The 72,089-nt window shown below is 30.6% G+C and overlaps 3 protein-coding genes across 3 annotated transcripts; 2 read left to right on the top strand and 1 right to left on the bottom strand.

Moving 5' to 3' along the window:
- The first annotated feature begins 7,785 nt into the window (after nt 1-7,785).
- On the top strand, nt 7,786-8,439 carry LOC124932312 (glutaredoxin-C6-like). Its single transcript, XM_047472930.1, has one exon. The coding sequence runs from the start codon at nt 7,827-7,829 to the stop codon at nt 8,244-8,246; it is 420 nt and encodes a 139-aa protein (XP_047328886.1). The 5' UTR covers nt 7,786-7,826; the 3' UTR covers nt 8,247-8,439.
- A 10,832-nt stretch (nt 8,440-19,271) lies between these two features.
- LOC124930572 (fructan 6-exohydrolase-like) lies at nt 19,272-21,884 on the top strand. The gene is made up of 7 exons (XM_047470904.1): nt 19,272-19,461; nt 19,568-19,576; nt 19,654-20,504; nt 20,697-20,855; nt 20,960-21,201; nt 21,293-21,383; nt 21,690-21,884. The coding sequence occupies exons 1-7, from the start codon at nt 19,272-19,274 to the stop codon at nt 21,882-21,884; spliced, it is 1,737 nt and encodes a 578-aa protein (XP_047326860.1).
- Nucleotides 21,885-23,839: 1,955 nt separating this feature from the next.
- LOC124932465 (beta-fructofuranosidase, insoluble isoenzyme CWINV6-like) lies at nt 23,840-26,534 on the bottom strand. The gene is made up of 7 exons (XM_047473098.1): nt 26,373-26,534; nt 26,261-26,269; nt 25,339-26,183; nt 25,016-25,174; nt 24,665-24,906; nt 24,493-24,583; nt 23,840-24,179 (listed from the first exon to the last, which is right to left on the bottom strand). Exons 1-7 carry the CDS (start codon nt 26,524-26,526, stop codon nt 23,925-23,927), a joined length of 1,755 nt encoding a protein of 584 aa, XP_047329054.1. The 5' UTR covers nt 26,527-26,534; the 3' UTR covers nt 23,840-23,924.
- Between the last annotated feature and the right edge of the window lie 45,555 nt (nt 26,535-72,089).

Here is a 72,089-nt window from a genome sequence, read left to right as displayed (position 1 = left end):
TTAATTTGAATATATATAGGTGAGAGTACATGGATACTTGAGTTAGATTGTGGATTAACCCGCCCATAAACTTCAAACAACTAAAACTAATGATGCTTAATTTTCAAAATTTCCGGATTGCCGGATCGAGAGTTGTGATTAATTTGAATATTTATATGTAAGAGTAAATGAATATTTGGATCGGATTGTGGGTTGAACCGCCCATAAAATTTAAATGGTTAAAATTAAAATTAAAAATATTATAAGTATGTTTCGAATTTGCAACATAATAAAACAAGTACAACTCTGTAACCAATTAGGCTAATATACCTTAATATTTTAAATTCAACACTAAATTTAATGAACGTGGGGACATTTTAACAATATAAGTTCAACTTTTTAACTAACTAATTTATATATATAATGATGCTTAATTTTCAAAATGTCCGGATTACCGGGTCGAGAGCTGTGGTTAATTTGGATATATATGTGAGAGTAAATGGATATTTGGATCGGATTGTGGGTTGACCCGCTCATAAACTTCAAATGGTTAAAAATAAAAATAAAAATGATATATTTATGTTTCGAATTACAACCTAAAAAAATAAGTACAACTCTTTAATCAAGTGTGATTGACATGTGGTTTGTCGAGTGATAATAGGTCGGTATAAATTGAACGTGGTTAAAAAATATGAATAAAATATTTGATTGACCAAAGTGTGAGGTCACAATGCTAAATGTTAAAATATATAAATCAAATATTTGATTGACCAAAGTGGTCACGAGATAAGAGGTTAATTCGAAAAAAAATATGTGTTGAGATATGTTGAGATATGTGAGAAGATAAATTATTTTTACTGAAGTGAATAAAATGTGGAATGAGAGTGTTCTATTTTTGTATTTTAATATATTATTCGTGATTTATTAATAATTCTAAACATTAAATACATATTATTATTAAATTTATTTTATTTATATTTTTATCCGTGTGCATCACACAAAAAATTTTATAGTGTACATCACACGAATTTTTTTTAGATCATTTAGTAAGTGTATATTAACGGACTTCATCCCTTAATAAACTAAGTTAAGTTTTTATATCATTTTTCTCATTACATATCCCTCTATTAACCTAATATCTAGAACTATGAGTCTATGAGTAATATATATGATAATATTGTTGATTAAAATTTTTTTTGAAGAAAAAATAATGATTTGTGATAATTTTGAGAAAGTGATGATTATTTTTGTAAAAAAAATTTAAAAGGTATTGATATATATATATATATAAATAAAATAAAAAATAATAATTTTAAAATAAAGAGTATTTTATTATTTTAATTAATGAAATTAGTAATATAATTATTGAAAAGTGATCCGATAATTTTAATTAAGTTGTTTAAAAAACTCAAAGAAAAGAAAACAAGATCTAACACCTAATATTGTGAACTTATAAATATCTATTAATATTATAAACACTTCTTACCACTTTATTTTGAAAAAAAATATATTTATTATGTTTGTTAATAATGAGAAAAATAAATCAATTTTATAATGATATCGTGTTGTCAGTAGACGTGGAAAGGAAGCGCGTGGAGGGTGGATATATTGAAAAAGTACAAAGACAGTTAAAAATTACGTCAGCAAAGCGTTCTCCACATGCATCGGAGCTTTTAAGTGTCTGTCATGCACGCGTTATTAGAGCGTGTCATTAATAAAGCAAGTGAATGACGTCATTCTACCTCATATATATTGCTCATTTTGTTTTTTATTATTTTTATTAATAATACATATATAATGAGTTCTCTTAACTTCTTATATTAGTATAAAATAATTTCTAAAGAATAATATTATCTATTAGTCTTTTTTTTAAATAAAATAATATTAAAAAACTAATAATAATGTAATTAACAAAACCCACCGTTATTATTATTTTTAAAAATATTTTAAATAAGATTCTAATAAAATTAGATTCCAAACAAGATCACTATTGTTCTAGAAACAAAATAGCATAGGGTGGTCCAATTCAATTATTTAATGAATAGTAGTAAACAATAAACATGAACTCCATTCATTATATAATTATTTAGTATTTTTTGAAAATTAATATTTTGTTATAATATTTAAACTAAAATATATTACAATAAAAATTAAAAATTATTTTTATTGAAATGACCATCTGATATAAAATTAGATTTTGGAAATCATACATATTATATAATGTATATAAATATTTATTTTAATTTTTAACAAACGCAATAAATTAAATTCTTTTGGATTATGATCTTATCATAATAAAAGTTTTTTTTTTTTTACAAAATTGGAATAAGAAAAAAAAATAAAATAAAAAACAGCTCAGACGTATTATAAATTAGTTAATAATTCCATTAATATTCTTTTTGAATGAAATATATTTAGTTACATGTTTAAAACATTTTTTAAATTAAAAGAAAATCTAAATAAATTTAATGAATGAGTGGGCTATGAGTGATAATTCCATGTGATACCACTAGTCTAGATCGATGATGCAATCACCACCCTACAAAGCGTCCACCATCAACGGTCTTCCTTTAGCCGTCGGAATATTCATGGAGTGGTGGGACCTTTTTATTTCATTTTCTTAATTAATTATAAAAAAAGGTTAAACAATTCAAATTTAAGCATAGAAAAAAAACAAATAAATATCAAATTATTTGTTCATTTGAACTCTTTCCGGGAACAAGCTATTTTTATTTAAAAAAGGAAATAAGCCTTAACAAATACACCATGATAATTATATGTTTTTTTTTTTAATTCTTATGAGTAAGTAAACTAATTAATAAACCTCTGTCAACAGTGTATGGAGCCAAGTACAAGTCGGCCGGGCTATAGCCCTTAATATCTTGTATGTATATATCAATAACGACAGTAAATTACTGTCGTTATTGATTATTTCCCGTCGCTAATTATTTTGTTTGTTTATTTGATATTATTATAAAACTAGCACGGATAAATTTTTTAGATAAAAAATTAGCCCGGCTAGGTTTCAAATCCTGACTCCGCCCCTGTCCATCACGGTAATTTTTAATTGTTATTTTTTTTTCAATTTAATGTTATTCAATATTGATTGTATCATCAAAATATGCTCTATAAATTATTATTTTACTATGATATGAATGCAAGACATTATCTCAACGTGTATATATTATATATATACACGTGAATTAAATCGTATATATATATATTTAAAACGTTTTTAGTTGAATTAAATTATTGACATTTATTTTTTTTAAATCACTTTGATCACTTGAATTTATGTTGTTCCTAACTATCTCATATAAGATAAGTTTAATAATAATAATAATGTTTAATAATTTTTATATAATGTTACCATCAATGTAACATATAGATTTTACAATGTGTTGCACTTTGAAAGTAAACATCTTACAATAAAATAATGAGTAACAATATATAACAAGTTAAACAATCTGATCCCCTTTGTTAGCTCAGATTCATTCAGGTACCAAGACAAACCTTGAAACAGAGGTTGATTCTCTTGAAAACGAGGTTGAAGTTGATAATGTAACGGCCAAGAACGAAATGTTAGATTGGTAATCGTTACACATTTAGAGAAGAAGGGAGTTATGTCTCCACTAAGATGTTAAAACAATCCTAAATTCTTCATTGAGGATGATAATAATAAAATGTCACAAGATTGTGAGTACAATTTTGTAAGTGGTTTCTTTTAATCGCCCATAAAAGGTATGAAAATCAACTTGATAGAGTAATCTTAGCATAAGCTCAAACTCGATTGTGGTTGGTCTAATCACTACTAATAAACTTTTGAATTTGAGATCATGCTATTAATTAACACATTATTTAATCAACTAGATTAAATTAATTTTATTAGTTAAAATATAAAAGTATTATAATTTTTCAATATCACTTAAAATTATTCATTGTTTTTTTTTAAAATTTATTATATAGGTGAAATATTCACACTTTGAAAAAATATATTTAGAGTCTCTACTAATAAATATGTCGTATTACCTTAAAACCGACATAAACTGAAATTCAATATACAGACATAAAAATAAATAACTCAAAAAGGAAAGACATATCACAGTAGAAAAGGAAAAACAATTACATATTATGCTAGTAATCTAAATATGCACAAACTTATGACAAGGGGAAATATTTTCAAATTAATAGTCAGGAACTCATTTTATCTTATCTATATTTTGAAAATGGTTCATATATATTAAAAATGATTTTTTTTTTTAATCATAACGATAAAACATGACATGAAAAAATAAAAATAAAAAACAATACTCAAAAAGTTATCGAGCTCGTAAATTCTCGAAAAGAACGATTAACTTCTCGACAGACTCTAAATATCTTTTTGAACGAATCTCAGAAACCATAATAATAATAATATTATGAATGATACGCATCGGACGACTACGATCATTAAAAGTTCGACGATTTCTCTCAAACCAAATAATCTATCAAGAATAATTGGGATGATAACCCAAATAGGTAGGACTGTCATATCAACCGCATCAATTCAAACTTCTCAGCAACTACCTAAAGACTCGGGCATCACCCAATGAATCACATTAATACTCCACAAAAGGCTCCAAATACTAGTCACCACTCGACAATGCAAAACTAAGTAAGTTTCCCATTCAACCTCTTTTTGACACATACGACTAGCCATAATAGAACATTTTTTCATAAACATATCATCTGTTAGAATTTCACAATGAATAACGCTCCACCCAAAGAACGAGATCTTGGATGAAATCTTTGACTCCCCAAATTTTCCCCAATAAAAATTATACGAAATCATCTTAGCGAACAACTTGTAGCAATGCTCCATATGAAAACTATCCATATCTTGTCAACACATAATGTCTTGTTCAGACGGTGACACTTGTTTGCTTCCTACCAAAAGTAAACTCTATTTTGGGACGAACTCTCCATAATATTTAATCTCCTTCTATATTTAATTCGGCCAACGAAACCCCTAGACTGATGATCAAATATGTCCTTAACTATAGTATTTCTACATATAGCCATGATACATCGTAGCTAGACTTTTGACATTACACCAAATGTCGTCCCAAAATCTAATCGAAGAACCATCCCCAACAATGAATCTAGACTGCTCATGAAAACTTTTCCACATAGGATAAATTCTTCTCCAAATGCTACACCCTCTAGATAATTAGATATTTTGGTAAACCAGGAAGACCAATCATTACCGTACTTACATCTAATTATCGATGCCCAAAGACTATTCGGCTCCATTGCAAATCTACTACACCATTTTGATAGAAGAGATTTATTAAAAGAAATCAGATCTCGAATATCTAGTCCTCCTTGATCTTTAAAACATTTAACTTTATCCCAACTAACTAGATGACAAAATAATGAGTTAGAAGATCCCAATAGAAATTTACACATTATTCTCTCCATTTTCACCGCCACACTTTTGGGGAGAATAAATATCGACATCATATATGTGACCATAAATGACAACACACTCTTAATGAGGATTAACAGCCCCCCTTTCGAGAATATTTAATTTTCCATCTAGATAATTTACATTTCATTTTAGTGATAATCAGGTCCCAAAAGACTTTAATCGCAATTTAGCACCTAATAGCATACTAAGATATGTTGACGGAAGATCACCAATATTGAAACCCAACACATTTTCCAACCTTATCCTTCTTCTATTCGAAACAAAATTTGAAAAAATATGACTGATTTATTAAGATTAACTCGAAGAGTAGAACATGAACCGAATAACCATAAAATATCTCGAAGGTGTATAAAATTCCTATAAGTGGTTTGAACTATGAAGAGCATGTCATCAGCGGAAAATAAATGTGATATAGCAAAATGATATCTTCTTGACCCACAACTCACTCCACGGATGAGTCCCAAGTTTTCAGTAGAAGACATTTTTTTTTAAAGAACTTTCATAACAATGACGAGAAAAAGGAGAGGGTGGTTTTCTCTTTATCTATTTGAGCTCGACCACAAGGAGAGGATCAGAGAGACCTCTAACAACCGAGGTAGTTGTGGTTCTAGTAGGAGCAAAAAGAGAAGATGAACTGAAAAACAGCTGAGAAAGACCTCTAATCGTTGAATAGAGTATATCTATCCTATCCATTTCAGAGCTTTACTTTAGCTATTGTTAAAGGGATATACTGGACTTGTGGAAGACTTTGCTTCTTTCCTTGACTTTTTGTCTTGGTTGTTCTATCTTTCTGGACAACTGTAACCGCTCCGTGGATAGTTAGAGAATCAATCACTCTTTCATTCATCTCAAGCTCCACCTCCTAGTAACTTTTTCCTAAAAAAATTAAGCTAGACGAACACCTGCGCTAATAAGACAAAGAAATTGGGAATGCCTAAACTTTCTCGATAGGATTGATTCCCATCACAGTCGGAGGCGAAGGAGACAAGGGCGAGGCACCTGATAAATGAAATATTTAAGAATATTTATTACTATATTTATGCAGTACACCAATCTCTTCATAAAAGACAACCATTAATATATTTTAATTAATAAAATAATAAAATAATTTTAAAATTATACCTCTCAAACTAGAAGTGAAACTAAATTTGAATGTGCAAATTGTTACCAGATTAGTTAATATATTAATAATTAAAATATAATAATATTATTTAACATAAATCAATATAATTGATATATTAAAAAATATTTTTAATAATTTTTACCTGACCCTATATCTAGATTGGGGTGTTTCCAAATTGAACCTCTAGATTATTAATTTTTTTTTTTAAATTTGGAACACTATACCTATGATACTATCATATCTTTACCTACACTACCTAAATCCAATGATATTAAATGAGGCAGCGCTACATATTTACATAGGGAAGCAAGTAGAACATCTTTCCATTAGAATCACTTCAATGTTAATTTTTACGAATGATAAGTGGTCTCCTCCTTCACCTCCTTCAGTAATTGGGTCATGTATAATGGTCTACCCAATAAACCTTGCAAAATGACTAAGGGCTTTAGAATTGTACACATGTGTATGTATATTCCAGAACTTGAACCAATTTGTGCAATTTCTTTTGGCTTACTCAATAGGTTCAAGTTTTCAGACTATTTTTCCAATTTCATACAATTGGATCCTCTATATGTATGTCTATTTCCTGAAATTTCCTCCAGATCAAATTCCTTTTTAAATTTAAGAAAATATAGATCATGGACATTTGCTAAAATCTTCTCCAACCCTTTCATTCTCATTGCTTCAACATTGTATCTTTAGTAATTAAGAAGTATACTCTATTTTTTCCTATATAGTTTCCTACAACTACATTTTCCCATTTTTTTTATATAATTTTTCTCTACTTCAGTAACAATTTAAATTCAAATGGAGAATTCAATACCTCCACTTTTGTTTGTATATTGTCAAAGTAGATTTTCCTTTACAGGCATGATCTTCTAACTATTTGCATTTTTTTTCAGACTACATTAGTTTTTCATGTCGAATTACACCTAATAATATATGACTTAGATTTGAGAGTCTATATAATTGTTAAATGTTATAATCATAGGTAAAAAACATTTATTAAACAAAATTTGTATATAACTTGTAATTTGACACAACCAATCAAAACCCACTAATTAAAAATATTAACAAAAGGACGAACAATAGAAAATAAATAAATAAAAAAGCAATAAAGACATTGTCACTTGTCATTTGTCACTCTAAAAATAAATAAATAAATAAAATAAAAAACTGTTATAAAATAAACCTCCTGAAAAACATAACTTCCACTCTCCCATTATAATTAACATATAACTTTCTTCTCTCTAAATGCAACGCTGCCGGACGTTAACTGACGGCCGCCGCCGCGTCCGCCTCGAGCTCACCTCAACCTCCACTTCACCACTGGCGATCGACGACGAAGAAACGGCAGAAACTAGAATCCGACGTTTAATAACAGAAAATCCCGTCATCATTTTTAGCCGTCCATCTTGTTGTATGTGCCACGTCATGAAACGTCTCCTCTCCTCCTTTTCCGTTCATCCCACCGTTATCGAATTAGATGATAACGATGAGATCTCCGCCCTTCCGCCGCCGTCCTCCTCCGATGGCGCCGCCTCTTCCATGCCGTCTCTTTTCATCGGCGGTAACAGAGTCGGCGGACTCGAAAGTCTCATGGCCCTTCACCTTAGTAGCCAACTCGTACCCAAACTCGTCGAAGCTGGCGTTCTAAGAAATCCCGCTTATTAAGGGTATTTTCGTATTTTAGATAAATAATATATTATAATTTTATTTCCTCTTAATTTTATCATATTATTATTGAATTGTTAATAATTTGGAAGATGGTTAATGTATTGTTATAAGTGTGATTAGTCTATAATTATGTTATTTCTCCTTAATTAAGATAATTGAGGGGTATTATTTGTATCATTTTAGATTAGAACAAAAATAAAAATAAAAAGTAGTGTAAACTGTCTGTAAAATAAGATTCATCTCAGGTTGATTTGATATACATGGTGTTGAATTTCTCATCTATATATATATAATGATGCTTAATTTTTAAAGTGTTCGGATTGCCGGGTCGAGAGCTGTGGTTAATTTGGATACTTGGGTCGGATTGTGGGTTTACCCGTTTTTAAATTTAAAACGGTTAAAAATAAAATTAAAAATGCTAGAGGTATGTTTCGAACTTGTAACCTAACAAAACAAGTACAACTCTTTAACCAACTAGGCTACAAAGACTTTATTTTTTAAAATTTAACACCAAATTTGATAAACGCGGGACGTTTTAACATTAATATAAGTTCAACTTTTTAACTAACTAATATATAATAATGTTGAGTAAATGGATACTTGGGTCGGATTATGTGTTGACCCATCCATAAATTTAAAACGGTTAAAAATAAAATAAAAAATGTTATCCGTAATTTTTTTCACAGTTTTTATATTATTACTCGTGCAAATGCACGGGCTAAATGCTAGTATTCATTTATTTCACTGTTTTATTTTTATTTGAAAATTATGCTTAAGTTGAGATTGTGACATCATTCATAGAATAGTTCAGTTTTATATAGAATAAAAATGTATAAATTCCTTAAAAATTGACTTATTTAAGTGATAATTAGTAATTAAAAATATGTTAGTCTCCTTTCATTAATGACAAGAAACTAATAATTCGATTACAAGTTAATGTTTCGGTTTGATACATTTAGCAAACTTGCTTCACGAGTATTAAAATTGATTTGAACACTCAAATATTACAATAACATTTTTTTATTCATTATAACATTATTCTTATCAAAAATATCATAATGATTCATTATTTCAAGATTGACTTGAGTTGTTTTTATGAATAAAGTTTGATTTTGAATTGTAACTATAATAATTTTAACAATTTGATATTCTTTTTTAAAAGGAACAAAACTTTTATCTTCTTATTTTCATGTATTATATATTTTTAAATTAATTTATTATATTTATAAATAAAATAATATTTAGAAACTTTTTGGACACAAATACTCATTTTTAAAATTGAATATTTTTCAAAAAGAATGGGTGATATGAGAACAAATTTGATAAACTTTGAAAATAAATACATTTGTTATTTAATTTTTCACATAACTTCGAAACGATATAATTTTGTGTATTTTTAAGCTCATGAACGCTGTGAGTTATGATTTAATTATTATTTTTGTTTTGAGATGATTAATTAAGTATAATTAATTTTTAGGATAACTATAAAAAAAAACATAACATACCTCTTCTTGAATCTCATAAAATAGATGAGAGAATGGAGTGTAACTTTGATTTTAAAAAAACTATATTTAATAAAATAAAATCAAATTTATGTACATCATTTCAATTACAGAATTTCATTTGATTTAAGAAAACATTTTCAGGTTCTTGTCTGATATTTTTTTTTGGTTGGGTTTAATATTTGATGATATTCAGGAAAAAACTTTCGTGTAGACATTAGAAAATGGTCTTTATTTTACAAAATTCTTATGCTTTATTTATTCAATTATTTCCCCAAAATTTAACATATATTTAGATTTGATATTTTAAAATATTAAATAAATGTCAATACCTGCGATTGATGTAGAAAATTATGAAAAATATTACATTAAAATATCAATTAAAACAAGTTAAATTTTAAAATAAATCCAAACATGTCTTTAATAAAATAATTTTTATGAAATTATTCTAAAAATATTTTAAGATCGTTTTCTATTTAAAAAAAAATAGTTTAGTGTCTTTAAATTAAAAAAAAACATTTAAATTCAAAGGTTGAAAACAGACTTAGGTTGGATTGTGCGTTAGGTGGAACATTGGTCAAAGGAGAACGATTCAGGAGCGCGCTGGGCCGACCTTGGACGCGGTTTGGGTTGGGGTCAACCGATCTGGACTTCAGTCAACGTAGAGCGAGGCACGCACATGTGGACTAGACGAGGCGTGCGCTGGACTCAACACGCAGGAGATCCGAATTTGGCTGAGTTGGAATCGTCTTCAACTTCTAGCCAAACCAAAATTACAAGTTTTGGTCTCGGACTAGAGCCTCACCTCCCATTTAGTAGGGGTGGCCAAACCTACGGATCGGATACGATCCGGTATTTCGGATCGGATATCCGTCTCTAATTTTTTCAAAAATTGCGATCCGTATCCGATCCGGTATCCGACCACTATCCGATTCGAAAATACCGGATCGGATCGGCCAGTCGGATACCCTCTGATCCGATTTTTTTTCATATTTTTAATTTTTTTCATATGCTAGAATATTGAAATTGTTTTATTAAGGATTTCAGTTATGAATAATAACGATTTGAGAACAGATTCACAAACAGATTTAAAGGGAAATGGGAAGAAAAACAAATGAAAGAGACATATTTTTGTTTGGGTTTGTGGGTTTGTAAAGGAAAATGGGAGAAAATATAAGGAAGAGAAAAATTTTGTATTTTTGTTTGGGTTTGTAAAGAGAAGAAAAGAAGAGATAGATTTTTGTTTAGTTTGTAATTGTTTAATAATATTTTTATTTGGATTTTTAAAGAGAAACGGGAAGAAAAAGATAGGAAGAGAGAGATTTTTTGTTAGGTTTGTATTTATTTAATAATATTTTTGTTTGAGTTTGTTTATTTAATACACTTTTAAAATCACCGGATTGGCTTCGGATATCCGAAATCTTTTTTGTCTGATCCGTATCCGATCCATCGGATACGAATTTTTTCGGATCGGATCGGCCAGGTCAACGGATCGGGTGTTTCGGATCGGATTTTTTGACCCTACCATTTAGAACTTGTTGGTGATAATTCAGAGACGTTATTCAAGAGTCATTAGAGCTCCGATATAAAATGACAAAAGAAAAAAATGATATTTAAATTTAACTTTAAGGGTTTTAATTTGAATTTTAGAATTGAAACCAACTATTTAAACATAACTATTTCAAACTGAAATTTGTTAACTTTTTTTTTCAAATTTTTAAATTTAGACAAGCATGCCTTAAATTTCTTAGGTCATTAAAAAAGAAAAAAAAGTTTTGAATATATTCCTAATATCATTTTGAATGTGTTGGAGTATTAGGATCTCCTTAAAGTTCAAAAACAAAAAACTAATTTAAAAAAATTTCAATTCAAAATTGGGCCTTTCCAATTTAGTTTGATTAATTCAAATTGATTTGGATATAAAGTTCCTATTAGGCTCAAATTCGAATAAAAAAAATAAAAAAATCGTGCAATATTAAAAAATACATGAACTAAATTGTATAAATTTTAATTTTGATTTATAACATGAATACAATATAAATAACAGTTTACATTAACTTAAAAAAAATACTCCTACACCTATTAAAATTTTTGAATGGATCAAAACCAAACTTTGAAATTATATACAAAGTATTTAGAAAAAAAAACTCATTCAAAGTATCTACCTCTACAAGTAGAGGTGAAACGTATAAAGTAATAAAAGTGCATATAAACATAAGTAATTAAGTACTATAAAAATTAGCTTATTTAGACTATATTAATAAATAGAGTTATTTTTTTTTAAAAAATTTATATAATTCTTAATTAAATATTATTTTTTTTCTTTTTATTTATTTATTAATTAATTAATTTTTCTCCTTTTATTTATTTTTTGTAATATTTTTATATTTTAAAAATAAAATTAGTCCTTGAATGAATGAATTAATAAAGAAAAAGTAAAGAGAGAAATTGATTAATTAAAGAAAATAAATTTTTTTTTACAAAAATATTAAAGAAGAAAAAAAAAGATGAAAAATTAATTATTTAATTAATACATAAATAAAAAGAGAGAAAAAATAAGTATATAATTAAGAAATATGTAAATTTAAATTTTTTGTATTCTATTTGTTAAAATAGATTAAATGAGTCAAATTTTTTTATAATATATATTGAACAAATACATATTAATTTTATTTTAAAATTTTTAAATAAAAATTGAAAGACTTGAATTTTTTTTAATGACAAATGATAATAGCTATTAATTGATGGATTGGGGGTCTGTCATTAATATTTGTCTCGGTACGGGATGAGAATCACCCATGAGAAATTAATATGACGTGTTTGGTAAATATATAAATTATATAGAAGAAAAACTTTTGTAGAATATTTATTTGTATTAAAACTTTATATAGATTTGCATTTATAATTAAAAATAACTAAAAAAAAGAAAGAGAAAAAGTTAGGAAAGAGATTTTTTTTTTATCAGTAATTTCCTCTCTCAATATAATTTTTTTTTTCTTTCCTCCATTATTCATTTTTTTATTCCTATAATTTTTCTATTTTAATATTAAGTTATTCCATTTTCTTTTCTTTAATTTTATTTATTTATAATACATTTCTATTTTTAATATGAATTTTTTTATTCACTTATATAAAAAAGATTTAATCTTATATTTATAAATTATTTAATTTTAATCTAATTAAAAATTTAAACATTAGGACAATCCAATATAAAACCCAAAATAAATAATATATTAATTAATAAATTAAAATTGATTTATTTATCTTCTATTATCAATTTATTAATTAACTTTTCACATAAAGGTAAAATAATTTTATATTGTAACCTCTAATAACCAAACACCCAAAAAGAATAGGGAAGGGACAGAAAGATAATGTAAAGCGGCATCAGGAGATTCAATAATTAAGAATGTTGACTCGTTTGTTTTTCGTATCCAAACAAGCTCTTAACCGACGTTAATTCGTTAATCGTTAAATAAACATATATTGAAAGCTTTTAACTAAATTAAAATTTTCTTTTCTTTCTTTACAGAATTGGATATAATATAAAATTACTTTTAATATATTACATATAGTAGTAGTATAAGAGACTCCTGGTAGAACCCAAAATTTATAGTTGCAAAGTATAAGTTTAATCTTGATTTTGTAACAACAAAATATGTTATTATCCATATAATTTCACATTTTAGGTTAAAGTAGAGTGCTTTATTTGTTGAGTATTGTATTGGTAAAGTCAAATTATGAAAAAAAAAGCTCTTATTGTTGCTCTCAATTTGCTAATAATTTTTCTTTAAATTTCATATGCTAAATGGATTGAGAGGTTTTGCACTTAACTCACCCGAAGGCAGCTTATCTGAAATTTTTTTCCCAACAATGTGTTTGGGATGAAGATAGTTTAAGGGTCTAGAGTTTGTCACCATTGTTGCACAAAATAAAAAACCAAAGATAATAAATTTAAATCTTAAAGAGAAACGCAAACACTCTACAATTCCGTGAATTATGATTTTTGTAATAGAAAAAAAATTGATCATAACATCACCGAGAGGTTTTGTGAACTTTTGATGTTGTTTTAATATTTTTATGTAGTTTTCATGAACTTGTAATATCTCGTATCATGACTCTGAATCATATATTGTAATAAGTTTTGTGTTTTTCTTATGGTAAAACAAAATTATATCCAATTCACAATATATCTTTTATTGGATTTTCAATGTAAGAAATTTGAAGTGAATAAAATTATTTTTTTATTATGAAGCATCAAATCTCTATCTCAATATATATATAATAATAATATTGTAAATTGAGAATTTGCAATTGGTATAACATTGTAGGGCAAGTGCACTTATTGAGGGATCATTTCCAAATAGGGAAAAAAGATGATGGGATGTCCAAAGAGCCAATATGTAGGGAAGAGCTTAACCCCACACTCATGTCAATCTCTTCCTTTAGAATCACTAGATGACTCATGACCATAACACAAACCACTTTATTATAATTTTAATTATTAACTTTAGTGCCCCTTATTCCCACCATCACAATTTCAATAAATACTTTCCCCCCCTAAAATACATTTTCTTAGCTGTATAAACATTATAATAACCAAAACAATAAAATAGATTATACAAACATTTTGCACAAAGAAGAAAAAGGAGATTGAATTTCACACCACAAGAGGTTTCATAATTTACGAGAACTGAAAGCCGAGATACTTAAATGAGAGGTATTGATCAATTAATTACATCTCAAATTTTATCGTAATTTAATGAAATATTTAGCTTAGTATGAAATTTAAATAATTTACTTTTCACTTGTATCTTTATTTTCATAATAACTCACCATATATGAAAATTATAATTTTGGTAATTCTAAAAGCATCTTAGTTTTATGAAAAGAGTATCATACATTTTGATTAAAAGATTTTAATTTATAGATCCAAATTCTAATACACATGGCAAAAGGGTTTATGGGTTTGACCCACAAACATGCAATGACCCACCCAAGAATCTCTTTTTCATGCCCCAACTCTAAGCAAGCCTCCCATTGTAGAATCTACCATGGGAATCTTTAGCCTAAAGCAACTTTCAACAATTTAATCATGCAAATGAACAGCAAAAGGCACCAAAAACTCCTTTAGAATTTGGTCAACATAAACGCGACTGAATGTTCGCACATGCAATTTAATCATGTATAGTAAGCTAAAACGCCTTCTCCCATCGCATGTGAGCGCGCGTGTAAATATTGATTTGTCCCACGACGTCGGCCAAAGTTGATGAGTGGAAAGGCTTGGTTAATATGCATTCTCATATGCAAGAAATAAAAGTGCTCAAAAAGCTACTTTAATCACATATTTTTTTCGTTACCCCTTCAAAAAAATAAAAATAAAATTGCATTATTAAGGAGTCATGAGTTAAGTGCTTCAATTATGCACTCTTATCTTTCTCCTCCCACCAAAAAGTTTTACATAATGGGATTATTTTATGGTCTAAAACCATTTTGTTCCATTTGCTTCTTTGCTCAAAATCATTTACTACAAGACTCTTAACAAAGGGTCGTTTTCTTTTTATTATAAGTAAATAAATAATCTGTTGTAAATCGTTTCACGTTTCACAACCCTAAAATGGACACGCACCTTTTAGCGACAAGCTAGTTACATTTATGATTATCTTATATATGCAAGTTTTAACCTAAACAAAAGAAGAATATCTAATTTATTGATGGACTTGTCCTCCTTGATAATATATATGTTAAGAAATTTAGAGAAAATAAAAATGATTGTATCCTGTATCCATTTATTATATCCCTTTTATTATATAGATTCCTTTTATAGATATTATGAAGGTAAAAAATTAGCACTCATTTATAAATTATCTATTTAAGACGTTCTGAGATATTAAAATTTAAAATAGTTGATTGTATTAGAATTCATTATTTATTAAGTTATCTATTTTTTCTATTTAAATCTATTTATATGTAATTGAGAATTAATTTTTTTATCATAAATATGAAAATCTTCAATTTTTTACTGTACTCTATCACTAACAGTCATTTAAAAAAAAAACATGTCAAGACCGAGTTCTTTTTCTGTCTTTTGTTGGTGTATATATAAGGTATTTTTTTTTTTAAAAAAAAATATCCATATATGTTGAAAATTATAATAATCGTTTAAAAATAATAACAAAACATGACTTAAAACAATAAAATAAATAAAACAACAATCTTCTTAAATGTTATTTTTTCTGATTTAATTTGGAGTAACTTAATTATGTCTCAATTTGAATTGTAATTAAAAAAACACACATTAGTAAAAAATAGGTAATTGTAAACTAGGGGCAGGGAATATATAGCTAGCCCACAGTATGTTTATTAGTTTTAAATTTTAGCACATTTGTTTCATCATCTATGACATTTAATTAAAGAAAAATTTAAATTTTGGTTTTGATACAGACATTTCATCTATATAAATCCAAATTACTAAATTATTTGGCCTATTTTTATCAGTTTATATTTTATAATTCATGTAGGATGTGACTCAATATTCTTTTGTATTGTAGGAAAAAAACAATACTCATTTAATTTACATAAGCTCTTAGACTATTTCAATATTTTCATATTCGTCTCTAACATTTATTAATTTATATTTAGGCCACTTAAGTTTTTAAACAGTTATTTTTAGTAAAAGCTACAGTAAACATTTTTCTCACAAATATGAACTACAAAATAAAAAAAAAAGCTGAATTGTTAAATTCGGGTTTCTGATTAGGGCAATTAGATTTCAGATATTTTTCTTTTAATCATCACAAAAAAATAATTTTTTTTCACGGTTTCAAACTCTATTAATATATTATATATGTGACATCCTGACATTTATAAATAAATAAAATATAATTTTATTAATAATTAAATAATTAAATTTTTAAAAAATCTGTCGTCAAAATCATAAATTCGATAGTTAAAATAATGAGACGTGTAGACACTTATTTTTACCTTACTTTATAATTTAAAATAATCTCGAGCCAACGAAGTTAATTTTCAAAACTTTTACATAGACTAATTGAACTGGATTAAAATAATTAATTAATTTAAAGACGGTGTAATATTAACTGAAATTAATTTGGAATTTTAAAAAATAAAACATAAAATATAAATAACTTGACAAAGTAAATAAATTCAACCAAATAAATAATTTAGAAAATATATTGGTTTATTTATTTTTGCTGGGATACAACATAAAAAAAATAAAAATAAAATGAAAGTTTAACTAGACAAATGAAGGAGTAATCAAACACGACCTTAAAGAGATTGTGGGACCCACCTCCATCTTCACTGCATCAAGCCATTAGAGAGGTCCATTTTCAGAAAAAATCACTGCATCAATCCATTAGAGAGGTCATTTTCAAATAATCCAAAATTTGCTAGGACCACCATTTTTCAAAAGGATTGATGTCACAGGAATCAAATAGAGAATCCGAAGTTTGTTAAAGATTAAAGGGCATTTGCGAATTTAAACATCAAAAGTGTCAAATTGGTTCACGGGTCGAACTGTTAGGATATGAAAGCTTGAGATTAACCTAGAAGGAAAAAAAAAAAAAGGATAAAAGGGGAGGAATATCAGCCATTAGAGCTTCCGAAGAGCACTTGGGTTTTGAGCTAGACTGATTTTTAGACTTTAGAAATTGTTTCAATATCTTCTAGGAGTAAGTAGTGAGGAAGCTGATCCAATACTTGTTAGGTAATCAACCACCTTTCATGCATGTAATAAAAATCGCCTTTTCTGTTCTTTCGAATGAATATTGCCTTTGTTCTTCGATTAGATTTTGGTTTGTCGATTTAGATAAGTCATATGAATGTTTGTGAAGGTGAAAATACACAAAGATCAGCAAAACTTTTTGTTGTAATGTGAATCCCATGTGATTTGATTCCATGCATTTGCTTTGAAGTTGTCATTGGTATTTTGTTGTGTAAAATGGCCAAATAAATATTTTTTAAAAGAATAATTGCCTAAGCCTTGTTTGGAATCATTCATTGATGTATCTCATTTTTTCAGGTATTATTGAGTTCACGTCTTTATCTACAGGTATTTATCTCAATCTTATCTATTTATTTTCCGCACCATGATAATAACCTAGACGCATACTTTATAAATAGATTGATACAATTCTTTAGTCACATAATGAATTCATCCTTAGATGCATGTATTAGGGTGGATTAAACAAACAAAGTGTTAAAAGAAATATTTTGTATAAAATATCAAGAATTTATAATAGAGATCATCATTTGATGGTCACAAAAGACATAGTGCTTCTGTCATTTGTTACGTGTGTAACTAAACCCCGTACCTTGGTCAAAATCACTTTTATTCGCGTTTGAGAACACACAATATTTTCTTTTCCCGATTTCTTAAAGAGAAAATTGGGCGACGACTCTAAAAGTCAAAGCTAATCTAATCTATATCATTAAATCATATTTTGGTTTCTCAACTCAAATGATTTTTGAGAAAGTCGTACTCTCGTTTCGTTTTACGAGGTTCGATAAAAAGGTAAGCCAGGAGATTTAATGAAATCAACATTAAGTTAGACTCTAGTTTAACATTATCATTTTGGTTTCTCATTCCACTCGGAATTCGAGATAAATGTGAGTTATGAGGCGAAAACTATCGAGTCGAATAAACGTTTTATTGGTTTTAAGATGTCGACCGTTTTTAGACGTTACATTGATATTTATTTATTTACAAATTTTACGTAAATAATAAATTAACGACGTTTAAAATCGTTACTCGTTTTGTATAAATTTAACAATAAAAAAATCTCAAATTGTAATGTTTAAAAAAAAGTTCGAAATCTCATTTTTGTCTCCAATAAAAAAAACTAATTTGACCATTCTGCTAACAAAAAAGCCAATTTCATATTAACAATGATGAAAACCAAATAAAACATCACATTTTCTATATGTTAAAATTTAATATATATATATTAAGTTAGGACAAAAAAGAGAATAATTAAAAGAAAATAGTGTTAAACAAGTAAATGAGTACGATCTTGACAATGACCCTCCAAAATATCTATATTCAGGAATATATTCAAAATTATTTATCAGTTTTTTCAAAGACACTCAATTCCAGGTTTGCATATGTTTACAAATCAATTAATATTCAAAAGTGGACAATAGACTTAATTATAGAATGCCTTAAATTGAACTCCATACTTACATTTTCATATAATTGATACTTTGAAAGGATAATTACTTCCATAAATATATATTTATTTTAATTTAACAATGTTTACCGGATGAATTCCATTTTGACAAAAACAGATTTCCAATTAGTCCAACTAAAAATACAAAATCAAATTAATTTAAAAAAAAACACAAAGTTATAAGTTTTTTTTTATGCTAAGGTGCTATCCTATCCCTTTCTTAACCCATCTTCAAATATTGTTTAATTAATTAACTAATACACTACATTTGTCTTTTTCTTTATTGACATATCCTTCAATTAGATCACATTAGCCATTGATTTCTAATGATGAGAGTGATGATGATAATGCAGCAGAAGAAGAAGATGTGGACTTTTGTTTTACAGCTTCATGTATTGATTCTGTTAGTTCTTTTCTGTTGCAAAATATCATGTATTCTTGATGGCAGTTCTTCAATGGAACAAAAACCTAATTACAGAACTGCCTATCACTTTCAGCCACCCAAAAACTGGATGAATGGTATGTTTAATCTTTCTCATTTTGATCTTTATAAATTTCTCTTCAACTCTCTAATGATTATCGAAATCATTTCATGCACCTATCATGCGACGAATCCGGAAACCAGATCCTAATGGTTAGTTCATCTTTACTTTCTAGTATGTATGCATATATGGTTGCCTTTTGTAGTTTTTAATGAATTTTGATTTGTAGGACCCTTATACTACAAAGGAGTTTATCATCTATTCTACCAATACAATCCCACAAGTCCTGTGTTTGAAACAAAAATCTCATGGGCACATTCGGTTTCTCGCGATCTTATCAATTGGGTCCATCTCGAGAGAATCCTAGATCCAACTGATAGTTATGACAACAATGGTTGTTGGTCCGGTTCGATCACAATCCTTCCAGGGGGCAAGCCAGCGATTCTCTACACGGGAAATAACTTAAATGATATGCAATCCCAAAATCTAGCCATGCCTAAGAACTCATCCGATCCTCTTTTAAGGGAATGGGTAAAATCAGAACATAATCCATTGATGATCCCGGTTGATGAATCGGAATATAAAAATTTTAGGGACCCGACAACTGCATGGATTGGACTGGATAGAATTTGGCGTGTTATTATTGGTGGGGATGGAAAAGTGTTTTTGTATAAAAGCGGAGATTTTATTGGATGGAATAGGAGTGATCAACCGCTTCATTCGACGCTGGGTAAGACCGGAATGTGGGAATGTCCTGATTTTTATCCGGTTAGTGTTGGTGGGAAGAATGGGCTTGATACGTCGGTTTTCAATGGGCGGATAAAACATGTTTTAAAGGTGAGTGTCATGAATAATACTCATGATGACTATGTAATTGGTAGGTATGAGGAGTTAACCGACAAATTTGAGGCGGAAAGTGAGTTTATGGATAGTCGATTGCAAATGAGATATGATTATGGGAAGTTTTACGCTTCGAAATCTTTTTTCGATAGTGCGAAATCAAGGAGGATTTTGTGGGCATGGATTCCTGAGTCTGATAGTGAAGAGAATGCTATTGAGAAAGGATGGGCTGGCCTTCAAGTAACCAACTTTCCATTTATTTTAAGTTTAGTATATAGGTTATTTGAGTACACTCTTTAAACTCATAAAATATCAAAATATCTTCTATTCTAAAAAAAAATATATGTTTTTACGTTATATATTTATATAGTTAATGTTGTTTTATTCAAATAATCTTATATTAAAACATTGATTTTTTTTTTCTTATGGAAGTCAATTCCAAGGACAATTTTACTAGATGAAAGAAGAAATCGATTAATACAATGGCCTGTCAAGGAAATTGATAAGCTTCGTTCAAATGAAGTGAAAATCCGCAACAAAATGCTTAAGGGTGGTGCTCTAATCGAAATAGAAGACATCACGGCTTCGCAGGTAATTGGCATGCATTGATCGATGTAGATCATTGCGGTCATTGTCTTTTAATGTTGAACAAAAAAAAAAGACAATGACCGCGTTTTCATTTTTTTCTTTGGCAGGCGGACGTGGAAGCATCCTTCAAATTGAGAAATCTAGAGGCCGCGGAGGAATTGGATGGGAAAAACTTGGTTAATGGATCGCTTCTTTGTAGCTCAAGGCGCGCCTCGGTGAGAGGTGCAATAGGGCCTTTCGGGTTGATAGTTTTGGCTTCGGAAGGATTGGAAGAGCAAACCACAATCTTCTTTCATGTGTTTAGGAATGGTACAAAATATGTGGTTCTCATGTGTAGTGATCAAAGCAGGTACTTGTTTATTACAAACTATTTTAGGGTTCTTCTTTTTTTTGAATAATAGACTTAACTAATATCTTGTTCTTTTTTTTTTTTTGAAAAGATCTTCTTTGAGAGATGATTTTGAGAAAGATACATATGGAGCATTTGTTGATGTGAATCCCCTTCATGAAGAGATATCTCTTAGAACATTGGTATGTATGTTGCCTTTAAGTGTTATCTATTTGAAAATAGACAATAGATGTTAAATTTTGACAAATAATTGTTTGGATTTAGGTAAATATATATTTTTTTTAAATAAGGGTTTAACTAAATTCTGTTTTCAAATGTGATTACATTTGGATTGAGTCAAGATAAGTCATCCAAAAAAGTAATTTCAAAATCATTTTATTAATGATTTCTCATCGATATCTATACCAAATTTAAACCTAAAAAATGTTTTTAGTTGAACCATATCAATTAAATAATATTTGACGCCTTGTTCTATATTTTGTTTATAGGTAGACGGATCCATAGTGGAAAGCTTTGGTGGAGGTGGTCTAACATGCATTACTGCTAGGGTATACCCCGAACTTGCTATCGGAAAAGAAGCTCGACTCTACATGTTCAACAATGGAACTATTGACGTGGCCATATCAAGAATGAATGCTTGGAGTATGAAGTCCGCACAATTTCATCAGTTACTTTCTTCTTAAGAAAAGAACATGTTACGATGAATTTGGTTTGGGAGACGGTGCTGTTTGTTAAGATTGTGCGAAAACAATTGTTTCTGTTAGAGAGCAAAATGTTTAAGATCGACAAACAACAATAATTAAATAACAATAATTAAATAAAGATTTTAGCTTCACATCTTGTTTGTTAGAGCAGTAGGCTTCACATCTTGTTTGTTAGAGCAGTAAGTCTAGTCGTTAATTTGAGGTTGATCTGATCATAAACTTCTTGAAGTATTTAAATTTAAAAAATAAGATAAAATTTTAAAATATTAATGGTATAAATATTTTTATCATTTGAAATAAATACGTTTTTAAAATTAATTTTAAAATTATTTCACATTAGTTTGTGAAAATTGGACAACCGAGTCATAATGTTTTTTTTAATATTTTTTAGTTAGTGAAAATTTTAAAATTTATTTAGAAAGATAATTATATAGACAATAATATTGTTGATTTTTTTTTTTAATATGAATATATGGATTAGAATGACTTTTTATTTATTATATTAATACACAGCCATATAATTAATATATAAGACTATTTTAAATTTGATCATCATTTGAGTTATATACCAGTCTTCTAATTATAACATTGGTAATTTAATGTTTTCTCCACTTCTTTCAAGAAATCTTGTAACTTTGGAATTTAAATTTATGTAAACTATATCCCAATTTTTCTTCGAACTATTGTAAAGCTTAGGCAATTGGGCATTGCCAATATCTAGGAATATCTCATAAGTCATAACTCAACTCTTTGAGATTTATGACTTTTGTTATTAGCCCCAACCTTAAAGCCCAAACAAATTTAATGCCAATCATAAGTTATAACATTCAAAATTGAAAAACTTAGGGGATCTATTTTAGAACCCATTATCCAACACATATCTCCTTTAATAATGCCCTTTCTAGGTTTATCAAGAAGACTAGCCTACTCCATCTTTTCAATGAGCTCAACTCATGAACATATATAGAATACCAAAAATAATTTCTCATCTTTTATCTAATGAAGATACACTATGTTTATTAAAAAAACTAAGAAATAAGTTTCTCTCAAAGTTTTAATCCTTCACATTAATCACTAAACTTATAAAAAAAACTAATTACTTGATCAAAATATAGATTTGTTCTACAAAATATTTGTATCATAATTCAAAAAAATAAATATTTTTAGTTTTTGTAATAAACATAGTGTATCTTCATTAGATAAAAGATGAAATATTATTTTTGGTATTCTATGTTTATGAGTTGAGTTCATTGAAAAGATGGAGTAGGCTAGTCTTCTTGATAAACCTAGAAAGGACATTATTAAAGGAGATATGTGCTGGATAAAGGGTTCTAAAATTAATCCCCTTAAGTTTTTCAATTTGAATGTTATGATTGATCTTATATAGGCATTTCACATTTGTATGGGCTTTAAGGTTTGGGCTATTAACAGAAGTCATAGATCTAAAGGAGTTAAGTTCTAGAATCATATGAGATGTTCCTATATTGGCAATGTCCAATTGCCTAAGCTTTACAATGGTTCAAAGAAAAATTGAGATATCAAGAAGAATTAAATTCCAAAGGTGGAAATGAACCATAGTTTAAGTTAAGAGATTTCTTAAAAGAGGGAAAAAAAAAGATTAAATTACGATGTTATAAGAAGCTAATGTAATTAGTTACATTCGACGAGGTTACAATGAGGTCTACTTATTTCTCTTATAGGGAAATTGTGAAAGTTCTTAGCGTTTCATGTCCTGATAATCATAATATTAATTTATTGTTTCCATTTTCTCTCCTTTGCGATACTTTTTAGGTTTGTTTTGTAATTATTAATTAACCCTAGTCCCTAAGGCAATTCGGCACAAGCATTACAAATAGGACTTGACTAAATATTATAGCAAGCAACCAAGATAAGAACTTAGTTAAGTTCCTTGAGTTTTTATTTATGGAAAAATGAAGCCAAGTCTTTATTTAATTGTTGTTGTTTGTCAATCTTAAACATTTTGCTCTATAACAGAACAACAATTATTTTCACACAAGCTTAGCAAACAACACCGTGTCCAAAACCAAATTGATGTTGGCACCATAACATGTCCGTTTCTTGGGAAGAATACGACTCATGAAATTGTGCGGGCTTCATACTCCACGCGTTCATTCTTGATATGGCCACGTCAATTGTTCCATTGTTGAATATGTAAAGTCGAGCTTCTTTTCCGATAGCTAGTTTGGGATATACCCTAGCCGTAATGCATGTTAGACCCCCTCCACCAAAGCTTTCCACTATGGATCCGTCTACCTATAAACAAAATATAGACAAGGCTTCAAATACTATTTAGTTTCATTGGTTTCAATTGAAAACATTTTTTATGTCAATATTTGGTCTAGATATTGATGAGAAATTCGTCAATAAAATGATTTTTTTGATTAACTATCTTGTCTTGATCCAAATGAGATAGTTAAAAAAATATTTAAAAATGTATTAATCGAGATAGATTAAGACCTAAGTCAAAAAAACTATTTCAAAATGGGCTCATTATTTGTCAAAATTCAAAATTTAACACCTATTATCTATTTTCAAATAGATAAACACTTAAATCAAACATACACACCAATGTTCTAAGAGAAATCTCTTCATGAAGGGGATCCACATCCACAAATGCTCCATAGGTAGCTTTCTCTAAGCCCTCTCCCAAAGAAGATCTTTTAAAAAAAAGAAGAACAAGATAATAGTTAAGTCTATTATTCAAAAGAACCCTAAAATAGTTTGTAATAAACAAGAACCTGCTTTGATCACTACACATGAGAACCACATATTTTGCACCATTCTTAAACACATGAAAGAAGATTGTGGTTTGCTCTTCCAATCCTTCGGATGCCAAAACGATCAACCCGAAAGGCCCTATTGCACCTCTCATCGAGGCGCGCCTTGAGCTACAAAGAAGTGGTGCATCAACCAAGTCTTTCTCATCCAAATCCTCCGCGGTCTCCAGATTTCCAAATTTAAAGGATGCTTCCACATCCGCCTGCCAAAAAGAAAAGAGACTTTTAATTCAACTTTATCATATTGCATAGACTTTTTTTCTTAAAAAAGACCGCATTCGATCTATATCAATCAATGTAAGCCAATTCAACCTGCGAAGCCGTGATGTTTTCTATTTCAATAAGTGCACCACCCTTAAGCATTTTGTCGCGGATTTTCACTTCGTTTGATCGAAGCTGATCAATTTCATCGACAGGCCATTGTACTAGTTTACTTCCACTTTTATCAAGTAGAATTGTCCTTGGAATTGACTTCCATAAGAAAAACAAATAATTCTTCATTAGAATAAAAAGACAATAACGGTAACATATTTAAAAAAAAGAAATAGACCACATTTTGAAATTTGAGTTATTTAAGATTGAACTAATATAACCTAGATAGAAAAAACCCTAAAAATAAATGGAAAGTTGGTTACTTGAAGGCCAGCCCATCCTTTCTCAATAGCACCCACATCACCATCAGACTCAGAAATCCATGCCCACAAAATCCTCCTAGATTTCGCACTATCGAAAAATGATTTCGAAGCGTAAAACTTCCCATAATCATATCTCATTTGCAATCGACTATCCATAAACTCACTTTCCGCCTTAAATTTATCGGTTAATCCCTCATAACTACCAATTACATAGTCATCGTGACTACCCTCGAAACTCGCCTTTAAAACATGTTTTATCCGCCCATCGAGAACCGATGTATCAACACCATTCTTCCCATCAACACTAACCGGAAAAAAATCAGGACATTCCCACATTCCGGTCTTACCAAATGCGGAATGAAGCGGTTGATCGCTCCTCGTCCATCCAATAAAATCTCCGCTTTTATACAAAACCGCGTTTCCATCACCACCAATAATAACACGCCAAATTCCATCCGGTCCAAGCCATGCAGTTGTCGGGTCCCTAAAATTCTTAGATTCCAATTCATCAACCGGGATCATCAATGGATTATGTTCTGATTTTACCCATTCCCTTAAAAGAGGATCGGATGAGTTCTTAGGCATGGCTAGATTTTGGACTTGACTATTATTAAAGTCAACCCCCGTGTATAGAATGGTTGGCTCGCCCCCTGGAAGGATTGTGATCGAACCGGACCAACAACCATTGAGATCATAACTATCAGTTGGATCTAGCATTCTTTCGAGATGAACCCAATTGATAAGATCGCGAGAAACCGAATGTGCCCATGAGATTTTTCCAAACACAGGACTTATGGGATTGTATTGGTAGAATATATGATAAACTCCTTTGTAGTATAAAGGTCCTACAAATCAAAATTCATTAAAAACTACAAAAGGCAACCATATATGCATACATACTAGAAAGTAAAGATGAACTAACCATTAGGGTCTGGTTTCCGATTCGTTCGCATGAAAGGTGCATGAAAAGGTTTCGATAATCATTAGAGAGTTGAAGAGAAATTAAAGACAAAAAAGAGAAAGATTAAACATACCATTCATCCAGTTTTTGGGTGGCTGAAAGTGATAGGAAGTTCTGTAATTAGGTTTCTGTTCCATTGAAGAACTGCCATCAAGAATACATGAGATTTTGCAACAAAAAAGAACTAACAGAATCAATACATGAAGCTGTAAAACACAAATCCACATCTTCTTCTTTTGCATTATCTTTATTACTCTCATTATTAGAAATCAATGGCTTTTACTCTCTGTTTCTAGATCAGGTGAAGAGTTTTGGATTAGTTCTATTGGGTCAACCATTACTGATAATATATTTTTAAGTATTGTTAGTACCATTATGATATTATATTAATGGCATCCAATTGAAGGAAAGGACAATAAAGATAAAGACTAATGTAATGTATTAGTTAATTAATGACCAAAGTTTTTAATTTGGGTCTCCTTATTTTATGTCAATTGAAATTTTAGACTATTTTTATTTTTTTTTTATATCTAAGGCTACTTATTGTTAAGTTATACAAATCGATGTTTTGACTTAACGGTTTCAAACGTTGTTAACTTATTATTTACCTAACATTTATAAGTAAATAAATAAAATATTCGTCACTAATTTAACTATCGAATTTGAGCAAATTGAGTGTTTTAAGTCACTAATTTAACTATCGAATTTGAACAAAGTGAGTGTTTTAACTGCTGATTCTCTGAAGCTTAATAGTCAAAACTCTTTGTTCGCTGAAATTCGGTATTAGAATAGTGATCTTAATATTTTATTTATTTATAAATGACATGTAGATAATAAGTTAACAGCGTTTGAAACCGTTAAAATAAAATCTCGTTTTTGCATAACTTTAACAATAAGAAATCCAAAATTTTGAAGTTTAAAATAACATGTTCGAAAAAAATATTTTTTATGGTAAAAATATGAAATTACCTCATAATTTCCTAATTCTTTTTCAATTTAATTCACTATTTGTTTATCTAATTGAAAAGGGACAAAAACTCGTTAATTCGTTCATTTTATCTATAATTTCCTTTTTATTTTATTAAATTCACACTAATTCTTTTTTAAGGCGCCCCAACTCTAATTAATGTATCCGTTTTTGGTGTCTCTGATCATGGTTAGCGTGAATTTTGTTTTTCTTTTCTTGGTTGTAGTTCATATTTTTGAGAAAAAATGTTTATTGTAGCTTTTATTAAAATTAATTTTTTTTTAAACTTAAGTAGCTTAAATATAAATTAATAAATTTTATGGATGAATATGAAAATATTGAAATAGTCCAAGAGCTTATGTAAATTAAATGAATGTTGTTTTTTCCTACAATGAATAAAAGAATATTGAGTCATCCTATGTTCACAAATAAGCCCTTGCAGTCTCCCAAATTATTAGTTTAATTCTTAAATATTTAAAAAATGGAACAATTGCCAATAAAGTCATAAATTAAGTTAATTTTGTCGTGGATTAGGGATAACAATATCATTCTCCAATAAAACGACTGTATCTAACTTCTTCTTTATGGAAATAGTTTATGTCATAATTATTAATAAATGGAATTTTAAAAATAATCTTTAAGATATATATCTAATTATTGATATACAATTTTATTTATAAAGAGTTAATTCTCATTAATTTCTTAATTCAAGAAGGTTACATATGTAAAATTAATTTGCAAATAATACAATATAACAATTAAAACGATTAAATAATAATCTATACATTAGGGTGTCTCTAAAGACAAATTTTGTGCGACAATTAAAGTTGTCACTGAATGTCCGTAAAGACCAGTTCAAATAACTCATTAATTAATAAATGAGAAATAACTCTAGATCTAATTTTTTTCACATTTCTTGTTAAGAAGAGGATAGATACAGACTTGAGAAAAAATTACCAGAACAATCGACATGTATGAGCAGTAAACAACCAAAAAAAAGTTAAAAGTATTATTCGAATTATAAAATTATAAGACGACATATCTGATCCGACTAAACATAATGTTAAATCGAACAAAATAAAACTGGCACCTCATATTCTTAACCAAAACAAATCTACAATTTTTTTTAGAGAAATTGAAATACACAAATATAAAAAATATAACTGAAATTAGATATAAAAAATATATAAATATAACCGAGCCCAGTCCAAAGATCAGAAGCCCAATAATAGATTTCAGCCCAGATTGAGGAAAGAAAAAATGAAGAAACGCGGACCGGTTTATTTGCGTCAAGGGAAAGGAACATGAATTTCTCATGCCTGTAATCAAAGTATATATAATTCTTTTTTATATATATAAAAAAGGAAAAACAAATGATTGAGTGATATATATGTGATTCATAAATCATTAATTTTTAATAAAATTAAAATTTATAACGTGAAAAAAAATATATTTTAATCTTAGTCTTAAGAATGTTTGGATGATGAAATTATAAAAGGTGATAAAGTTTAAGGATATATTTTTATAAATATGCAAGTACTCTAAAAAAAGATTATAAAGCTTTGGAAATTTTTTTTGACCAAAATAATTTTTGTCAAATTGTCAAAGATAACAACAATGTTAAATATATATTTTTTTAAATTTAATATTTATTGATTAAATATTATTTTTTCTCTCTTCTTTTTATTTATTAATTAATAAATTTATCTCTTTTTATTTATTTCTTATTTTTTTATTTTTATGTCTATATTAGTATATGATATTTTATTATTTTATTATTATTTTTTATTTTTTTTTTAAATTTTTTCTTTTTTTATATCAATATAGATTATTTTAAAACGGTTTCTTTTTTAGAGACTAATATTTGAATATTAAAATGTGTAAAATAATTCAATGTTTATTGTAATATTTATTTCTGTTAAAAATTTTAAATCTAAATCAAAGATTAAACCGAAAAACTATTAATTTTATTTTTATTTATATTAAAAAAAATAATCTTTTATAAAAAATTACAATAAAACAAAATTTACAAACAAATTGTAAAAGAAATTTTGTTTGTGAATTTATTCTACTGTAATGTTTTTGTGGAGAGTTTTTTTTTAATATAGTTAAAAATGAAATTATTAGTTTTTCTATTTAATATTTAATTTAAAATTTATTTTTTTAGTAAAAATAAATATTAGAGTAAAAATTGAACAACTTTATACATTATAATATTTAATTATTAATTTCTAAAAAAGAAACAATTTAAAAATAAGACATAAGAATAGAGAAAAAAAAAATAAATAAATAGAAAGAGATAAATTAATTAATTAATTGATATAAGAGATGGAGAGCGAAAAAAATAAATATTTAATTAATAAATATTAAATTTTAAAAAATATTTAACCAGGGTTAGTAAACAATTTTTAATAGTACTGAACTTTTATTAGTACAACTTTACAAGTAAATATGTGTACTTTTTTCCTAATAAAAATATTGAAAAAAAACTAAAACTTTAATAAATTTTTACCCATTAAAGATAAATTGTAAAGTAAGAACTTAACCCTAACACAATATAAATTCAAAGTAGAAAATTGACTAAATAATTTCCTATCCATCATAAATGTAACCAAACAATATTTCTTGGGACTATCTTTACACTTGTAACCAAACAATAGACACAAAACTTGAATAATTTGATTGAGACAGTTTTTGGGATAAAATTTAATTTTTTTTTCAAAATCTAAAAATCTTATCAACCATATAATCAAATAATTTTATCATTTAAATATTAAAACTACCCTATAATTTTATCATCTCTCTAAATCATCATTCTCTCACCTACACCATATCCTAAGTTAAAGACTAAATTAGTCTTCCAATTTTAAAAACCAATTTTTTCTTAGTTTTTACCAAATAAGAATTTTTAATATAAAACCCAATTAAAACTCAAAAACTCTTTCCTCAAACAAGTGTGTACATGCCAGATTGTGTTTTGGAAGTATTTCCATTGTTTTGTTAACAATTTTTTTTATTATATTAATGGTGGTAAAATCTTAATTTATAGATAACTTTAACATTATTATACAGGTTTTCGACGAAAATTTCGGTAGCAAATTCTCTCATCACGAATAACACGATATGTACGAATGACACGATCGGTACAGACGACACGATCTACACGATTTGCACGGTATCAAGGTCGCGGTTCGCTTATTGTGATCACGTTGTTAGTTGCTCAGTGTGTATTGTCAAACGTGCGCACAATCGGCACAATCAACACAATCGACACAATCGACACGAACGACACGAACAACACGAACGACACGAACGACATGGTAGAGACTCTAATTGCTAGGTCGGTCATTCATCTACAAATCTTGGTTGGAATGTTAGGGTTTCTAGTTTACCCTGTTCTGTATAGCTAGAGTTTCTAGTATACCATATTCTGTAATTGCTCTTCTTAATTACTTTGTTGTTTTATTCTGTTCTTCATTAAAATGGGAAGAAAGAAAAACAATAAGTATAAGGAAGTCAAAGAATTTGTGATGGAAGGTTTAAGGGAAGTAGCCGAAAAGAAAATTGATATGATTGCTGAAGAAATAATCCAAGAAAAACAGGAATGCAACAACGATAATGAACCAATTACTGTCAAAAATTCTGAAGAAAATGCTGCAGGAAAATAGTGGAAGAAAGAAGTAATTTGGAATGTTGGTTATAATGAAAGAGCCAACCTGTTTGGTCTTAAAAACCAGATTACCAAACTTCTAATGCATGTTAAGAAGGGTAAATTACAATCAGTAAAAAGAAAGCTTATCAAATAACAATCCAACTCAACATTCATTATCTTTAGGACTGGAATTTATTGAAGAAAACAGAATATGAGAAAATAGTTAAATGGTCAGTTGATGCAATGAAGGAGCTGATGAAAGCTCCCAAAACCAAGACCTACACTATCAGGAGTAATTCAACATGGAAAGTCAACGAGGTATGGAAGAATGAAGTAGAAAAAAAATCTGAAGATCATGCCTACAAAGGAAAAATCTATTTGGGGGATATCCAAACAAAGGTAGAGGTACTCAACTCTCCTTTTGAATTCAAACTACCTTCTAAAGTAGAGGAGAAATGTATTGAAGATTGAGAGTTTGTGTAGAGAAGATATATGATTGAAAAGGAATAATTGTATATATGAATGAGAAATGTACAAGTTATTTATATTACAATTTGTTATATGTAAAGTCTAAATATGGGTAACAATTAGTTGTGCAATCACTAAGATTATGGAGGAATATATTGTGACTTGATTGCATCTTTGACTTGCAGATTTTGTGGAGTCTAAATATGGGTAACAATTAGCTGTGCAATCACTAAGATTATAGAGGAATATATTGTGACTTGATTGCATCTTTGACTTGCAGATTTTGTGGAGTAAGATTGTCTGGTTCCTTAACATTCCCCCTCAAGATGGACCTTCTATTGAAGAGGCCAATCTTGGATAATAGGAACTCAAAACGCGGGCGAGGGAGAGGTTTGGTGAGGCCGTCGGCGAGCTGATCATATCCACTGATGTGTTGTACCCGAAGTGTTCCATCTTGGACTTGTTCACAAACAAAATGAAAAGCGAGAGAAACATGCTTCATTCGAGAGTGAAAAATCGGATTGGCGGAGTAATTTGTAGCACTTAAGTTATCACAATATATAACAGGTGTAGAAGGTAAGTGGATGTCGAGTTTTGTAGAAGGGATTTTATCCAATTGAGTTCGGAAGTGGTGTCAGCAATGGCACGAAATTCAGCTTCGGTTGAGGATCGGGCTATCGTTTTTTGTTTGCGAGATGTCCAGGAGATAGAATTTTTGCCGAGATATATGATATAACCTGTAGTGGAGATGAAGTTATCAACATCGCTTGCCCAATCCGCGTCACTAAAGGCATGTAGTGATGACGGAGTATTGCGATGTAATTGCAAACCAAGGTGAGAAGTCCCGTGAAGGTAGCGGAGAAGCTTCTTGAGAGCTGTCCAGTGAGCTTCTTGCGGGTGTTGCATGAACTGAGCTAACTTGTTGACAGAGTAAGCAATGTCAGGACGTGTGAGGTATAAGTATTGGAGGCTTCCAACATTAGAACGATAAGTAGTAGGATCACATGGAGGTGTGGAGGTATTTTGTAGCAGTTGAGGGTGAGCAAGCATAGGGGTAGTTGATGGTTTGCAGTCAAGCATGTCATGACGTTGAAGGAGGTCGTGTATGTACTTTCTTTGGGAGATAAGGAGACCAGAAGTGTTGTGTTGTACTTCCACCCCTAAGAAGAAGGAAAGTTGCCCCAAGTCCTTGAGAGAAAAGCTTTTGGCAAAGTTGGAAATAAAAAACGAGACAAAATCAGGTGAAGGACCAGTTACGATAATGTCATCGATATGAACAAGTGCATATAGGAGATCGCCATTTTTTTTGTAAATGAAGAGAGAGGGGTCGACGAGAGATGTTGTAAAACCGAATTGTAGTAGATAGGAGGTGAGGGCTGTAAACCATGCGCGTGGAGCCTGTTTTAACCCGTATATGGCTTTGTTTAAACGACACACATAAGAAGGGTTGTTAGCGTCGATGAAGCTGGATGGTTGCTGCATGAAGACTGTCTCTTGGAGATCACCTTGGAGAAAGGCGTTGTTGATGTCGAGTTGGCGTAATATCCAGTTGTGTTGGAGAGCAATTGAGAGGGTGAGTCGAATCGTGACTGGTTTGATAACCGGACTGAAGGTGGCAGAGTAGTCAAGACCAACTTGTTGATGAAAACCTTTTGCGACAAGCCGAGCTTTGTATTTGTGAATCGTGTTATCAAGATTATATTTGATTCTGAAGACCCATTTACAACCAATGACATTTCGAGCTTCACTAGGTGGTGCGAGAGTCCATGTATTGTGTTTCCGTAGAGTATTGTATTTAGCGAGCATAGCATCACGCCAATGAGGGATGGAGAGTGCTTGTTTGGGGGTGGTTGGTAGTGACGTGGGTGAGGAGATAGTGGTAAGTTGGGCATACTTTGGGTTAGGTTAGGTTATGTTGTTTGTGAGACGAGTTACAGGACGAGGGAGAATGGGCGGAGGGGTGGTGGTGGATGTGGTGGCGTAGGAGGTGTGTTTTGTGGGGGTGTGGCAGTGGTGGACGGTGTTGTAGGGTTATGTGATGGATGTGGTGGCGTAGGAGGTGTGTTCTGTGGGGGTGTGGCAGTGGTGGATGGTGTTGTAGGGTTATGTGATGAAATAGGTATGAGAAGAGTGGGAAGCCATTCGTGAGGTGAGGGAAGCGAAGTTGAATTTTGTTGGTTTGATAGACGGTGGAATGGAAAATCATGCTCAATGAAAGTGACATGACGAGAAGTGTAAATTTTGTTTGTGGTAAGATTTAGGCACAGAAAAGCGCTTTGAGTTAGGGAACGACCAAGATAAATGCATGGTTGAGATCGAGGATCTAGTTTATTGGAAGTATAAGGTCGTAGTAATGGGTAGCATAGACAGCCAAAGGAGTGTAATTGAGAATAGATAGGTTTGACATTTAGGAGTCGATAGTAGGGAGAGTCATTTTGTAAGATCTATTTAATGACATTGTAGGATCTAGACTTCTGATACCATGTAGAGAAGATGTATGATTGAAAAGGAATAATTGTATATATGAATGAGAAATGTACAAGTTATTTATATTACAATTTGTTATATGTAAAGTCTAAATATGGGTAAGAATTAGCTGTGCAATCACTAAGATTATGGAGGAATATATTGTGACTTGATTGCATCTTTGACTTGCAGATTTTGTGGAGTCTAAATATGGGTAACAATTAGCTGTGCAATCACTAAGATTATGGAGGAATATATTGTGACTTGATTGCATCTTTGACTTGCAGATTTTGTGGAGTAAGATTGTCTGGTTCCTTAACAGTTTGTAGTGGTTGGAAACTTTATTGGAAAAAACAGAGTATCATTCCCAACTACCAAAGAGGCTCTAATTAAACAGTGGGGAGAAAAGGGGCTTGAAAAAGTTTTTGCAAATATACATGATCTCTACTTCCTACAGTTTAAAAAGAGCTCAAATCGGAAAGAAATCTTGGAGAAAGGACATACTTACATAGGATCAAATTGTATGAATCTGGAAAAGTGGTCAGAAGAGATGAATCTACAAAGCAAACCAAAAGAAATAACCCAGATTTGGTTCAAGCTTTGGAACATTCCAGCCCACATGTACAATGCTGAAGCAATTAGTCATTTTACAGGTACAATTAGGAAACCATTATATATGGACCCAATAACTGAATGAGGAGAGCACTTATCATTTGCTAGAATTAGCATTGAAGTGCATCCTAGAAGTGTTCTACCGATGAAAATGACAATTGTTGACAGAAAAGGAAAGAACAATGTCATGGAGATCTCTTATGAATGAAAACCAAAGAGGTGTGCTTTTTGTAATACTTTCCTGCATAATAAATGTGATAAAGCTAGAGAAGAAGAGTAGAGAAACCAGAAAAGTCATGAAGTAGAAAATAAAAAGAAGGAAACAGAGGAGGCCAAACTCAAAGATCAAACAATTGTAAAAGAAAGCAAGAAGGATTCTGGGGAAAAGGAAAACAGTGAAGGAAAGAAAGTAAAAAGAATCAAGGTGAAGAGGAAAAGAAAATTTTCTGTAATGCGAAGGATCATGATGGAAAAGGAAAATGAACCTCAAGTTGTTGTTGAGGAAACTCAAGAGGAAGACACCCATAATTTCAAAGCTGAAACAGAGAATTCAAAAGTCGATGAAGAAGATTCCAAAATCGATTTGGAGTCTGAAGCTGAAGCCGAAGATAAGGAAGACAAAAACACAGAAATTCAAGTTGAAGATAACAAAGGTAAAGCCCCGAAATTCTTAGAAACAATTCTTTCTATAAAATCAGAACGAGCTCGTACAAAGAGAGAATTCAAAATGAGAAACAACAATACTCATCATCCTCTTTAATACAATTTCCTTACATCATCAGAGAAAAGGGAAGAGGAAGAGGAAGAGGAAGAGGAAGAGGAAGAGGAAGAGGAAGAGGAGAGGAAGATGAAGAGGAAGGGGAAGTTAAGACCTCTCAATGAAGATAGATGGCATGCAAAAATCCCACGCTGGGATAATTATGTTTGAATGTAGTCTTTTCTATTTGTAATCTCTATTTTTTTAGAATGTATGAATACTACTAATCAGTTTTTTAGGGTATTTTGATTGTCATTTTTAATCATAGTTAGAGTTTGTCTAGCTTTGATTTCTAACCCTCCCACTTTTGGGATTTTAATGAAATGATTTTAACCGTTTAGAATAGTTATGTAGATACGAGGACATAATGAAATTTTACGACTATCATTAATTAAATCAGAACAAGAAATATAATGAAAAATAAATATCAATTACAAACTTCTTAGGCATCATTCATTTTTGTTGAAGATTTAAAAAAAAACTAGTGTCCTAGTTAAAAAAACAAATAAACATGAAAGGAGAGATATTATATAGACTGTATTTGTAAGATAATTTTACTTTTTTATTTAAAAAATATAAGCAACAAATAAAATAAATAATAAATAATAATATTTTTCTTCTAGAGCCAATTTTTAGAATTTAATTTGAAATTCATGTATTTTTTCAATAATATATTGATTCAAATAAACTTAAAAAAATTCAATAATTCAATAACTCAAGAATAATTAGAAAATAACTCTCTAATCATGCATATTAGTTATTAAGATATATAGCTCAATATAATTCAAGAATTATTTTTATGAAATAGCAATATTTTTTTGAAATTCAATTCGGAGTTAATCTCGAAATTTAGAATTATTTAAGTTTAATTAAATTAAATAAATTAGTTGAAAATGCATATAAAAAAATAAGTTAATTTAATGTTTACAGTTTTGTAATTAAAATTTCACTAGACATATATAAAGGTAAAGGCGTGCCATAAGAAGAGGGCGTTATTTTGGACACTAGTGATAATTCTGGGGTTATATTTAAATATCTTTACACTTAAGAGAAAAACTTCAAAATAAACTAAAATGAAGAAAATTCAGCTGGCTTTGTATTTTTTTTTATTTACTTAAAAACTATAATATTTTACAATATTTTATTAAGTTGTTGATTTAGATGAAATAATGGTTTATACTTTAATTAACAAATTTAATAATATTTGGTTTTAACTTCACTCCAGTTCGAAGTCATACCAAACATAAACGTTCCAATGAATTTAGCCAGATTTTCATTCTCTTTCGTGATTTTTCAGCGCCAATAATGAACATTGTTCAAATCGTGCTCTTGTCGTTCTTCGCAAATCGCAACTACAATTCGCGATAGAGGACTCGCGATTTAATCACCTTAGGGACTTCTATCTAATATGATTAATTAGAGATATATATGTTCAAAATGATGTAATCTAGAACATATAAAAAAATCAGCTTGTTTGGTAGGCTATTTAGAATAAAAATAAAGTTGGGTTAAACTCGATTATTGAATTAGAGGAAGATCGATGATAACAAATTGATCCAAAAATACTTAGGTGGAACTAGAACCTTTGGAAAACAATTTCAGAGATTGAGAGATCCTACACGTGAATACTTCAATTTCTGAAAATCCAAATTTTCTAAAGATCATTCTGAACTTCTTAGGAAGAATTGAGGCAAATTGGGATGTTAAGAATACTCTAAATGATTCAAAATTTTGACACGTTTGGTTAATTTGAGATGGTCTTCAAAATATTATTTTTTGAGATATCCTAGTTGATTCTAATTTAAAAAAGCATCAAATTCGCATAAAATATTTTCATATTTGGATATTCAAATTCATTTTAAAGATTTTTTGATGAATTCTTTGCAAATAATTGTTCTAATATAGATAAAGATCAAGTTTAGTAAATAAACTATTTGAATTGGAACCTAAATCTTGAAATCAAATAAACAAAAAGAAAAAAAATAGAAAAAGTGATAACTCAAAATTTAATATGTATTTCTCCACTACCTTGATATATGAATTGATAACACATTATGAATTCAAATGAGAATATTGATTAAATGTTGTCCAATGTATCCTAATTGTTTCCGGACAGTATTTCTTGGGGCAAATAGGTTTGAAACACATGTATCTTCGCAACTTACAGCTTCATCACCCACAAAATCAGCATAAACTTGTGCACTTGATATGTCATTGTTACGTATATATATTGAAAAGCTTGAGGTACATTAAACATAGCAGTCTCATAATTACTCAAACAAACTTCCAGATTTTGTTTAGGATTTCGCTCAGTTGTTTTGTTAAGAAGAGTTTTTATTATTTTAATCGTTGTAGAACCGTAACTTATAGATGTTTTTAACATGATTATAGCAAGCTCTTTTCCATCTGATGTTGGCTCTCAAGGTAGTTTATACAAAGACTAGGAAATGATGAATTTTTACAACTATTATCAATAAAATCAGCATGAGAAATATGATTCAAAATAAATAGAAGAGAGATATTGAATACAAACTTTTTAAGCTTCATCACTTCTTGTTGAAAAATTGAAAAACTGGATTACTAAATAAAATGACAAATAGAAGATGAATGGAGTGAGATATTATATAGGCTATCTACTAGTGAAATGATTTTTATTTTTATTTTTTTAGAAAAAGATATAAAGAATAATTATGGCTAAAATTTAAAAGATATATTAATAGAATCTTAATTTTAGATTATCTGTATTTGCCATTGTCAATAAATTAAATGAAAAGAATAAAATAGCTGGATATTATATAGGCTATCTAATGTGAAATGATTTATTTTTTTTAAATTTTTTTTATAAAGATATATAAAATAATTATGGCTAAAATTTAGAAGATATATTAATAGAATCTTAATTTTATATTATCTATATATGCCATTGTCAATAAATTAAAGGAAAATAATAAAATAGTGAGATATTATATAGGCTATCTACTAGTGAAATGATTTTATTTTATTTCTACAGATATAAACAATAATTATGGCTAAAATTTAGAAGATATATTAATAGAATCTTAATTTTATATTATCTATATATGCCATTGTCAATAAAGTAAAGGAAAATCATAAAATACGAGATCAAGCAAATATAGGTAATTAATTTTGATATTCACTACACGTCAAATAAGAATTATATATATATATATACAAAGAAATTGATAGCATCAAACAAAATATATATATATATATATATATATATATATATATATATATATATATATTTAAATAAGAAACAAATAAAATAATAAATAAACTTCCCTCTACTAGATTACTAAATATGGATACATTTATATTCTTTATTTTAAAAATATAGTGTTTGGTAAGTAATATTAATTATATGGTAAAAATTATAAAAAGGGTATAAATTATAAAAAGTATTAAGAGGTATAAATTATATAAGTTATTAGTTTTTGGTTGAAAATATAAAATATGTATAAATTATATATATTTTAAGATAAAGTTGCACTTAGTCTTTCCCGAAATAATATATATATATATAAAGGGTGATTTTTATAATAATAAACAAAATAAAAAATTATAATTAAATATTTATCTTGAAAACTATTAAATTACTAAGTATATTATATATTTTAAAAGATTTATACATATATATAATTTAATATGTATAAGTCTACATAAATCTAACCATAATAATAATAATAATAATAATAATAATAATAATAATAATAATAATAATTAATTTTTAAAGGGTCTGAATTGTTGGGAGAGCTGTGGTTAATTTGAATATATATGTGAGAATAAATGTATATTTGTGTCGATTTTGGGTTGACCCGCCCATAAACTTAAAACGGTTAAAAATAAAATTAAAAATCTTATAGTTATGTTTTGAACTTGCAAACTAACAAAATAAGTGCAACTCTTTAACTAAGTGTAATTGGGATGTTATTTGCTGAGGGATAATATGTCAGTATCAATTAAGAGTGGTTAAAATAATACGAATCAAATATTTGATTGACCAAAGTATGAGGTCGCGATGTTAAATATTTAAAAATATGAATCACTTATTTGATTAACCAAAGTGAAAATGTAAGGTCACGAGATAAGATGTTAATTCGGAAAAAATATGTGATGAGATATGTGATAAGATAAGTTGTTTTACCGAATTGAATAAAATGTGGAATGAGAGCGTGCTATTTTTTATTTTAATATATTATTCGTGATTTATTAAGAATTTTAAACATTGAATATATATTATTATTATTTTTTTATTAAATTTATTTTATTTATATTTTTACCTGTGTGAATCACACGTGAATCTTTTTAGTAATAAGTAATATTAGACTCCAGTAGATAATTTATATAATTATTAAAAATCTAACTTACAAAATATATATACTTGCACAAAATTATAAAATTATTTCAACAATCATAAGTGGTAGGGCATAAATTTGAATGATGTGTCGCCGACACAAAGGCCGTGCGATCTATCGAGTTATCATGAATCATTAGAGCGACGTGCAAAGTCGCGTCGACCTTTTATCTAATAAATGCAGTTCTTCCAAAAGTTGAGATTTGTTGCACGTATTAGCTCTAGAATTACTACGGTTATCCGAGTAGCAGGTACCATTAAATAAACTATAACTGATTTAATGAGCCATTCGTAGTTTCACAGTTTGAATTAGTTCATACTTACACATACATTGCTTAACCTTTGAGACAAGTATATGACTAATGGCAGGATCAATCAGGTAGCTTTCATTTCCAAACACTTGACTTGAATCTTCCAAACAAAGTACATGAATGGTTAAAAACAAGTCAAGATATCGTACATAAAAGGGACAAATGTTATTTAGGTTGATAGATGTTGAACACCTAATATCCATACAATATTCCACATCTAAGACAACAAATAGCACACTAGTGAACCATCGATTATGATCGAAGATACGACAAAACAAATGGGTCAAAGTAACCAAATTAGGGTCCATCCCGTGTAGTAAAATTACCTAAGACAAAATATGCATCTAGCCAACATAATCACTTCCATCATTGAGGTAATCAACACAGGAATCCAACCAATGCCAAATTTTCTTAATGCATTTGTAACATGATTGAATAGGAAATGAGCGAATAGATTTTTTTGCTCTAGGAAAGGATCAATCCACCACACACAATCCAATCACCATTCACACGCTTTTCGCTCACTCGTCCATCCCCATTAAACAATTAATATACCAACATCAAAGTTAGCACAAAAACCACTTAATAGAGACACACTAGTACCGCTACATGTGAAATTTTGACACATTATAAGGCCCATCCATCATTCTCGAATTTGAAGACGTTCTCTGTCTAAATTCCAAAAATCGGAAAAAACTCAAACCAAACCAAACCAATGCTAAGTTTAATCTTCTCGGTCGTGGATGATAGTTGTGTTTAGTACATGTCATCCTCGGTCGAGACCGAGGGCTAGATCACTAGCTTTTCCCATGAAAAGCTAATCTTGTGACCCAGGTTGGGGCGACACATTAGAAGGCCCAACCATCATCCTCAAATTTGAAGACGTTCCCTAGCTAAATTCTGAATACCTCAATCCAAACCAAACTAGTGCCAAGTTGAATCCTCTCGGTCATGAATGATAAATGCGTCTAGTATTCTCCGTGAAGAATCATGTCATCCTAGGTCGACGCCCAGGGGTCAGATCACTAGTTTTCTCGGGAAAACCTACCACATGACTATCTTGTTCGGCATAATAATGGGCATATATGCACATATGTGAAGAAAATGTTTGTGTATATGATATAAGTTTATAGTTTGATAAATATAGAGTCATTGTTATGTAATATATTTTGTTTTCAACAAATCTAACCTATTTAGGTAAGATTTAACGTGAAAAAAAATTCAGATAGCCTCATTTTTAAGAAATAGTCTCATTTTACCAGTCTTGACATTGTTGGCTCTTAGTCCTAAGACATTCAAAGTTTGTCGTTGGCTAACTTCTCTCGGTCCTAAGACATTCAATGTTTGTTGGTGGCTTACTCTTGGTCCTAATACTTTCTCTCGGTTCCAAATTGTAGATTAATTTAACATATATTCGAAATGAGATTAACCTACCTTAGCCAATTATATTTTCTTCCAAGGTATTTATTGTTAGTAAATTAATTTTTCTTTCATAGGTGGATTTGAGATTTGACTCTTAAGGTATTTATTTTTTCTCTCTAATTTTATTAGATTAATTTTTTTTAACAAATTGTAGCAACTCCCAATTTATATATTCTCTCTTATCACATCTTACCATTTTACAATTTATGATTTATCTCCGATTAAAAAGTAGATATATTTTTTAGATATTGTACCAAAATATCTGTATGATCGAAATTCAAAACTAAATCTTGAAATGAAAAATAAAAATGATAACTCAAAGTTTAATATATATTTCTCCACTTTGATATATAAATTGATAACACATTATGAATTCAAAGGAGAATACTGATTAAAGCTTGTCCAATGTATCCTAATTGTTTCCAGACAGTATTTCTTGGGGCAAATAGGTTTGAAACACCTGTATCTTCGCAGCTTACAGCTTCATCACCCACAAAAGTAGCATAATCCATTGCAGTTGATATGTCATTGTTACGTATATATTGCAAGGCTTGAGATACACTATATATAGCAGTTTCATAATTACTCAAACAAACTTCCAGATTTTGTTTAGTATTTCGCTCGGTTGTTTTATTAAGAAGAGTTTTTATTATCTTAATTGTTGTAGAACCGTAACTCATAGATGTTTTTAACATGATTATAGCAAGCTCTTTTCCATCTGATTTAGCATTTGCACCGTTAGTTCTTAAGGTAGTTATACAAAGACTAGAATATAATGATTTTTTACAACTATTATCAATCAAATCAGCATGAGAAATATGATTCAAAATAAATAGAATAGAAATATTGAATACAAACTTCTTAAACTTCATGTCTTCTTGTTGAAGGGCTGAAAACTGGATTACTAAATAAAATGACAAATAGAGGATGAATGGAATAAGATATTATATAGGCTGTCTACTAGTTAAATGATTTTATTTTTATATTTATTTAAAATGATATAAAGAATTATGGCTAAAATTTAAAAGATATACTAATAGAATCTTAATTTTAATTAGATTATCTATATATGCATTGTCAATAAATTAAAGGAAAAGAATAAAATAGTGAGATATTATATAGACTATTTTACTAGTGAAATGATTTTATTTTATTTAAAAAGATATAAACAATAATTATGGCTAAAATTTAGAAGATATATTAATAGAATCTTAATTTTATATTATCTATATATGCCATTGTCAATAAATTAAAGGAAAATAATAAAATACGAGATCAAGCAAATATATGTAATTAAGAAGATATATTAATAGAATCTTAATTTTATATTATCTATATATATATATGCCATTGTCAATAAATTAAAGGAAAATAATAAAATACGAGATCAAGCAAATACATGTAATTAAAAAAATATATTAATAGAATCTTAATTTTATATTATCTATATATGCCATTGTCAATAAATTAAAGAAAAATAATAAAATACGAGATCAAGCAAATATATGTAATTAATTAATTAGGTAGATATTTTTGATATTCAGTACACATCAAATAAGAATTATATATATATATATATATATATATATATATATATATATATATATATATATATAAAAGGAAATTGATAGCATGAAACAAAAATATATAAAGAAATATATATATATATATATATATATATATATATATATATATTTAAATAAAAAATAAATAAAATAATAAATAAACTTTCCTCTACTAAATTATTAAATACGGATACATTTATATTCTTTATTTTAAAAATACTAAATTAATTAATTTTAAGACAAAGACAAAGTTACACTTGGTCTTTGGCGGAATAATATATATATATATATATATAAGGGTCATTTTTATAATAATAAACAAAATAAAAAATTATAATTAAAAGTTTATCTTGAAAATCATTAAACTAATAAGTATATTATATATTTTAAAAGATTTATATATATATATATATATATATATATATATATATATATATATATATATATATATATATATATATAATGTATAAGTATACATAAATCTAACTCTAGTATATATAATAATAATACTTAATTTATTTTGATTGCCGTGTCGAGAGCTGTGGTTAATTTGAATATATATGTGAGAATAAATGTATATTTGGGTCGGATTGTGGGTTGACCCGTACATAAACTTAAAATGGTTAAAAATAAAATTATAAATCTTATAAGTATGTTTCGAACTTGCAAACTAACAAAACAAGTGCAACTTTTTAACCAAGTATAATTGAGATATGGTTTGCTGAGGGATAATAGGCCGGTATCAATTAAGAGTGGTTAAAATAATACGAATAAAATATTTGATTGACCAAAGTGTGAGGTCACAATGTTAAATATTAAAAAATATTAATCACATATTTGATTGACCAAAGTGAAAGTGTAAGGTCACAAGATAAGAGGTTAATTCGGAAAAAATATGTGATGAGATATGTGATAAGATAAGTTGTTTTACCGAATTGAATAAAATGTGGATTGAGAGCGTGCTATATTTTATTTTAATATATTATTCGTGATTTATTAAAATTGTAAACATTGAATACATATTATTATTATTTTTTTATTAAATTTATTTTATTTATATTTTTATCCGTGTGTATCACACGTGAATCTTTCTAGTAATAAGTAATATTAGACTCCAGTCATCAGAAAAGAGAGAGAAAAGCTCTAGAGATTTGATTCGCGATCGGCAAAGGCGGCATGATCGGTACGGGCGACACGATCGGCACAGACGACACGATGGTATAGCGACACGATAGGCACAGACAAAAAGGCACGGACGACACAATATTGTCCTGCACCGTAAGTCATCAAATCGACATCGTAATTAACATTAATCAAAGAAAGCGCCATCGGCACAAGCGTCACGACACAATCGACATAGGCGACACAATAGGCACAGGCGGCACAGGACGATCGACACGGGCATCCCGGTATTGTCTTGCGCCGTTCATTAAGTGTTGCTAGTCTAGGGTTTCTTGTACATTTGTAAGCGCCGTTAGATTTTTCCCTCGATTGCGCTTTACTTTTGATCATCTCTTAGGGTTTCTGCAATTAATTTGTTCTATTACACCGTCTCTGCCATTATAGGGAAAGAGAAGAATAAAAGTAATAAATCAAAAGAAGTTAGAGATTTTGTGCTGGAAGGAATTAAGGAAGCAACAGTCAAAGAATTTGAAAGAATTTCTGAAGAAGTTATCAAAGAACAGCAAGAAAACAACACAATTAAGCAATCTTCTCCAACTACTGCTGGGAAAATTCCTATTGAAAATAATACAGGAAAACAAGGGGATAATGAAGGAGCTTGGAAGATACGCTATAATGAAAGAGATAATCTGTTTGAGCTCAAGAATCAGATTATAAAGCTCCTTATGCATGCCAAAAGGGGAGAAATTGTCATAAATAAGGAGAAATCACAACAGATTACAATTCAACTCAACACCCACTATATTCAAGACTGGAATCTATTGAAAAAAGAAGAATATGAAGAAATTGTTCAATGGTCAGTTGCTACAATGAAGGAACTAATGAAGGCTCCAAAATCTAAGTCATATATTATCAGGAGCAATTCAACATAGAAAACTAATGAAGTCTGGAAAACAACAATGCAAGAAAGTCAGAAGATCATTCTTATAAAGGGAAAATCTACTTGGGCAATACACAAACAAAAGTGGAGGTACTGAATTCTTCATTTGAATTTAAATTGCCTACTGAAGTAGAGGAAAATTGTATAAAGGATGGGAAAATGTAGTTGTGAGAAACTACATAGGGAAAAACATAGTATCCTTCCCAATTATTAAAGATGCATTGTTGAAGCAATGGGAAGGAAAAGGGCTGTAGAAGATTTCAGCAAATGTCCATGATTTATATTTCCATAAATTCAAGAAGGGATCTAATCTAGAGGAAATTCTAAAAAATGGGCATACATATATAGGATCCAATTGTATGAAGTTAGAAAAATGATCCGAAGACTTGAACCTATTGAGTAAGCCAAAAGAAACTGCACAGATATGGTTCAAGCTCTGGAATATACCTGCACATATGTACAATTCTGAAGACCTTAGTTATTTTTCAGGTTTATTGGGTAGACTATTATACATGGATCCAATTACTAAAGGAGGAGAGCACCTAACATTTGCTAGAATTAGCATTGAGGTGCATCCTAGAAGCACACTGCCGAAAAGTATGACAGTAGTAGACAGAAAAGGATAACCTGCTATCATGGAAATCACTTATGAGTGGAGGCCAAACATATGCTCTTTTTACAATACTTTCCAACATGCAAGCCCAAAATGTGATTTGACTAAGGAAGAAGATCATAAATTCATAATGGTCAGAAAGTAAAGATGCAGGAAAACGATACAAATGTTCCTATTTTTAAAGAGCAAAATGTGGTTAAAGAACAAGAAACAGAAGATAAAGAAAATTATGTACAAGAAGAAAGCAATACGAAGAAGGAGGTGGATCCTCAACCTAATCATGTTGAAGAGATAGTTGATGATTCTCAATCAAATCAAGTTGAAGTGGTTGCTGATGAAAACAGAGAAGAAGATACTTAGGTTAATCAAAAGGAAGAAAAGAATGCCAATATTGATACAGAGGAATCTAAAGTTGTTGAGGATTTCAAAGATTAAGTTGAAGGAATTAAAGACAATAATCTCGAAATTCTAGTTGAGAACAACCAGGTGAAGATCTCAAAAATTCTGAAGAATAATTCTTTCTATCAAATAAGAACAAATTCATATAAGGAAAGAAATCAAGATGAGAATATGCAATATTCATCAACATCTTCAGTTCATCCCCCGTTCATTGCAAGAGGAAAGGGAAGGGGAAGAGGAATGACAAGGGGAAGAGGAAGACAATATGTTGAAACATCAGGTTGGTATGAAAATAAAAATCCTGATTGGAATAATTAGGATTTAATACAGTTTGTAATCTTTGTTTGTAATCTCTATTTCTTGTATGTTTGATTGTTACTAATCAGATTCTTTAGGGTTGTTTGATTGTCATCTTATAATCCTAGCTAAGACTTGTCTAACTTTGATTCTTAACCCTCCCACTTTTAGGATTTTAATGAAATGGTTTTAACCGTTTTCCAAAAAAAATATATTAGACTCCAGTAGATAATTTATATAATTATTCAAAATCTAACATACAAAATATATATACTTACACAAAATTATAAAATTATTTCAACAATCATAAGTGGTCTAGCGGTTAAAGTGTTAACATTTCATATTGGTGACTAGGATTCGAATCCCTACAAAAGTGTTAACAAAGAAGTCCAATATCGAGAGATATGCTAAATATGTTTCGGTATTTAAAGGCATATACCGAAAGATATGGGTATATCTTTCGATATTACCCTTAATAACCGAAAGATATTTAACATATCTCTCAGTATTGGATTTCTTTGTTAGTTAATATAAATGGTGTTTTACTTTTAATTAGTTTGTCTAAACTCCTAAACTAATCAAGCGTGTATTATTTTATAAATATATGAGATTGTGATTAATTTTATAAGTGTATATGATTGTGTTTGATTATATAAAAAAATGTATATGTATGTTTGTGTTTAATGATAATAAGGATGTGTGTAGAGAGTTTGATTATAAGGATGTGTTAGGATTGTGTAATATTTTAAAGATGTGAAATGTGTTAAATTAATGTTGTTAAAAGTTATTAGAAAGTGAAACACCAATTAGAATAACAAATTAATAAGTCAAATACCGAAAGATTTCTAAACAACTTTCAGTATTTGACCTCTTATAGACCATTTAACCTGAGGTAAAAAACCGAGAGATATGGTTATATCTTTTAGTATTACCATTCAATACCAAAAGACGTGCATAAATCTTTCAGTATTTGACTTTTTAATTTGTTATTCTAATTGGTGTTTCACTTTATAACTAATTGTCTAAATTTCTAACTAAGATAATCAAATGTTTTATTTTTTAAGTATAGGGATCGTGTTTTATTTTATAAGTGTATATGATTGTATTTGACTATATAAATAAGTGTATATGTATGTTTGTGTTTGATAATAATTAGAGTGTGTGTAGAATTTGGTTATAATGATGTGTAGAGATTGTGTATAATTTTATCTATATGAATGTGTTAAATGTTTTTATAAAAAAAATCTAGGCATACCGAGAGATATGAAATAATCTCTCCACAATCGGGGTCAAAATCGAGAGATTTGTGTATATCTCTCTATTGGTCAAAAACGAGAGATTTGTAGTCTAACTCCTTCAGACAAGTCTGGAGGGATGCGTAGTTAGACGTTGTAGTCTAACTCCATTAGATGCGGTAGTCTAATGGGAAACATAGTTAGACCAGGACGTCTAACTCCCTTAGACTTGGTCTAATGGAAAGCGTAGTTAGATGTTGTAGTCTAACTCCATTAGACGCGGTAGTCCAATAGGAAGCATAGTTAGACGAGGACGTCTAACTCCCTTATACTTGGTCTAATGGAAAGCGTAGTTAGATGATGTAGTCTAACCCCATTAGACTTGTTGGTCTAATGTGATGCGCTGTTAGATGTGGGCGTCTAACTCTATTAAACTTGGTCTAATGGAGCACGTCTAATGTCTTTGCTTCAGCAACCGTTTGAAGAAAGCACACATCTAACCACGATCAACTAGTTGTCTGCTACTCTGCTCCACTAACTCCTGTGCAGCCTGACATGCCAACTAATTGCATTAAATGAACGAACGCCACATACGCAAATGTCCTTCCAATGGTTTGTCCAGTACAAGACAAGATTAGAAGAATATTTGACGCACTACCCGTTCGGTACGACCACAATCCATTTTCTAAGAGTCTTTTGTACTCTTGTACTATGGGCGGCCTTCCAATGGATGCTTGTCATGTGTCCATGAAGAAGATTCGACCGTTGGTGTCCTTCCATATATATAGATGCTCAAGGACAACAGACGAATCTGCCAGTGATCCGATTTGAAAAACATAATCTCTGTATTACTCTTGCACTTACTGATTTACATCATTCAAGCTCAAGAGAGAAAAGAATCAAAACTACTGTCTAGATGTGAGAATTGTATTGATCATATTGTAAGTTGAACATAGGTTGTTCTGTTCAACTGAGTGTTAGCTAGTCCAGTAATCTGTATTTGCTTTAGAAGAAGTTTAGTGAAATCTTTCCGATTGTGGAAGAAGGGTGACGTAGGAGAGTTAGCTCCGAACATCCATATACAACTCCTTGTGTTCTTTACTTTCTTTCATTCATCTTTACTTGGTTCAAAGCTTCAAATCCGACGAACACTTCCGCACTTGAAATCGTTTCAAGAGTTCGAAAGATTTGTAAAGAATAGAAACATATATTAATCCCTCACAGGATTAGTATCGAATCATTTGTCATTAGTTGTTAACAATAGTTAGACCCTAGTCTCTATTGCTAGCACCGATCCTAACACTCTTGGTAAAATTAAGGCCAAAACCAAGAAATATACACAAATCTCGCGATTTATATTACTATAAATACCGAGAGATATACATAAATCTCTCAGTAACTAATTAGGACAATTAATGAGAGATAACCTCTCGGTAATAACATATTTTAAGTAGTTGAAACCCCTTTCTTTCCCAATTACTCGCTTCTCTCCCGAGCTCACCGCCTCCCTCTCTTCTTCTCCTTAGTCGAGGGACGACGCCGCTAACTACCGACGCCGCCCAGACCGAAGCCACCCACGATCTACGTCCTTTCTTTCCCGATTACTCGCTTCTCTCCCGAGCTCTCCGCCTCCCTCTCTTCTTCTCCCTAGCCGAGCGACGACGCCACCCAGGCTGGAGCCTCCCACGATCTACGTCCTGCAGCTGCAAGCCGTTGACCTACATCCTTAAAATATATTTAACAATTGTAAAAAACAAATTAATATTTATAATTAAAACTCAATATATATTATAAAAACATGGAGGGTTAGATGTGTTATATAAATAGATTAACTAAATAATTTAAAAAGGAAATATACTTCTTTTTCTCTCCAATAAATAAAAGTGAATAATATTTTATGTTATATAAATTATACCTACTTGTACCCCTAATAAGTATTCTTCTAACTTTTACCTTTATATATAATTAAAATTTTGAAATATTTAAATAATTTATTTCAAATAATTTTAAAAATCACTATCTAACTATTATATTTTCTTTTAATCTACATTCTAATAACTAAAATATATTTTGGCAATAATATCATATTTTTTTTTTATATTTTCTGGATTTATTATAATTAAATATAATATCATTAAAAAATTAAAATATAATTATTAATAAATCATATTATTAATTAATAGTATAATATAGTAATTTATTATTAATACATTAAATTATTAAATAATAGTACCTATTTAATAATTTAATATATAATATGTTATATATATTTATTAGTTTAATTTAAATATTAATAAATGATTTAAATTGAAAATATTATATTTGAAAATAAATTATATTAATATATTAATTTTTACAAAATTTTGTTAATATATTATTTTAAATATTAATAAATGAATTAAATTAAAAAAATTAAAAAAATAATATATTTAAAAATAAATGATAAGAATATATTATTTTTTTAAAATATATAATTTTAAATATATTTAATATAAATATGATATAAACTATATATATATATAATTTTAATAATATTAATATCAATTTCTTCATTAATATTATAAATTACATAAACTAAAAATTAGTTTATTTTAAAATAAATAATATAAATATATTAATTATTATAAGTTTTTATTAATATGTATTTTTAATTTAATTAAACGTGAGTGATTTCTTGCTACAATTCTCATAAACACAAAACCTTTATTTTGTCTTCTTTTATATTTTCAATTTATTCAAAAAAAATATTTAGATACTTCATTTATATGTACTTATTATTCGATATGGTCATATAAGTTGTCATAGTTAATAAAGAAAATGAATTTATTATATTTATTATACATTTTTCCACATTTTCACACTCCCTTTTCTCACATAATTTTTTAATTATTAATTCATTTGAGGGTACTCTCACTATTTTTCTATCATCATTCATTTTTTTCCACGTTTTATCCATCTTAATTGTAATCAGAACTTTTAAATAATTAATTAAAGCTAATTTGATTTTTAAAACTATAATTATAAATTAAAAAATCACAATATACTTATATTTTATATTTTATTTAATTATTTTATATATTAAGATACATATATTATATATTATAAATAATAAATAAAAATATATTTAAATGTATGTTTTATTATTCTAATAATTTTATATAAACATATAAAAATATTAGAAATATATAGAATATATACGAGAGAATGAATAAAATGATTAAAAAATATTAAATATATAAGAGAAAATAAATAAAATAATTAAAAAAGAATGAAATAGATGAGAGAGAATAAATAAATAAATATTTAAAAGTGATGAGAAAAAAAAAACAATGAGTTTATAAGCTTAAGAGGAGGGAGATAGAGAGAAAATTGTATTTAAAAACAAAAATGTGTTTGATTATATTTTTTTGTGTGAGCTTGTTACATAAAATTACTGTAACAGCTTATTACGCAAGCGTCCAAACACGCTTATAAACGCTGAATCAAACGAAGCCTAAAGAGTTCTTCTCGAATGACAACTAAATCTCGTGTCATCGCATCATTATGTCACACCATTATAGGGATGTTTTCTTGTGAAAAATATAAAAATAAAATAAAAGAAAAGGTGATATTTCACACATACAATTTTTTTAACCTAAATCATTTTTTAAGAGAATTTAATAATTAATTAAATTCATTACATTTTTTATTTAGTCGCTACTTAATTTTAATTTTTAATCTTTAACTAAGAAAATGATGAGAGAATTGTTTTGATTACTTCGTTCATCTATTAACCATCGTAATAGTTCACGTGAATAGTCTTTATAAAATATATATGGATTATAAAACTTATTCTCTCTGTCTCTAACGAACCTTTTAGAAATACTTTTTATAAAGAAAATAAAAGATGATAAAAGAAATATAGGTGGAGAAAAAGAAAGAAAATAAGGTAGTACTATTATCCCATGTAGCTCGACCTCGAGTGAAGTTGCCATACTTATCATAGATTCAGGATCAAGGAGATTGTAGTTGGGTGGGGTGGTTAGGGTTCATTTGATGTAAATAGTGGCTGAAGTCATACCTTTATTAAAGTGTTGAACATTTTCACTCACCAGTTAACTCACCTTAGAAATCTTATACCCAACCATAATCCTACTATGGTTCACTAGACTTTATTTGACATATATTTTTTAGGTTTTAAAATTTATTAGGGTAACTTTAAGTTTATTGAAAATTAAAATAGAGTCAGTTACCATATTGAAATGATAATTGTGCTCGTACATAAATGTAAATTAAGGAAATGCAAACATATTTTTTTTGATAGATTAAAATTTGAGTATTGTTGTGATGATATGTATTTCATTTTCAGTGTATTTGTGAATTTGGACCATTATTAACTTTTTTTCACCTAATAAATTAACTTTTTTTCACCTAATAAATTAACTTTTTTTTACAAATTAGTGGTAGATTAACTATATAACTACTACATAAATAAAATTTAATCTAGATCATGCATGGATGAATTTAATTTTATATTAAAGCATTTTTCAAATAATCCTTTAATTTAAATAAATCTAACATAGGGCACGATCCTGGATACACCGGTCATGCTACTAATGGTCCTGGATACACCGGTCATGCTACTAATGGTCCTGGATACATCGGTCCTGCTACTGGCGGTCCTTGATTCACCGGTCCTAGTGATAACCATGATATTGGTCCTGATACAATCCCAAAGGCGGATATTTCTGCTGGTCCCATTCGCTAGGCTGATGATATTTCAACTAAATTTACTCGCCCCGGTTCAAATCAAAATAAGGAGGTTGACATAGAATCAGACGCCAACACTGATTATGATGAAACAATTGTCTGTGATCTCAAATTTCACAAGTCTATGAAGAAAATTCCTACTACAAGGATTAAGCCGAAAACAAAAGGGTCTATTTCTACTAAGACAAGTGCTGGTGCAGAAAAAATAGGTCAAGAAGCAGGGTCGAGCAATTCCAAGACGATCAAAAAATTTAAGAATGGATCGAAATCTAAAGAAAGGAAACATATGAAAGCGACTAGCTCAAGCCCTAAGAAGAATGCAAATGTGAATCCAAAAGAAATTGTGATGCCTGAAGCTAGTCTTTAGACATTAAACCTGGGTGCATTCTCTCTTTTTGTTAACTTTGATCCTGAAATTTCTATTGATAGCATTCCAAATATAGAAACTGGTACACAAGGGAGGAACACAGACACAAATATTCTAAAGAAGATTGAGTTGGCTGAAGGTAATAGTTTCCTTGGGGATACAAGGGTTAGATGGACTGAAAAGAGTAAGCAAACAAGGAAAGATTGCAACCTGAAATTTGAAATCCCCTCAGCCTCTACTATTGTTGCACCTGGTAAAGAAAATATTCAAGCTGATTGCAAAGATCCTATTACTGGTCCAACGCGGTCCATGAGATCGCAAACTTAGCAGTACTAATGAATCAGATTAAGAAATTGTTATTCCAAATTAATAAACAAGAAATTAGCATAACTAAGGAAATGAGTGATCAACTTAATGCTAGATTTAATAGTCACTATCTGAAGAAATGAAATCTTTTCAGCAGGGGCAATATGATGAAAAGATCAAGTGGTCGGTCGATAGTATGAAAGAAATCTCAAAATACAACAAAACAATAGTGTATACGATTATGAGCAATCCCAACAAGACCTAGCATGAAGGAAATGTGTGGAATGACAATGCTTCTCTTGATCCAGAAAAAAACAAATTCCATCTTGACACCTTATTTCCAAAGGTCATCAATCTCGATCACCCACACTGACTTGAGCTCCCACCTGAAATTGAAGAAATATGTGCAAATTCTTGGGAGTTTGTCATTGTTGGTCACTTTATGGGAAATATGAAGGCGCCATTTGCTGAAGTTAGAAGAATATTGATGGGTCAATAGGAATCTGCTGGACTGGAAAGGATCACTATCAACGATCATGGATTCTACTTTCTCTCCTTCCATAATGGAAGTTAACTAAAGCCTATTATCGAGAGTGAATATACTTTTATAAGAGGCAGAAGATTCAAACTATACAAGTGAAGTGAAGAGCTTAACACCAATCACAGGCCGCCTGAACAAGAGCAAATTTGGGTAAATCTTAAAAACATTCTGCCACACTTGTGTATTCCAATGAGTCTTGCCTACATATCAAGTATAATAGGCAAACTGATTATGTTTGATCCTGCCATGGAAGGCTATGAGTGTGCGTCTATGGCTAGGTTCAGCGTTGAAATCCATCCGAGCAACTCTCTCCCGCTTAAACTTGAACTAAAGGATAGGTTGAGAAATCTCTTTGGTATATGAGTTCAATACGAATGGCGACCCAATCGATGCTTGTGGTGCAGTACTTTTACACACTCAACAAACAAATACCCAATTAACAATCTGAAATTGAAGGTCAACAACAATGTTCAGGCGGGTGGTCAGAACGAATAAGTCTCTAATTAGACGAATATTTCTAGGAACATGAACATGAATGAAATTAATATCTACGAATGTACTGATGCTAACAAGACCGATATTCAAAGGCAAAAGCAGATAATGGTCAAGAGGAAAATCTGGAAAAGAATAAAATGGGTAAAAGTAAAAGTTGGTCCTACTAATATCGGTTCTAATGATGTCCAAGGCCTCGGTTCCGCTCCTGTTGTCATTCGTCCTAATGATGTCATTGGCATCGGTCCTAATGCTACCAAAAGATCTGGTCCTGTCTACACCAATCGTGTCTAGAATTCTAGTCCTAACATGAAAACTGGTCATATATTTACTAGTCCTACCGATCCATTTCAAAATACTGGTCCTAAAAACACCAGTCATACCGATCCAGTCAAGAATACGGGTCTTGCAAATACCGGTCCTACCGGTCTAGTCAAGAATATCGATCTAGTAAATAACGGTCCTACCGGTCCAGTCTAGAATTTCGGTCCTGCAAAGACATGTCCTACTGGTCTAGTTCAAAATATCAGTCCTAATAATACTAGTCCTATGAAAATCGGTCTTGTTCAAAATATCGGTCCTGATGATATCGGTTCTAGCTAGAGTACTGGCCCGACTAATGCTAGTCCTGACTACACTAGTCTTAGATCAACTCATTATACTAGTCCTACTTCTGTCGGTCCTAACTTCATCGGTCCTGCTACTATCGGTCCTAGATTCATCGGTCCTGCTACTACTGGTCCTGGCTTCACTGATCCTACTACTGCCAGTCCCGGCTACACCTGTCCTGAATCTACTCATGTTACTAGTCCTACTACTATCGTTCTTGGCTTCATCGGTCCTAGTTCTAGCCATAAAACCGATCTTGATGTAACTGTTGATCATGGCTTCACCGGTCCTGGGATCCAAAGACCTTTGGGACGCGGAATTCTTGGCCCTTATGAAGCAAGGAAACTCAGCCCTGATCGCGCTCCAATAAGTTCAAAAAGAACCTCACACATGGGTCGCGAGTCTAATCCTCAAAGTTCCAAGAATGCAAGTAGGAGCCGAATAAACAATGTCATTATGATAGGATCGGTGCTAGCAATAGAGACTAGGGTCGGACTATTGTTAACAACTTACGTTAAACTCTTCGATAATAATCCTATGAGGAATTAGTATCTGTTTCTATTCTTCACAAATCCTCCAAACTCTTGAAAGGGATTCAAGTGCGGAACTGTTTGTTGGATTTGAAGCTTCAAACAACCGAATGTAAAAGGCTGAAAGTAAAGAACACATGGATTTTTATGGACGTTCGGAGATAAAAACTCTTATGTCACCCCTTCTTCCACAACTAAAAGGATATCCACTAAATACTTTTGAATCAAATACAAATCACTAAGCTAACTAACTCTCTGTTGAACAGAACAACCTCTGTTCAACTTACAATATTCTCACAACTAGACAATAATTGAATTGCTCTCTTGATCTTGAAAGATGTAAGAAGACAATAAGAGCAAGAGCAAGATTATGAATCTGGTATTAAGCAATCAGTTGACAATTTTCAGTTGGTAGATTAGTAACTTGGTTTGTTCTATAAGCCAGTGATTCGTCCATTGTCCTTGATCATCCATTTATAGTAGAAGGACACCAACGGTCGAATCTTTTTTGTGGACACGTGGCATGTGTACGTTGGACGACCGCCTATAGTACCAGAGTACAACAGACTCTAAGCATTTGGATCGCGACTGTACCGAATAGGTAGTGCGCCAAATATCCTCTGATATTGTCTTATAATGGACATGTAGTTGGAAGGATATTCGCATACATGGAATTCATTCATTTGATATAATTAGCTGGATTGTCAGAATTCACATAAGTGAGTGGAGCAGGAGTAACAGACATGTAGTTGATCGTGGTTAGACGTATGTTTTCTTCAGACGGCTACTAAAGCAATGCATTAGACGGGCTCTTTTAGACCGCGTCTAAAGGAGTTAAACGTCCTCGTCTAACTACGCATCCCTTTAGACCTCGTCTAAAGGAGGTAGACATCCTCGTCTAATTACGTTTCCCTTTAGACCGCGTCTAAAGGAGTTAGACGTACCCATCTAACTACGTTTCCCTTTAGACCGCGTCTAAAGGAGTTAGACATACCCGTCTAACTACGCTTCCCTTTAGACCGCCTCTAAAGGAGATAGACAGTCCTCGTCTAACTACGTATCCCTTTAGACTGCATCTAAAGGAGTTAGACATAGCCTTCTAACTACGTTTCCCTTTAGACCGCGTCTAAAGGAGTTAGACGTACCCGTCTAAATACGTTTCCCTTTAGACCGCGTTTAAAGGAGTTAGACGTACCCATCTAACTACGTTTCTCTTTAGACCACGTCTAAAGGATTTAGACGTACCCATCTAACTACGTTTCTCTTTAGACCTCATTTAAAGGAGTTAGATGTACCCGTCTAAAGGAGTTAGACTTCCACGTCTAATTGCTTATGACGTCTAAGATTACTGCTTTAGACTACGTCTAAAGTAGCATAGTCTTATATATATATATATATATATATATATATATATATATATATATATATATATATATATATATATATATATATGCACATACACACAACAAATAAACAACTTAGCTTTATTCTATTTAAACATTATCAAAATTACGTTGTTAAGATAATGTTCCATATCATAGCTTTTGTTTATTTCTATTTTAAGTTAATTATTTCTCACTTAATTAACTATTTTATTTTCTTTGTTTTAATTTTTCCCTACACATTAGAATTCAAAATGACCCAATCCTTGGACTTAGAGCCAGCTTTCGTGATTGTGACTAGGAGAATCCTGGACTAAAAAACATCGAACCACTTGCAACACTGGTAAAAAAATGACCCTTACCGACAGATATTACCGAAGGTTTTATAAAACTCTCCCAATTAATCCTGAGAGGAAAAAAATCTTTCGTTATTAAAAATAGATTCGAGAGGGGTGAAAAACTTTTGGGTTTACTAATTAGTACTGAAAGTTCTACAATGAACTTTCGGTTTTGACATTTCAAAAAAATAAAAAAAAATTCTAAGTGTTGGAAGTTGGTTAATTGCGAAGGTTATTCCAAAAACTTTTGGTTTTACCTTTCCTGAAATTTTTAAATACGAAGGTTTTCCAATAAACCGTCGGTTTTGACTCATCCCAAGAAAATGAAAAAATATTCTAAGTTGGAAAATGATTAATTGCGAAGGTTATTTAAAGAACTTTCAGTTTTACCTTTTCCTGAATTTTTTTATTGCGAAGGTTTATCCAATAAACATTCGGTTTTGACTCATCCCAAAAAAGACAAAAAAAATTAAATCCCGTGATTCTTATTTCCGAAGGTTTATTGGAAAACATTCGGTTTTAAGGAGGGTCATAACCGAAAGTAATATGAAAACCTTCGGTAAATACTTTTATAAATACAAACTCTAACTCTTCTCTTTTTCATTCGCCTCTCTCCTTACTCTCTCTTCCGCGTCGCAGCCGCCTCCACCGCTTCTCTTCTTCGTCTTTTTCCTCTTCTCGCGTTTTAGGTTAGATTTATTTGGTTTTTTTTTTGTTAATTATTAGATTTAGATTTGTTATCATTTAGTTTATATTATCTAGATTTAGGCTAGTTTAGATTATTTGTTTGGTAGTTTGATTTAGATTTGTTATTGTTTAGATTAGATTTAGTACGGTTATTTTTTTTGATTAATATATATGAAATGCATTTGGGATGGGTGAGTCATGGCAAAGTATTCGGCGTACGCCAAAGAAACTGTCTCGGCAATACCAGAATTTGCTAGCAGCATCAAAAACTGTGGCACGTGAGGAAGAGGCGAGAAAAATTACGCTAGAATTGGAGCAAATCCGATTAAAGGATGCAGAAAGAGACCAATTGTTTACTAAAATTAAAGCGGACAGGGCTGAAATGACGCAAAAATTGGAGAATCTGGAACAACAAATTGAATTGTTGAAGAGGCAGAATCAACCACCCCCTCCTCCCTCCCACATCTACTAATTTGTAGATTATATTGTTTGATTAATTATGTGTTATCTTTTCTATACAAATGATTACATTTTGGTGTGTTTTGCTTTCATAATTATGAATTATTATTATCCTTTGGTTTTGGTTTATTAATGTTGTTTATGAATTCTTTTCATTTATTTATTAGATTTACTTTATTTGAGAAAATTATAGAACATGGTATATTTTTACCTTTGTAAAAAAAGGCTAATTGCGAAAGGTTATTGAACAACTCTCATTTTTGACCCTTGGTAATTGCGAAGGTTTATTGGAAAACAATCGCTTTTTACCCCTCCCTGAAAAAAATGAAATATATTCTAAGTGTTGGGAAAGGGTATTTGCGAAGGTTTATTGGAAAACCTTCGCTTTTGACCCCTCCCTGAAAAAATTGGAAAAGATTTTAAGTGTTGGGAAGGGTCAAAACCGGAAGTTTTCAAATAAACTTTCGGTTTTGACCCTTTTTAAAAAAAACTGAAAATTTTTTAAGTATTGGGAAGGGTCAAAACCGAAAGTTTTCAAATAAACTTTCGGTTTTGACCCATGTTTAAAAAAGCTAAAAGAATTCTAAGTGTTGGGAAGGGTCAAAATCGAAAGTTTTTAAATAAACCTTCGGTTTTGACCTTTGTTTAAAAAAAGCTGAAAAAATTCTAAGTGTTGGGAAGGGTCAAAACCGAGAGTTTTTAAATAAACCTTCGGTTTTGACCCTTCTTTAAAAAAAGCTGAAAAAATTCTAAGTGTTGGGAAAGGTCAAAACCGAGAGTTTATTTGAAAACTTTCGGTTTTGACCATTCTTTAAAAAAATCTGAAAAAATTCTAAGTGTTGGGAAGGGTCAAAACCGAAAGTTTTTAAATAAACCTTCAGTTTTGACCCTTCTTTAAAAAAAGCTGAAAAAATTCTGAGTGTTGGGAAGGGTCAAAACCGAAAGTTTTCAAATAAACTTTCGGTTTTGACCCTTGTTTAAAACAAGCTGAAAAAATTCTAAGTGTTGGGAAGGGTCAAAACCGAAAGTTTTTAAATAAACCTTCGGTTTTGACCCTTCTTTAAAAAAAGCTGAAAAAATTCTAAGTGTTGGGAAGGGTCAAAACCGAAAGTTTTCAAATAAACTTTCAGTTTTGACCCTCGTTTAAAAAAAGCTGAAAAAATTATAAGTGTTGGGAAGGGTCAAAACCGAAAGTTTATTTGAAAACTTTCGGTTTTGACTCTTCTTTTAAAAAAGCTGAAAAAATTCTAAGTGTTGGGAAGGGTCAAAACCGAAAGTTTATTTGAAAACTTTCGGGTTTGACCCCTCTTATAAAAAAAACCTAAAAAAATTCTAAGTGTTGGGAAGGGTCAAAACTGAAAGTTTTCAAATAAACTTTCGGTTTTAACCCTTCTTTAAAAACCTCTGTTTAAGGTCAGGACCGAGAGATTTTTGAAATACTCTCGGTTTTAATAGTTATTTCCGAAAATTTTATAATAAACTTTCGGTATTCATTCCCTATTTTATTTGATTTTTTTTATAATTTTTGGGTCAAAACGATTTAATCACATCATTTGTGTTATGATGTAATAATAAAGATTGAGGGTAATGTTATAAATGTATATGAATGTGTTTGATAATATAAAGAAGTATATATATGTATGTTTGTGTTGGATGATATTAAGGTTGTGTGTAAAATTTAATTTTAATGATGTATTGGGATTGTGTAATTTTTAAGGATATGAAATGCGTTAAATTAATGTTATTCAAGTAATGAAAAGGTGAAAACTAATTCATTTAACAATTGAAGAAGTGGTAATTCCGAAAGTTAATGGTATAACTTTCGGAAATAACCATCAAAACTGAAAGTTATACCATTAACTTTCGGTTTAGCCACTTCCTAATTTGTTAAATTATTTTGTTTTTTACCTACTAATCTAGACTCATAACTATTCTAATAAAGTGTGAGTTGTTTTTTAAAAATTAAGATTGTGTTTAGTGTTAAAATGTTTATGATTGTGTTTGATTATATAAAGAAGTGTATATGTATGTTTGTGTTTGATGATGATATGAATTGTATAAAGTTTGATCATATGGATTGTATAATGTTTTAAGGTTATCAAATTTGTTAAATTAATGTTGTTCAAAGTCATTAAAAGGTTAAAAACCAATTAATTTAACAATTTGTGAAGTGGTAATTTTGAAAGTTAATAATATATACTTTCCGAAATGAGATCAAAACCGAAAGTTTTATATAAAACTTTCGGAAATGACCCTTATCAAAACCGAAAGTTTTATATAAAACTTTCGGTAATGACCCTTATCAAAACCGAAAGTTTTATATAAAACTTTCGGAAATGACCTATTAAAATAAAAAAACCACAATCTTTTTTCTCTTCTACTTTCCCCGATTACTTTCTTCTCTCTTCCGTTTTCTCTTCCACCGCCGCCCCCATTTCTTCCGAAGACGTCGCCCTTTCGATTGAAGACGACGAAGACGGATATTGAAGATAACGAAGACGCCCTTCCGCCTTCCGAAGACGCCAGCCATTGAAGAAAGCCGCGACGCCTCCCTGCTTCCCTACCGCTAATCGTCGTCGCCCTACCTCTCGTCGTCGCCACCCTGACGCTTGAAGATAAGGTTAGATTATTGTTTTTCCATATTATTGTTAGATTCTTGTTTGATTAAATGTTAGATTATGTTTTGAATTTGGTTTTGAATTAGATTTTGGATTAGGTTTTAGGATTATGTTTTTGTATTAGGTTTTTGGATTTGGTTTTGGAATTGGTTTTGGATTAATTATGTTGGATTATTGTTATATTAGGTTTTGAATTTGGTTTTGGATTAGGTTTTAGGATTATGTTTTTGTATTAGGTTTTTGGATTTAGTTTTTGGAATTGGTTTTGGAATTAGTTTTTGGATTAATTATGTTGGATTATTGTTATATTAGGTTTATATTATTGTTAGATTAGGTTTATATTATTGTTTGATTATGTTTGAAATTATTCAATTAATGTTAGAATTTGTTAGATTGAGTTTGAAATAATTTGATTAATATTAGATTTAGGTTATATGTTCAATAGTTTAGTTTGATTTTATTAGTTTTGGTTTATATTAGTGTTTTATTTTATTGGATTAGGTTTTCTAATCTGGTTTTTGGATTTGGTTTTTGGATTGATTATATTATTGGATTGATTTGGTATATGTTTATGTTGATTTTGTTGGATTCATGTTAGATTTGGTTTATTATTGTTTGATTAATAGGTATATGTGTTTATGTTGATTTTGTTGGATTTGGTTTTTTGATTAATAGTTTATTGTTTAATTAATAGGTTTATTATTGTTCGATCTACCTACAGTCGCCGCCTCCCACACCATTATTGTTCGATCTACCACTCTTCTTCGTCGCTTTTTTCCTACAAAGTTAGTTATTGTTGGTTTATGTAAGCCTAATTAATTTAGACAAAGTTAAGTAAATAATAATGCAGGTTGTTTTTCATTTTATTAGAAATATGAAAGTACCCGATAAAAGTTGGATGACCTTATGTCGAGATCATCCAGATTACAAGGAAGGTGTTGACAAATTCCTCGAGTTTGCTGTTAGGAGTACATCCCGACAAACAGTGAAATTGTCCTTGCGTGAAATGCTTGAACACGCCGTTTATGGAAATAGATGATGTGAAGACTCACCTCATCATTTATGGAATGTGAAAGAGAAGACTAAGGATGGTCCTAAAACCCGTAAAGACTTACAAGACTTAGACATAAAATCATGGTTACATCCTATAAATGATGAAGGAGTGGTTCATTATCCAGAAACGCCTTTCACTTTGACATCCGATAATAAAAAAAACGTCTTTGTAAATTCTTGAAAAATCTTAAGTTGCCTGATGGTTTTTGCTCAAATATCGACGGTTGTGTAAACTTGGAAGAGAAAAAGATTTCGGGATTAAAGAGTCATGATTGTCACATTTTGTTAGAATATCTTATTTCTTTAGCAACTCGTGGATTACTTCCAGATAATGTGTATGATGCGTTAGTAAATTTGTCTCGGTTCTTTTGGTTGTTGTGTTTCAAATAGTTGATTCAAGCGGACCTCGAACAATTGGACACGGATATTACATTGACACTTTGCAAATTTGAAATGATTTTTCCGCTGTCAATCTTCGACATCATGATGCATCTCCTGATTCACTTGTCATTTGAGGCTTTGCTTGGGGGACCTGTTCAGTATCGATGAATGTATCCATTTGAACATTACATGGGTACAATGAAAAGATATTTGCGGAATAATAACCACCCCGAAGCCTCTATAAGCGAGAGCTATCTCTTAAATGAGAGTATTAGTTGATGTGCCAGGTATATGGAGGAAGAAGAGCAAGAAAATTCACAAACTGAAATCTCGGGCATTTCAATATTTTCATCGTTGGAAGACCTATCTAACGGAAAAATATACAACTTGGATTATATTGATTGAGTGACAGCTAGTTCATACATTTTGAAAATTTTCCCCGAAGTAGAATCTTTTTACATGTAAGATTCTATGTTTCTGTTATTAATTAGCATTAAAGAGTATTCTATTTAATATTCAATTTATTTGTAGAGATTATATGCAGTATTGCAATAACAACGAGTTCTGTGGAGAAACGTTTGCCGCCTATTTCAAGCATAGAGTGAGTAAATTATAAACCATATCTCCTAACTCTTTATATTTATTTTAACGACTACATTTCGGGTATATATATAGGTTGCTCAATTAGCAGAATTTAACGACATATCAAGAGACCTCAAGATCTTAGGAGAAGGTCCAAGTATGTACTCGTCTATGTATGTTTGGTGTAAGTAAACGGATACAAATTCTGTATAGAAAAACACGACGAAGGTTTGACCACTCAAAATAGTGGGGTGATTGTTGAAGGGTACAACGGGTCTGAAACTATGTCATACTATGGAGTTTTAACGGATATAATCGAAGTACAATACTTTTCTCACAAACGAGTTGTTTTATTCAAGTGTAAGTGGTTTGATACACACTTGGGGGAACTAGGAGTGAAAGTGGATAAATATGGCTTCGTAAGTATAAATGTAAACCGAATTTTGAAAACCCAAAGTCAAGACCCGTATATATTGGCGAGTCAAGCAAAATAAGTATTCTACGTTCTAATATGTCAAGCAAAAATAAAACCGCGGTATACAAACATATAGTTCAAATTAATTAATTATGTAGATTTATGTTTTTTACTTTATATTCATTCTTATTATTACTTTATTTCAATTATTCCCTTATTTATTAATGGTATGCATTAAGAATGTCTGAAAGTCGTAAAGAAACTTGGAAGAGTATGAGGAAAATACCCAGCAAACTGTTTAAGCCATACTAAAATCTACTCGTACAATCAGAAAACTTAAGTCTCCGAGAATCGTCTTTAAGAGATCAACCACCTATTGTTGTGATCCCGATAGCTACTGCTCCCCCAGCTGACGAGGATATTGATGCTGCTGAGGCTGAAGAGTTTGTTGAGAGTACGTTTGCTGATATGAGGGATGACGATGAGGTTGACGACGAGAGTCACGAGGAGCCTCAAGAGGAGGATGACGAGGAGGAGCACGGTTCCACTCCCGACCCATCATCGACAGGTAACTTGTTTACAATTAGTTATTGTTTGAATTGATTCACATATCTATTTATGAATTTGATAATTTTGAAGAATGTTCTGCCCGCAAGAGACGGGGGAAGAACAAGAATATTGCGCTATCTAAGAGGCCAACGGGGACAAGGATTCCTCTGACTTTTAGAGCGGTAGATGGGAGGCCCGGCGGTGCTGACGAGGGAAGAACAATGTGGTCTAGACATTTAGGTCGGTTGTGCGGGACCCCTCAGACGTCTCACACCGTCTTCTGAAGTGAAAGGCATTAAGTGCTGACCAATTGGATTACATTTGGACTGCTATGATGGTAATAATTATTACTTAATTATACTTTAATCATTCAATAATTTTTTATAACATTTGAATGTTTTTATTTTCAGGATCTGTTTGAGTCTACTAATGGTTCTATTGATTATTATCGAAAGACCGAATTGGGACACGCCAAGCAGATATGGGATAGATGGCGCTCGAATTTGAACAAGGAATATATCCGCGTCCATCAAGGAGACGAGGCGGCGGTACTGGCCAATCCTCCACTAGACTACGATCGAGATGATTGAGAGTTTGTGTGTCGCAACCATTTCTTCACGGAAAAATTTAAGGTACGGTTTCATAATTCAAATAAAATCTGATATTAATTATTCTAACTTCATTTTTTATTTAAAATTCAGAAAAACAGTAGTACAAATATTGTTATCAGAAAGAAGCTAAAATACTCACATCATACGGGAAATAGACCGTTTTCTCAAGTTGAAGAAGAGTTGGTAAGTATATTATTTGTAATAACTTAATATAAAGATTGTTATTAATTATATAAATCATTTATTTCAACAGGTTCTTGAAATGAGACGGGCACCATCTGTCGTTAAAGTATTCAAGAGGATCCGTACCCCAAAACCGACAAAAGAAAACCCAACCCCTGTCCCGGACGAACGCATGCAAGAAAAAATTGTAAGTGAATTGAATTTAAATAAATTACTTATAGCTAGTTATTTATTATTATATAAATGACAAATTATTTCAAATGTGTAGGTTGAGATGGAGGAAGTAAGAAGTAACGAACTAGAAATATCCGACTTTGAGTTGACGGAGAGAGTGTTCGGACGCCAAAAGCATGGGGGAGTATTCGGTATGGGATCAGGCGTCCGACCCACACACTTTTGTGAGGATCTTCGAAGTTTCAACAATTCTCAACGAGCCACTGATCGATTGTTTGAGGAGAATCAAAGAATAGCGATGGAACTGGAGGAATTGAAGAAAAGGGATGAAGAAAAAACTCAAACGATTAATCAAATACAAGCGGAAAGTATAGAATTGATTTCAAGAATGGATAGGGAAAGTGCAAAACAGGAGAAGGAAAAGTTAGAATTGAATGCAAGATTAGAGAGTTTTGAAATGTTTATGTGGTAGTATCAACCACCTCCTCCCCCCACCAACTAATTCTAAGACGTTTCGACTATATGAATTGATTGAATAGACTTAATGTTAATGTAAAAAATGTTGTTTGGATGCTTGGTTTGAGAATTTTGGAATTATCATTTGTTTTATGAATGTCATTTGTTTTATAAATTGATTGGTTTGGCTGGACAGGTTTCGGTTGAGCACAAAACAATCGGGCTATTTTGTACATTTTGTAGGGAAAAACTGAAAGTTAAATGAAATCTTTCGGTTTTTCTTCGAAGATCAAAACCGAGAATTCTTCATATACCTCTTGGATATATGTGAAAGGAAAAACCGAAAGTTAATTGGACAACTTTCGTTTTTTCCCTTTGAAGAAAAACCGAAAGTATTGCTATTAATTTTCGTTTTTTTCCCATTGAAGAAAAACCGAAAGTTTTGTTATTTACTCTCGGCTTTTCTTCAAAGAGAAAAACCGAAAGTTAATTGGAAAACTTTCGGTTTTTATTCAATGGGAAAAACCAAAAGTTTTGCAAAAAAACTTTCGGATTTTCCCTTTGAAGAAAAAACGAAAGTTTTTCAATTAACTTTCGGTTTTTCTCTAGGGTATCTAAACCGAAGACTCTACGATATCTCTCGATAAACGCCCAATTGTTTTTAACGAAAGAGTCAATACCGAGGAATTGCGAGAGTTACCTTAACTCTCGGAACTTAGTCTATACCGAAAGTTATAGGGTCAAAACCGAGAGTTTTTACTCTCGGTATTGACCCCTTTTTCACCAATGCAAACAATTAGGAAGCTCTCTTGAGAAAGATCTGGTGAATCTCGAGTTTTGTGAAATCAAAAACACAGATGCAGACAAGGATAAGTTGGTCATGAATAAGGCAACGAGCGTTGGCTCTAAGGTGGGGCGAATCAAAATTGGTACCAAACACGAATCCATTAGTGGGGAGGTTCAAAGTCAAAAAAGACCCACTAGAAGAGAACACGCTAAACTCGAAAATAAAGTAGAAAGATCGTGGATCCAGAGGCTACTAACTCTATTACGTTAGAAGATGAGATCTATAAAATACACTCCCCACTGAATGGAAACATTATCCCATACAGTCAATCTGTAGCAGTTGAAAATAGTGAGGACAATGACGCTTATGACTTCTACGATGATGAGGTCCAAGAGAGCCTTGAAAGTTAGGAACTGGACACCTATATCAATTCATGAATATAGTAACTTGAAATATAAGATGTCTCAATGACCCTCTAAAATGCAAAGAAATCAGGAGGATCATTGAGAACCAGAAGATTACTATAATGGGTATTCTTGAAATAAAAGTCAAAAGTCAGAACGTTTAAAAGGTTAACATGCTGTGTATCGACGGCAGCTGGGAACTTATACACAATTCAAATGACAAAACGGGTAGAATCTAGGATACCTGGAATAACAAAGTCGCTGAGGTCAAGCCTCTCTTCTCCAATGATCAAACCATTCTAGTTAAGGTCAAAGACAGAACCACTAGAATTGAGTTCCATCTAGCTATTGTGTATGGTAGCGACTCAAGTACCGATAGAAGGCTACTCTGGACTTACCTTAGGAATTGGATTGGTAGTGATAAGCCTTGGACCGTCCTCGGTGAATACAACGTAACTAGAAATGAAACCGATTGTAGCCTAGAATCTGAAATCACTAGGGATATGATCGATTTCAATGATTGCATTAGAGATATGAGTTGTATTGAGCCTACTAATTTTAGGAACTTCTTCACCTGGTCTTCTACGCGAGGTGATGAGCATATCAGGAAAAATAGGATTGACAAATGCCTGATCAACGAGAAATGGATCAACTAATTTTCGAGGAGCCAAATTCACGTTTTGAATCCAGAAATTTATGATCATTTCCCAATTAAATTGTGCTAGGAGAAGGAGGAAAGGTTAAAGAGGCTCTTCAAAATTTTTAATTTCTTGATGGAAAATGACAAATTCATGGATATTCTTGAAAGTGTCTGGTCTGAATAAATCAAGGATTCTAATATATACAAAGTTTCTAAGAAACTAAGGCGGCTTAAGAATTATCTCCAAAGCTTCGACAAGAAAAAGTTCAGCAATATATCCAACAAAGTTCTCGTTGTAAGGGAGAAACTAGATGAGGTTCAGAAGAGATTATTAAGGGAGGACAACGATGAACAACTCAATGAGGAAGAGAGAGATTAACTCGAAAACTTCAGGAAGCTGAGTCTCCTTGAAAAGAACTTTGTTAGATAGAAGTCAAGACAGAACTGGCTCTCACTAGGGAATAAAAATACGGTTTTCTTCTTTAGAAAATACAAGGCTAGAAACATGAGAAACAATGAGTACAGGCTAAAGAACGACGACTACGAGTACGTTCAGGGTCAGAAAGGTGTGCATGATCTGGCTATTAACTTTTATATGAAGCTAATGGTAATAGAAAGCAACATTAAAGTCACCTGAATACCCTGTATCAGATTATCGACATAAAAATCTCTACTGAAGACATATTAAGGGTTTTCAAAAGAGTTGAGGCTCTATTTAGTATAGATGGGAATAAGAGTTCGGGTCCGGATGGGTTCAATGCACAGTTCTTCAAGAACAATTGGCCAGTTGTGGTTAATGATGTTACTGACGGGGTTCTGGAGTTTTTCAAGAACATAAAGATGTTGAAGCAATGGAATATAGCTGTCCTGACCTTGATCCCCAAAACTGCGGTGCCCGAGAAAGTACAAGATTTCAGACCAATTTCTTGTTGCAATGTGGTTTATAAAATCATTTCAAAAATCATTTCTACATGTTTTAAAAATGCCATATGAAAAATTATAAATCTTAATCAGTCTGCATTCATCCCCAATAGAACAATTTCTCATAATATTCTTCTAATATAGAGCCTTCTCAAAATCTATGGGCAAAAAAAATATTCCCGAGAGTGGCTTTTCAAAATAGGCATCAAGAAAGCTTTTTACTCTGTTAGATGGGAAGTTATTCGGGATTTTCTAGTTGTTTCGGTTTTTCCTATGATTTTTATTGATTGAATTATGCAATGCGTTTCTTTATCCTGTTTTGTTGTTAGTATCAATGGAGTCCACGAAGGCTACTTCAAGGGTGAAAATGGGGTGAGACAGGGGGCCCCTCTCTTCTTACCTTTTTGTAGCTATCATGGAGATCTTTGAGAGCATCTTCGCGATGTTCCGAAAGAGTCGTCAATACAACTTTCACCCTTTCTGTGAGGTAGAGGAGGTAACCCATTTATGCTTTGCTGACGATTTGTTCATCCTAACGCACGCTGACGTTGATTTCATTAAAACTATTAGGGTTGCACTAACAATTTTTTTGAGGTTATAGATTTTATTATTAACGAAAGCAAAAGTGTGACATTTTTCGGAGGCGTGAACGACAAAACAAAGTAGGACATCTTCAACATCAACTTTCACCCTTTCTGTGAGGTAGAGGAGGTAACCCATTTATGCTTTGCTGACGATTTGTTCATCCTAGCGCACACTGACGTTGATTTCATTAAAACTATTAGGGCTGCACTAACGATTTTTTTGAGGTTATAGGTTTTACTATTAACGAAAACAAAAGTGTGGCATTTTATGGAGGCGTGAACGACGAAACAAAGCATGACATCTTCAACATCATGGGTATAGCGGAAGGTAGTTTTCCTGTAAGGTATTTAGGGATTCCGCGAAACAAATTGATATATCACACTACAAGCCACTAATTGAAAAGGTAAAAAACTTTTCTAGAAAATGATCATTCACATGGTAGTAGTTCTAGTTCGGTTCTAAATGCTTTCACACGATATTTGGATGGGCAGCGAAGAAACTTTCTTATGCAGGGAGGATTGAACTTATCAAGAGTGTAGTCACGGGCATAGTTGGTTAATAGGCATAGTAGATCGTCATTTCGAAAAAAGTAATGAAGGATCTTGATACGCTGATGAGGAACTTCATATGGGGCAGTAGCAGAAGAGGAGGAAAGAAAGTCAAATGGACCTCTCTCTACAAACCAAAGGAGGAGGGAGGCATTAGCCTTAAGAACTGTGTCGAGTGGAACAAAGCTTTAACCTTCAAGTATATGTGGGCATTGGAACGCGGCCAAAATCACTATGGATCAAATGAGTACATACGAGATTTATGAAAAATGAAACCAGTATCTGGACTTGCAAAATCAACGAAGGTATGAGCTGGTCTTTGAAGAAAATTCTTAAACTGAGAAACAATATTACAGATCTTTACGACATTCGGCTAAGGGATGAGAAAGGCACTATGTTCTAGCACGACCCCTAGTTCAAAAACTAACCAATCATTCATAATGAGGAGTTCAAAAATACTCGCATAAGAAGGAACTGTGTAGTGGCGAAAATCAGAGACATCAAAGACGGGAATTAGGACTCGCTCCCGAGAAGAGTTCTAGAGGGACAGGGATACTAGATCACATAAGAAGCATACAACTCTACAACAGACCTGACATTCATGAGTGGAAAGTCGAGGACAATGGGAAGCTGGTTTCAAATAGATTATGGGAGGCAACCCGAGAAAAAGCACAAAAAGTAGAATAGGCTCCTCTTGTATGATCAACCAAGATCATGCCACAATACCAGTTCATCCTATGACTCACCTTCTGGGAAAGACTTAGCACTCGAGACTGTATCAGCAAGTATATGAGCATTCCGAATGTGAATTGTCTTCTATGCAACAGAAACAAAGAAACCATTGATCATCTATTTGGGAGCTACAGTATCGCTTTGGAGCTTTGGGATAAATTTGCAAAGAGTCTAGAGTTGTTCAGTTTCCTGAATGAATGGAAAGAAATCAAAGAGGTAGCAATTCTCAAAGCCAAATAAAATAGATTCGCAACATACGTATTCAAGTGCGGCTTTGGAGCAGTGGTTTACAATATCTGGTAGAAGAGGAGTGCCAGAGTTTACGGCAGAACTCGCAGGAGCGTCGAAGAGCTATGGAGAGATATCGTCTCAGATTGCGACGTCTTTGTGGGGACATGGAGGAAATTTCCAAACACGGAGCAGAATTGAAACATATGCAGAAGTTGGAATCTATCTTTTACGGAAATCACTATAATTTAAAGCATTGTAATAAGATAATACGTTTACGTTTTTTGCTTTTTACTTTTTATATTTGAAACTGTTACGAACTCAAAATTGTTCAAGGCTTGTCTAGAATGATCCCTTAAAACTCGTGCTTTTTTTTTCTTTTTTGGGATTTTTAAGGAAATAACGATAAGTCGTTTTCCAAAACAAAATATAACATATTTTAAAATGTAATGATAATTAGAAAATAACTATAATCATGCATATAATTTATTAATATTGCTCAATATAATTCAAGAATTATGATTATGGAATAACTTTTTTTTTTTAATTTAACGAAATTTTGAATTATTTAGGTTCAGTTAATTAAATAAATAGTTTGAAAATTCAAATAAATTAGAGAAGAAGTTAATTTAATCGATTTAAAGAGTTTGAGATTTTGATTTAATGCGGCATAAAGTTCAAGGGTGTGCCAATAAGAAGCATGGTATATTTTAAAACACATCAGATATATTGTCCTCGCGTGATATTTCTGGGATTAAATTTAAACACTTTTAAATCTTCAGAGAAAAACTTTAAGAAACATAAATAAAAATATTAGAATTGTGACAAAGAAGAATGGACATGGTCTCATGTGGGAGAGAAGTCCTTTTTGTTGGACCTTTTGGGTTAATTTAATTAGGTAAATCTTAAGAATATTATTCTATTCTGCTAGGAGGCTAGAAACAGAGAAGAAAAAACAAAGAAAGAAGAAGAGAAGGAGAAAGAGTTATCTCCTTACCTTTATTATATTTAGGTTCTAATTTCTTGTTGTCTTATCTCTAGATTTGCTTAAGTTTGAATAAAATTAATTTTCTCTATATGTTTACCTCAAGTTTATGTTTAAAGTTGAGAAAAACATTTGTCTCAATTTTTGTTGATATAGTGATATTTGTCAGTTAATCCCTTAGTTTTTTACCCTCTCGGTTGAGAGGATTTTCCACGTAAATCTGGTGTTTTTTATTATTTTTCTTGATCTCCTATTTTAGATTTGGATGACCTTTGCATTTACCCATCTCACATTGATTGATTACAAGAGAAAAATATTATTCGTTTCAAAATTTCAACAAATGGTATCAGAGCTATTAGTTTTTTTTTATTGAAGAGTGTTTTTATAGGTGGAGGTGGAAGGCAGTAGCACAATGATCAAGTTGACAAATAATAACTATAAGATTTGGAAATCCAAAATGGAGGATATCCTTTATTATAAAGACTTGTATGAGTTGGTTGAAGGAGATAGTACGAAGTTAAAAGATATGACTAACGATGATTGGAAAAAATTAAACCGGAAAGCAATCAGCACAATCAAACATTGGATTGATGATAGAGTGTACCATGTAGCAAGTGATAAGAGTGCACATGAGTTCTGGAAGAAGCTGAATCATTATATGAGTAGAAAACAACAAGTAACAAAGCATTTATGATTCGAAAGTTAGTAAATCTAAAATTTAGAGAAGGTACAGATGTTATTGAGCATTAAAATGAGATCTAGAGCTTGACTAATTAATTGTCAGTGATGGAGATGACCTCAGAAAATGAGCTTCAAGCCTTATTACTCCTTAGATCATTGCCCAACAATTGGGAGACCTTGGTTGTGACAATCAGTAATGCAACATTACTCTAAATGGTGTACTTACTATGAGTATAGTTACTAACAGTTTGTTCAATGAGGAGACAAGAAGAAAATCAACTAATACGAATAGTGCACAAGCCTTAGTCACAGAGAACATGTGAAGAGCTGAATACCAACAACAATTGAGTGGTCATAATAAGTCCAATGACAGATCAAAATCTAAGGGAAGACAAGACAGTGTTATCACTATGGTAAAGAATGTCACGTGAAGAAAAATTGTAGAGCATGAAAAAGACTACAAAATGAAGGCAAAAATCAGAAGAAAGACAACATGAATAGAAACACCACAGCCACAATAACTATAGATGATGTAGTGATTCTCTCTAGTCAAAAGGAACAATATTTACATGTAGAAGGTCATCAAGGAGTTGTGT

Source organism: Impatiens glandulifera, chromosome 3, assembly GCF_907164915.1.
Source record: "Impatiens glandulifera chromosome 3, dImpGla2.1, whole genome shotgun sequence".
Taxonomy (NCBI): domain Eukaryota; kingdom Viridiplantae; phylum Streptophyta; class Magnoliopsida; order Ericales; family Balsaminaceae; genus Impatiens; species Impatiens glandulifera.
This window is presented reverse-complemented; position numbering and strand designations above follow the sequence as displayed.

What these genes read in the sequence shown, in the direction of transcription:
- LOC124932465 (XM_047473098.1), bottom strand. Translation starts at nt 26,526, where the DNA reads ATGTGGATTTGTGTTTTACAGCTTCATGTATTGATTCTGTTAGTTCTT. An exon ending in ATGTGTAGTGATCAAAGCAG is followed by an intron (nt 24,584 to 24,664) that starts GTTCTTGTTTAT and finishes TTTTTTTAAAAG; the next exon opens with ATCTTCTTTGGGAGAGGGCT. An exon ending in AGATTTCTCTTAGAACATTG is followed by an intron (nt 24,180 to 24,492) that starts GTGTGTATGTTT and finishes TTTTGTTTATAG; the next exon opens with GTAGACGGATCCATAGTGGA.
- LOC124932312 (XM_047472930.1), top strand. Translation starts at nt 7,827, where the DNA reads ATGCAACGCTGCCGGACGTTAACTGACGGCCGCCGCCGCGTCCGCCTC.
- LOC124930572 (XM_047470904.1), top strand. Translation starts at nt 19,272, where the DNA reads ATGAGAGTGATGATGATAATGCAGCAGAAGAAGAAGATGTGGACTTTT. An exon ending in AAGACATCACGGCTTCGCAG is followed by an intron (nt 20,856 to 20,959) that starts GTAATTGGCATG and finishes TTTCTTTGGCAG; the next exon opens with GCGGACGTGGAAGCATCCTT. An exon ending in ATGTGTAGTGATCAAAGCAG is followed by an intron (nt 21,202 to 21,292) that starts GTACTTGTTTAT and finishes TTTTTTGAAAAG; the next exon opens with ATCTTCTTTGAGAGATGATT.